We start from the raw sequence: 72,089 nt of genomic DNA, 5'->3' as shown, positions 1-72,089 counted from the left end.
CTTTGAACCAGGAATTTCAGATTTGAGTGGAACAATTTTTTGATGTCTGTTCACTCACTGGCTGAACTCCAACTCAGGACTTCTCCCACAGACTGCTGCTTTGTAACACTACCTGTATCCCTGCCTTGGAGCTGTAGATTTCTTCTGTTCTGAGGTATCTCTTATCAGGTTTGAAATATCAACCTTTGCAGTACTCTTCTGTCATGAGGCTTTTCGAAGTTTGCTGGCCTCCACGATTAGAAGTATCAGTTTTCTTTGAAGTCTTTTGTTTACCAGCACATTTGTGTTGTGAAGACTCCTCCTGCCAAATCAATCTTCTGATTCAATGGTGATCGCTATATTATGTGTGCTATCATCTACGATATTTAGGTGGATGAGTTCTTTTGGGGCTTTGTGGTCTATGTCTGTGAAGATGTCTGCCGTTTGAATAAAGGCTCATCTATAATCTTGTGCTGGTGTGTAGCTTAACTGTGCTCCAATTAATTGGCATTATTACATGTGAAACTTGCACATATTTGGCGAACAGAGTCACAGAGTCATAGAGATGTACAGCATGGAAACAGACCCTTCGGTCCAATTTGTCCATGCTGACCAAATATCTCAACCTAATCTAGTCCCACTTGCCAGCACCCGGCCCATATCTCTCTAAACCCTTCCTATTCATATACCCATCCAGATGCCTTTTAAATGTTGCAATTGTACTAGCCTCCACCACTTCCTCTGGTAGCTCATTCCATACGCGCGCCACTCTCTGGGTGTAAAGGTTCTGCTTAGGTCTCTTTTATATCTTTCTTCTCTCATCCAAAATCTTTGCTCTCTAGTTCTGGACTGCCCCACCCCAGGGAAAGGACTTTGTCTATTTATCCTATCCATGGCCCTCATGACTTTATAAACCTCTATAAGGTCACCCCTTAGACTCCAACGCTCCAGGGAAAACAGCCCTAGCTGATTCAACTTCTTCCTATAGCTCAAATCCTCCAACCTTGGCAACATTCTTGTAAATCTTATTTGAACCCTTACAAGTTTCACAACATCCTTCCAATAGGCAGGAGACAAGAATCGCACACAATATGTCAAAAGTGGCCTAACCAAAGTCCTGTGTAGCCACAACATGACCTCCCAACTCCTGTACTCAATACTCTGACCAATAAAGGAAAGCATACCAAACACCTTCTTCATTATCCAATCTACCTGCGACTCCACTTTCAAGGAGCTATGAACCTGCACTCCAAGGTCTCTTTGTTCAACAACACTCCCTCGGACCTTACCATTAAGTGTATAAGTCCTGCTAGGATTTGCTTTCCCAAAATGCAGTTCCTCGCATTTATCTGAATTAAACTCCATCTGACATGTCTCAGCCCAATCACCCATTTGATCAAGATCTCGTTGTAATCTGAGGTAACTTTCTTCACTGTCCACCACACCTCCAATTTTGGTGTCATCTGCAAACCTACTAACTATACTTCTTATGCTCACATCCAAATCATTTATATAAACAATGAAAAGTAGTGGATCCAACACCAATCCTTATGGCACTCCACTGGTCACAGGCCTCCAGTCTGGAAAACAACCCTCCACCACCAGCCTCTGTCTTCTACCTTTGAGCCAGTTCTGTATCCAAATGGCTAATTCTCCCTGTATTCCATGAGATCTAACCTTGCTAACCAGTCTCCCATGGGGAACCTTGTCAAACACATTACTGATGTTCCATATAGATCACATCTACCAATCTTCCCTCATCAATTCTCTTTGTTACTTCTTCAAAAAATTCAATCGAGTTTGTGAGACATGATTTCCTATGCACAATGCCATGTTGACTATCCCTAATCAGTCCTTGCCTTTCCAAATACATATACATCCTGTCCCTCAGGATTCTCTCCAACAACCTACCCACCACCAACACCAGGCTCACTGGTCTATAGTTCCCTGCCTTGTCCTTACCTCCTTTGTAAGCAGTCACATCATGTTAGCTCACCTGTGACTATCGATGATACAAACATCTCAGCAAAAGGCCCAACAATCACTTCCCGAGCTTCCCACAGAGTTCTTGGGTACACCTGATCAGGAGAAAGTGAGGACTGCAGATGCTGGAGATCAGAGCTGAAAATGTGTTGCTGGAAAAGCGCAGCATCCAAGGAACAGGAGAATCGACGTTTCGGGCATAAGCCCTTCTTCAGGAATTCAGCCATTCCTGAAGAAGGGCTTATGCCCGAACCATCGATTCTCCTGTTCCTTGGATTCTGCCTGACCTGCTGCGCTACACCTGATCAGGTCATGAGGATTTATCCACTTTAATGCATTTCAAGCAATGTAGCACTTCCTCCTTTGTCACCTGGACATTTTTCAAGATGTCACCATCTATTTGCCTACATTCAATATCATCCAAATCTTTTTCCATAGTAAACACTGATGCAAAATGCTTGTTTTGTATCTTCCCCCATCTCCTGCAGCTCCACACAAAGGCCGCCTTGCTGATTTTTGATGGGCCCTATTCTCTCCCTCGTTACCCTTTTGTCCTTAATGAATTCGTAAAGACCTTTTGCATTCTCCTTAACTCTATTTGCCAACGCTCTCTCGTGACCCCTTTTTGCCCTCCAGATTTCCCTCTTAAGTATACTCCTACTGCCTTTATACTCTTCCAAGGATTGACTCGATCTGTCTTGTCTATACTTGACGTGTGCTTCCTTCTTTTTCTTAACCAAACCCTCAATTTCTTTAGTCACCCAGCATACCCTATACCTACCAGCCTTTCCTTTCACACTGACAGGAATATACTGTCGATGGACTCTCGTTATCACATTTCTGAAGGCTTCCCATTTTCCAGCTGCCCCTTTACCTGTGCACGTCTGTCCCCAATCAGCTTTTGGAAGTTCTTGCCTAATACCATCAAAATTGGCATTTCTCCAGTTTAGAACTTCAACTTTTAGATCTAGTCTATCTTTTTCCATTATGGTCACTGGCCCCAAAGTGCTCCCTCACTGACACCTCAGTCACCTGCCCTGCCTTATTTCCCAAGAGTAGGTCAAGTTTTGCACCTTCTCTAGTAGGTACATCCACATACTGAATCAGAAACATTTCTTGTACGCACTTACAAATTCCTCTCCATCTAAACCCTTAACACAATGGCAGTCCCATTCTATGTTTGGAAAGTTAAAATCCCCTACCATAACCCCCTATTATTCTTACAGATAACTGAGATCTCCTTACAAATTTGTTTCTCAATTTCCCCCTGACTATTAGGGGGCTATAATACAATCCCAAGAAGGTAATCATCCTTTTCTTATTTCTCAGTTCTACCCAAATAGCTTCTCTGATGTATTTTCAGGAATATCCTCCCTCAGCACAGCTGTAATGCTATCCCTTATCAAAAACGCCACACCTTCTCCTCTTTTGCCTCCCTTTCTATCCTTCCTGTCGCATTTGTATTCTGGAACAATAAGCTGCCAATCCTGCCCATCCCTGAGCCATGTTTCTGTAATTCATATGATATCCTAGTGCCATGTTCCTAACAATGCCCTGAATTAATCTGCCTTCCCTGTTAAGCCTCTTACATTGAAATAAATGCAGTTGAATTTATCAGTCCTCCTTTGTTTTCTGCTTTGTCCCTGCTTACCATTACTGTTTGACTCACACTTATTCTCAACTGTACCAGTCTTAGATTGATCTCTTTCCTCACTATCTCCCTAGGCCCCACCCCACCTTACAATTTTAAACTCTCCTGAGCAGCTCTAACAAGTCTCCATGCCAGTATATTAGTCCCCTTCCAATTTAGGTGCAATCTGTCCTTCTTGTACAGGTCACTTCTACCCAAAAATGATCCAAAAATATGAATCCTTCTCCCATACACCAGTTCCTCAGCCATGCATTCATCTGCTCTATCCTCCTATTCCTTCCTATCCCTGCACTCACTAGCTTGTAGCACCAAGAGTAATCCAGATATTACTACTCTGGAGGATCTCTTTTTTAAATTGCTACTTGACTCTCTGTAATCTCCCTTCAGAATCTCAACCTTTTCCCTTCCTATGTTGTTGGTTCCAATGTGTATAATGATCCTGTGCTCCCCCTCTCTCCTTTTAGAACATTCTGCAACCTCTGTAAGACATCCTTTATCCTGGCACCAGGGAAGCATCACATCATTCTGATTTTTCACTCCTGGTCACAGAAACGCCTAACTTTATCTCAGACTAGAGAGTCCCCTCACACAATCGATCTCTTGGAATCCGACGTACCCCCTCATTGCATTAGAGCAAGTCTCAATACCAGAAACCTGCCTTTTCCTGCTCCATTTCCCTAAAAATCCATCACCCCTTATATTTTCCAAAACAGTATACTTGTTTGAAATGGGGATAGCCATAGAAAACTCCTATACTACCTGCTTACTTCTCTTACCTTTCCTGCAATTAACCTATCTATGTGACCGTATCTGCGACTTTTCCCCCTTCCTATAACTGTTATCCATCATACTCCCTTCCTCTTGTAAATTCCTCATTTTCTCTAACTGTTTCTCCAACCAATCTATTTCATCTGGTAGGATTTTATTGCAGATATAATTCTCAGTAACACGTAAACTCTCCCTAAACTCCCACATTCAACAAGAAGAGCATAACACTCTACTAAAGGTCATTTTTGCTTCTTTCAATCTACAAACCCAGAAAATAGCTCTGTCTTATTCCTCTACAAAACACTGCTTCAGGTTAAATTAATACTTTTGGCTTATCTTTTTTAAGTTTAATCAAGAGACATATCTTAATATAACATGTAATCGAGAAAGAACCCACTCTACTCACTACTGCAGACTTACTTTAAGGCCACACTTAAAACTATTCACTTATCTGTTTCTGTGCTGTGACCTCTCCCAAACAGGTTCTTCAAAATTAGTTGTGAATTTCACTGTTTGTTAATTTTCCCAGATGCACTCCAATGTCCAGCGATACATGAATTCAAGCAGCAAAGGCAGTAACTGTGCAGGTTCACTGCTGTTCCAGTTAGCAGTGTGAGTTTCTTTTTCTGTCCTGCACTGACCTCACCATGTGTTTCCTTCGTCTGTTCCTCTCCCTTTTAAAAGTGCTGTTGTTTTGACTTTTTTCCTTTCTCCAAAGTTACAAAACAATGCAACAGCATATAAAACAGTAATTGCTGCTCCTGGAATTTGAGGAAATCACATCCAACACCAAAAATAAATCAAACTAGCAGCCTGTTACAGCCAGAATTTTTTTCCGTCCTCCATCTTGCATCTAGAGTTTCCAGTCGGGAATTCAACTTATCATGAATATCCTTCCATTAGATTTCCTATCCTGTCAGCATGATGGCTATCTACCTTGACACAACCGTAATTTCAGGTTATCTGATCTTGACTCATTGCAATTATACTGTAGATATCATCTGCATGTTTATCACTGACAAACCCAGGAGTGAATCCAAATGAAATCCCTTTGCTCATGGCATTGATAATGTAGAGTTCAATGCTAAATTGTGTGGCTATGATGATAGCACAGATACATTTATCGTGAAAAGCAGGATAGCACAAGGGATATAGGAACAGAAGGCTATCTTGATAGTGAAATGTAAATATGTATAGCAGAAGGACATTTCTTCAGAGCATAATATTTGGACTCAATGCTTGGTCATGCATTGTAAAGTTGTATTATTCAAAACATACTGTAACTTTTCTTCTGATTGGACAGTAATGCCAGGCGGTGCTCCCTCTAAATTATGTGGGTGCACAGCCATGAAACAGCCAAGAATGTTCTGTGCAGGAAATGAAGAAGTAATGCATAGTTATTGTTTGTGTTAAGATGCCATTTAAGCTTACGGCAGACAACTGCATTCTCCTAGGAAAGGGCTTGTTTGCTGCTGGAACTGATGGTCACGCATTACCAATGTCTATAAAATAACCGCTCTTCCAATTTTTTGGCCCCTTCCAAGGCATTACTGATTGATAGTTGGCTACACATAAATGCTTTCGGCATTCAACTGATGAGCTATTACTCAGGTATAGAAGCAATGTTAATATCTCTTGTAATGCTGCAAGTAAGAAGTGGGGAGGCAATGGCCTGATGGTATTATCACTGGATTGTTAATGCAGAGATTCAGATAATGTTTGAATATCTGGGTTCAAATCCCACCAGGGCAGATAATGGACTTTGAATTTATTTGGAATTAGGAATCCAATGATGATCATGAATCTGCTGTCCATTGTCAGAAAAGCCCATCTGGTTCCCTAATGTCTGTTAGGCAAGGAAACTGCCATCCTTACCTGTCTGGCTTGCATGTGATTCTAGGCCCATAGCAATGTGGTTGACTCTGAACTGCCCTATGGGCAATGAAAGCTGCCTGGCCAGCAACACCCCCATCCTGTGAATGAATAATCAAGGATGAACAAAGCTGAGTTTTATGATTGCAAGTGCTGGAGGTTGGAATTGATTATATCCAAAATCAATCCAAAATCCACCAACTTAATTTAAAAGACCCACTGTGATTCATCTGGTCAGCCCTGCATCAATGCTCAACACTGTCCATTCAAGTGACTGATTCCATACTCGTGCCTCATAAGTATGTTTGTGTGATAGTTCACCTTCAGGTGGGTCAGTTTTCTTGGAGTTAGTGTCCTCAAGAAGCATCAATTTCTTTAGTGGAATGTGAACATCACTGAAAAGTGCAGAATCTGTTGCCCATCCTAAATTGCCCTTGATCTGAGGGACACAATAGGCCATGTTTGGGTCTGGAATCACAAGGATGGCAGCTTTCCTTGTCTTTAGGCCATTAGTGAAGCAGATAGGTTTTACAGGAAATCAAAATTAGCTGCCATGGTCGCCATTACTGTATCTAGCTTTATTATGGATTTCATGATTGAATTTATAGATTTGAATTTGAAGTCATGTTCCCTGAATATTTGCAAGGACCTCTGAATTGCGCATCCAGTGACTATTTCACTGCACTACCATTACACCCTTGATGCTACTCTTTGGTACGAGAGAAGAGGAGTAATAGGTGTTATTTAATTTTGGGGAAATTAAATTGTAGACATTTAGCATGATTAAGGTGATAGTTTTTCATTCATTCTTAAAATCTACTTTCAATGGTTCCCACTGTGCAGATGGCTTATGTTCCACCTCCAGAACTTATCCTTATATTTTGCAGTTCCATTTCCTGCAAGAAGGCATGACAAGATTCAAGATTTTGTGGGAGTTTTGCAGGGTAGATGTTGAGAAGGCATTTCCTCTGGTGAGGAAATCTTAAACTAAGGGATATAATTACAGAATAAGGGGCTACCCGCTTAAAATTGGGATATAAAAGAATTTCTTCTGACAGAGGGCAGCAAATGCCTGAAATTCTCTACCCGAGAGAGTTGTGGAGGCTAGACTATATTTAAAGAGGATGTCGATACAGTTTTTTGAAATATTGTGTTAAGAATTATGTGGAGCTGGCACATAAGGAGTTGAGGCCTGGACAGATCTTTTGAATGGCAGGGCAAGACTGAGAGGCTGAATGTCCAACTCCTACTCCTATTTCTTATGTTCTTTTAATTTTCTGTAAGACATGAATGCAGGACATGTATTAACTATGGCCATTGGGACCTGTAGGTCATATATCGCTTCTTGCACTGAATCCAGATAGGCAGCATTGCAGTCTGATTGCTGCACTCTACATGTTCCCCTAACTATACCTTTATTTTTAACAAATGTCTCCTTCCCATTGTTGGGTCAAGGGCCTCTCTACCTCCATTACTGCACCCAACAGTACATTAACATGCATTGACCCATAAGGATGTACAGCACATAAGCAGAGCATCTAGCCCATCATGACCACATCCTGTCAACTAACATGTGACGACCTGAATCACATTTTCCAGCTTTTAGCCCTTATCTCTGCAGGCTGTGTCAGCACAAACACATACTTAAATATTGTTTAAGTGTTACAGGATTTTCTGGAACATTTCCCTGTGCTCCCACCGCCCCATGAAGTCAGTGAGTTCCAGACTCCCAAAATCCTCTGAGTGAAACCTAAGTCTCCATAACTCTCCTTTTTGTCTTCTACCTTTAACTTAAACCAAAGTGATACTGCTTCTATTCTAGCATTTCAGTAGATCATTTTCAAGGTCCCACATGGGAAACTGATAAAGAAGGGAACAACTCATGGGATCCAGGATAATTTGGCAAAACTCAAAATTGGTTTAATGGTAAGGGATAGAGGGCGGTGGTAGAAGGTTGTTTGTGTGACTGGAGGCCGATGTCCATGGTGTACTGCAAGGATCAGTGCTGGGTCACTGATATGATGGGATATATACACACACACACATATAGATATATATGATGCAGATAAAAAAGTGGAGGTGGAGGGGCAGCAAAAATAAATAAGTTTATGGATGATACAGAGATTGGCAAAATGGTTGAAGTGAATAGAAAGGCATTCAGTTACAGGAGGATATAAATGGATTGGTCAGATCAGTAGCAGATGGAACTTAACACTGGAAACTGAGAGGTAATGCAGTTTGGAAGAAGTAACAAGACAAGGACTCACTCAATGAATGTTAAGACATTGGGAAGCTTGTAGGAATAGAGGGATCTTGGGGTGCTTGTCTACGAATCCCTGTAGGTGGCAGCAGGTCAATAGTGTAGTTCAGAAGGCTTATGGAAAATTTGCCTTTATCAATTGTAACATAGATTATAAGAATTGGGAGGTTATGTTGGAGCTGTACAGGTCTTTAGTTAAAGCTACAGCTGGAACACTACACAGTTCTGATCTCTGCACTGAAGGAAGGATATGAATACACTGGAGGGGGTGGAGAGAATGTTGCCTGGGATGGAGCAGTTTACTATAAAGTCCAGCTGGATAGGCTCAAATTGTTTTCTTTAGAGAAAGCTGATTGAGGTGTGTGAGATGATGAGGGCAGTGGACAGGGTGGATAGAAACCAGTTTTCTCTTTAGTCAAACAGTGAATAACAAGAGGGCATAATTTTAAGGTGAACAGCAGGTGGTTTAGAGAAGATATAAGGAAAGCATTTTTTCCCCAGTTGGATGCTGGGAATTTGCGCTGCACTGCCTGGCAGGACAGTTGAGGTGGGAAACTTCACAACCTTTAAAAAGTACTTGGATGAGCACTTGGAAAATGTCATATCATTCAAAGTAATGAGGCCATGTGCAGGAAAGTGGGACCAGTATAGATTTAGAGTAGTTTTTTATTGGTGCAAGCTCAATGAGCTGAAGACACTCTTCAATACTTTGTGATTCTATAATTCTATACATCGATCCTGGATGCAGCATTTGACTATCTTGACTTCACCTCTATCATTTTCTCACTCCTTTCCAATTCTGCCAAGATTCTGAAATTGCCTCTGAACATTTGACCTCAGAATGCAAAGATGAATTCATGCCACATGAATGGATACAAGACCCATTCATATGTAATGGAGATGGAAAATTCGGAACAAAAAGATTAAATTACAACCTTGTTGAAATTGGACAATTTCATGTTTCTCATGGCTTTTGGGATTTTGATCCTGTTATTGCCTGTCCCATTCAAGTTCTCCATGTTCATGTGTCCCAATTGTTTTTTATAAGTCTCTTGTGTCTAGCTCCATAGACTAACAAAATGTGATTAATTAAAAATTGATGTCTTAAATCAGTTGATCGCATCACATGTGGTGAGGAAAGTAATGTTCCTGGAGTTATCTACTCAATGATTCACACTAAGCTGGCTTACGTGACTGACAGGAAAATAATAGAGGATATATTCAGACTCTAGGAGGAGCTTTGCTCCATGTCTAATGCTTTTTTTGATCCACTGTAGAAGATGTGATCTTGTTTCACACTAGCATTGACACGCTTTAACAACTGTAGAAATTTCTTCCGGTTCATCAGCAAACAATTTATTCTCTCAAGTTATAAAGCCATAAAGGCCTACAACTTAGAAAAAGGCTCTTAAGCCCATCAAGTCTGCACCTGTCAGAAAATAACTATTCCATTAGTCTAATCCAATTTTACGCACTTGGCCGATAGCCTTGTATACCTCGGCCATGCAAGTATACATCTGAATACTTCTTTGAGGATTTCTGCTTCTACCACCCTTACAGGCAGTGTAAATTCCAGATTCCCACACCGTCTTAGTGAAAACAGATTCCTCATAACCTTCCACCACTTAGCTTAAATCTGTGTCCCAATCATTGATTTCTCCAGCTGTGGAAAATGGTTACTTTTGTCAACCCTGGCTGTGACTTTCATAATGTTATATATCTCAGTTGCATCTTCCTTCAGTCTCCTCTGTTGTAAGGAAAATATCTCCAATCTATCCAATGTCTCTTCATAGCTAAAAGTCTCCATCCCAGTCAACATCCTGATAAATCTCTTCCAGATTCTCAAGTGCAATGACATTCCTCCTATATTGTGGATTTTGGAATACCCTCACTGTGGCCTAACCCACTTCTTCTACAGTTCCAGCATTATCAACCTGCATTTAAACCCCATGACTCAGCCAATGAAGGCAAATATCCCATATGCCTTCTACACCACTTTAACCACTTGTTCTGCTACCTTAGGGAACCAGTGGATGTACACACTAAGTTTCCTCTGATCCTCAGTTCTTACAAAGAGCCTACTGTTCATTATGTATTCCCTTGCCATTTATGTCCTGCCAAGTTGCATCACCTCAATCTTATGCAGATTGAATTTCATTTCTCACTGATTTGTATATTTGACCAGACCATTAGCATTCCGTGCAATTTAAGACTATCCATCTCACTATTTACCACTCCATTAATCTTTCTATCATTGATCCCTGTGAAACCCCCACTGAACACGGGCTTCCAGTCATATAAACACCCTTCAACCATCACCCGCTGCTTCCTGCCACTCAGACAACTTTGGATCTGTTTTGGCAAATTCCTTCCATGGGTCTAATCTCTACTATTGGTGACCTATTTGGAACCTTACTGAAAGCCTTGCTGAACTCCAAGCAGCCTATGTCAACTGCATTGCTCTCATCTACACACCTGGTTACTTTTTGAAAAATTCAGTCAAGTTTGTCAGATATGATCTCCTCTTAACAAAACCATGCTGACTGTTCTTGATGAACCTTTGCCTTTCCAAGTGCAGATTAATTCTATCCCTCAGAATTACTTCCAATTGTTTCCCCATCACCGAGGTTATGCTGACTAACTTGAAATTTCCTGGTTTATTCCTTGATCCCTTCTTAAATAAAGTCTCTCATTTTCTATTGCTATGAAGGAAAAATTCCACATTTCATCAAGTTAAGAACTACCTATTTCATAGCACTTAATATGTAAACTTGTATTCCATTTCAGGCTTCTTATTTTTAAAAAAATTCTTCTGTGACAGAGCATTTCTGCAAACTGAATACCATACTGGACAGAATTTCAACTGGTGCAGAGGAGAAACCTCATATGAAGCCTATTTCAAAGAATTATTTTTTGCTGCATTTGCACATTTACTATTGAAATGTAATTTCCTAATTAATTAAAATCATAAGCAATTATCTTCTGCCATTTTATACTTAACCTTTTTAAAATAATTTGCCTTACAGCTTGACTTTTCAAATCTATTGCGATTGCTGGTTGAAGGCACTTTATTTCATAACATTACTTTATTTAAGTAATAGTCCAATTCTTCCAGTCTCCAAATCATTGGAAACAGGATGTATGATTAACATGTGCTTTGGGACGTCTGGAATTCTCAGCTCCTTACCTCCTGTGGGAATTGCCTGGAAACTTTCAACTTCTGAAAGACAATTCACTTGTCTCCCAGGAACCTCCTTGAATGGCCCTGATTCTAAAGTAAAACCAAAAACATTTTTGTTGTTCTTAGCTAGATATTTATCTAGTCAATGTCAAATAGATTGCAACCTATCGTAACTCCTGGATAGCTGCATAACTGACTACTTTAATCATTTCCCTGACCCTACCCTTTGCTAATTCAACCATTCTACTCACTTACTTGATCCTCCTACCCACTCTACGCACTCTAACCATTTATTCATATATCCATTCACTAGCATTCAAACTGAACATTTTAATTATACCGTACGGTAACTAGGGCCATGATAAAGAGACATGCCCTATCTTCCTGTGAAACTACTCTGAGGAATGTTACAGAAAGGAAGGACCTATCAAGTCAGTTAACTTAATCTACCTGATGCTTCCTTTGTTGAAATTAATGGGGCTAAATGACTCTTTCCACATGCTGCCATATTCTCTTCCCTGCTGATTTGTCTTATTTGACCTATTAAGGGGTTCCCTTAAATCTCAGGTGATAAAAATGAAAATCTAAGTCTATTTCTCTCTCTCTCACTGAAATTGCCTCTCAACAGCATTTCCTATCAAATTATTTGTGTCTAGTTTTGACTGTTCTCTATCTTCCTGTTCCTTTTTCTGTTTTATTCTCTTTCTGTTTTTACCATTCCTCACCTGTATGACTCCCTTTCTTTCTATATTAATGTAACACATATTTATTCAACATGTGCCTTTTAAGCTAATGCATGTTGTACAATTGCAGATAACATGAACGGGGTGACTGGTGAGTATGTAGTCAGTGTGGATGGCCTGTTGTAATGCAGTGCTAGTGCCCCTATCTTTGAGCCACAAGGCACAGGTTCGTGTCCCACCTGTTCCAGAGTGCGCAATGTCATCTCTGAACAGGTTGATTAGAAAATGCCTTCAAGTAGCATCTGAGAAACAGAGATTATTTAATAAAGTTTTGCATTATGTGTGAATCAGAGAGCCTGGTACATGAGCAGACAGGACTCATGGAGTTGGAAATGGAAGAGGAGTTCATGTAACAGATTGGGACAGATTCCTGAGGAGGAAAGTTAATTAACGACTGGCATCTGGGGTTGAGAGGGAATGGAAGTAACTGCTCTCAGGCAAAGAAACCCAATTAAAAGAGTCACAGCCAATTTTAACTTCTGTTCAGAAACCAAAGAGACTAGGAGACAGAAATCTCATGTGAAAGCCCAGCAAATTTTAAATGTTGGGCCTCCATCCAATTCTTCTGGTCAGCTGCTCAGCTCTTTCTGAAAGGTAGCAGAAGTTGGCAGCTGAGTTTGCAGAAAAGATCAAGGTTAGTTGTTTGAGGTGGCATTTGTGTATTGCAACTGTTCACCTGTCTCTGTAAGTTCCAGCCTAAATGTCATCCCCATTTTACTGTTGGCTGAATTGAACTGCTTCACTGTGGAGCTGAACAATACAAACTCATTAGTGAAAGCCCTCACTTGTCACAGTATGATGGAGAAGGTGCCAGTGATAAAGCAGATTAATATTGCTGGACCAAGGTTGCAGTGATCCAATTATGGTCATCAGACACAGAAAATACGTCATGTGTAATATTTATCTTTAAAGTTAAGTGGTATTAGAAGGATTCAAAATGCTTTTATGTAATAGTCTTGAACAAAGATTCCGAGCTTATCCATTGTTAAACAACAGCTGCATTTTAATCAGAAAAGCAAAATACAGTAGAAGGCGTAAATCTGAATCAGCTTGTTTATTTACAGCTTGTTTTAGTAGCTATGCCATTTCACTGTGCCTGCAGACTAGCAGGAAGTAGAGCACAAGGAACCTAGCCCCAAAGACATGTAAAGATTACTATATGCCAGCTTTGGGGCTGACTAGAGCATGAAAGGAGTACTCAGGGTATTTTTTTAGAAATAGTTGAATTTGGTAAGCATGCAAAGTGTCATTGTTTAAAACAAAAGGAGAGAGAAATAAAATCACTTTTACATTTTCTTCAAGGAGATTCTAAATCTCTTGTTACATGTTTTTTATTCCCATATTACAGATGCACAGTAATGCCTACATTTTTTCCCTGCAGCACTCAGTTGTGTGTGCATAAAAGCAGGGACTCAGTGAAAACACCATGTTCAAATATTTCCATCACCAGGAAAACATCCATATAATGAAGGAACCAGCAACAAGCAAACACCAATAAGAGCAAAGCTGACATGAAAAAAAAGTAAACGGGGAGGGTAGGGGTTAAATTAAAATAGAACTGGAGGATGAAATAAAGCATTCCACCCTGAAAATCACTTCTTAGAAATAGGGCCATCCAACTCTGGTTGGATTCCTGAAAATTTCATGACCATGACCTTAAATCAAACCATCCAGTCATCTATGTTTAGATAGCTAATTATCTCACGAGTTTAAATAAGCTGAATGAAGCTCACTTTTATTAGATTAGATTCCCTACAATGTGGAAACAGGTCCTTCAGCCGAACAATCCACACCAACCCTCCAAAGAGCAACCCACTCAGACCCATTTCCTTCTGACTAATGCACCTAACACTATGGGCAATTTAGCATAGCCAATTCACCTGCCCTGCACATCTTTGGACTGTGGGAACAGAACACAGGGAGAATGTACAAATGCCACACAGACAGTCACCCAAGGCTGGAATTGAACCTGGGACCCTAGTGCTGTGAGGCAACAGTGCTAACCACTGAGTCATCATGCTGCCCCGTCTTTTCTTTTTATTTTCTTTTTAATGCCCCTGTCACTTTTCTCCTGGGTTGCTTGATTAATCTTTAATTCCTAAGAATGTTCGGGCAATGTTGAAGTGTTGGCAATCCTTTTCAAAAGTGATCATGCAGCCCACCACTGCAGAAAATTTCCAATGTCCTTTTAGCACCACTGTGTCAAACATTTCGGCTTAGCACCAGCTTTAACATCACAAATTAGACAATTAATTTCAGAGATGACTACTTCAAAAATCCTAATTTAGTGTTTCAAAGCACCATCATACACATTACTTTTCAAATTAGCTGAGTAACATTACCTGCTTTACATTCATCAGCCTCTGGAGCAAGGACGTAAAAGCCTAAATGGTAGATTAGAACTATGAGCTAATTAGCAGAAATTGTTGGATTTGATAACTTGAACCTCTCAAACCAGAGACTGTTATAATTAAACATCTGATACTTGTTTTGTGTGTTTCAAATTAATCTACCTGCAAGCTTTATTGTATTTCCTTGGTGTCCTTGCTCAGCGCATTAACACATTTGGTTACTGTCTTTCTGTTTAATTCTCTACTAAGAACTGATGTGTTAAAAATGCTGCATTGTGGACATCTCAGTCGAGAAGCATGTGTCAGATTCCACGGCTGATGAATGCAGAGGGAATTAATTTAATATTCAAATTCCAACAGAGGCAGTTTTCCGTAAGTCAAAACTTAAACTGGTTTATGTTTTAGTTAATGCTGCACTCAAAAGCCCAAAGCTACTCTAACATTAATTATGTGCCTGTAACAAGAGCAGCAAAAGAAAAATTATCATAAAGTATTCCCTTAGCTTCTTATTTATGTGTTGGTACTTGCTGCCATTGCAGCTTCTCCATCAGCTGGGGGTTGCCCATCTATGCTGCTACACTCCAAGCTGTTCAACGAAGAGGGTTTCTGTGGAGAGGGATCTTTTTGAGATCCTTTTGCCTTCCTGCCTTCCTGCACAGCCAGATAGTTAGGGCAGGATACAAGTTAAGTAGTTCAGGTTCAGTTACTTTATATAACTCATATTTGTTGAACATTATACTCTCTAATTCTCTTGACAGTGTTAGCTCACTTGAAAAATTCCTGCTTTTATCTATTTATTATTTATTCCTTGTTTTCTATGAGGAATTCACACATTTTGCTAGCCAAGTGATTGTGCTTGAATTATTTATTATTCTAGAAATGCCAAACAGTGAATTGTATTGGAATATGTTTACAAATGTGGCTTAAATATAATTGTATTTAATCATTGATCCTGTGACATTATAATCTTTCTTGTCATTATGAATAGTCAGAGCATAACTTTGTTAAAAAGCTAACAGTTGCTTCTGACCCACCCAGTGTAATGTTTACATTGATAAACCATATTCACGTTCCAAGTAAAATGTTATTTTAGAAAATCCTTCGAAAATACAAAAATTATTTGCACTGATCTTTGGTGGAGAAACATTTTAACTAAATGGGGCAAATATAATAAATGTTTTATAAATGCTGAAAATACGTGCTCTACAGTAGGGAACATATATGGTTTATAAGGTACAGAAATTCCAGGCAATTATACATGAAGTATCTTCTACCATTATGTATGACAGATCATAATGTGCTTGGTCTTTTTTATGCTGCACCATTAAAATTCTCTGCATAAAAGCTGTGCATATCTCCACCCTGCCATTGCAATCAAGGAAGCAATTGAGTTTGATGACTCAGCATCGCTGTGATCATCACAGCCACTCAGACTGAGTGTCTCAGCATCGGTACATATTCAGCAGGTTTCCACAGAATATTGGCTTGTTCCAGCAACTTCATTGAAACCTTAAACCTGAATGAAAAGATAAAAGTGTTTTAATAGCTCAGCATGTTCTACTGTTCTCTGACTGTTTTACTTAACATTTAACTTGGATGTAACATGGATTGCAATTAATGTAATGGTGTTTGGGATTTAATATAATTCAGGAGGTAATATGACTGAAATAACTCCACAGGGGCCAGTAGTGCATCATTAAGTCACCCTTTATTTACGTGTGGAGAGTTCTTGACACTAATCCAGCTCTCTCAGAGCCAACTCTCAGAGTGATGAGTATGCCTGACATTGCTGTTTTTATCTATCAGCCAGGGCTCCCTGAATGGAACAGATTAATAATCCCAATCAGAGAATTCCTATTCTATGAGGTCCAGCTGGCTGGCCTTGTCACAACCACGACATCCCTCCTTAGGTGTTTTAGCATTGGGTCAGGTTTCTCCAACTCTGCCTCTGATACGGGCAGTGTGTAATGCACAGCAGCTCGTCTCTTGAACCCAGAGCAGCTTGGAAGAAATTCATTCTCGTCTTCAGCTGGCAAAGGTATCGAGGCAGTGACATCTGCTGTGTCCATCTCAGATTCTGACATATCTTCAACATTTGATGGAGAGGGAGAACCCAGGGGGACTTGGAACAGTCGGAGAGGCTGTCAAGCAGCTGGGCACATTTTGCTCCCGTACCATTTGTGAGTCTGCAGCTTTGATATGGTACATGTGCATTTGCAGGACCTGAACTTTATACGTCATGAGACATGACCTCACATTGACCATGCCTCTTACCTATGCAGGGTCATTCCTGTGGTTCCTGCACCAAACTTTGTCCCCTGAAGTAAACTGTCTCCCTTGCTTAGAGGACTCTTGTTTGCAGCATTGCTGTTCCAGATGCTGTTTTCTGCCACTAAATTTTGCCTGAAGCTATGGGCAACACTGCCTTGTTCTCTTTAAGCAGATCTAGCAGGAGTCTGTGGTTTCTTATTATTACAAATTTAAATCTGAACAGGTATTGGAGGAACTCCCTGACTCCAAATGTGATTGTCAAACTTTCCTTTTCTACCTGGAAGCATTTACACTCTGCACTAGCCAAAGTTCTGGATGCATATGCTATTGGGCAGTTCTCTCCATTGGGCTACCTATGAGCTAACACTATCACAATGCCTTATGGGGAGGCATCGGACATCAATACCAATTCTCACTTGGGATCATAATTTGCCAACACCTGAAAGAATGAAAGCTGTTTCATCATTTCCCTGAAAGCTATGGCTTGGCTTCACTAACAGTTCCAAGGCTGACACTTTTTTAAGAGTTGATGCAAAAGTGCCAGGATTGAAGCCAGGTCATACATTTACTTAGAACATAGAACATAGAGCAATACAGTACAGAACAGGCCCTTCGGCCCACGATGTTGTGCTGAACATTTGTCCTAGCTTAAGCACCTATCCATGTTCCTATCTAATTGCCGCTTAAAGGTCACCAATGATTCTGACTCTGCCACTCCCACAGGCAGTGCATTCCATGTCCCCACACTCTCTGGTAATGAACCTATCCCTGACATCCCCCTATACCTTCCACCCTACACCTTAAAGTTATGTCCCCTTGTAACACTCTGTTGTACCCGGGGAAAAAAGTCTCTGACTATCTACTCTATCTTTTCCCCTGATCATCTTATAAACCTCTATCAAGTCACCCCTCATCCTTCGCCTTTCCAATGAGAAAAGGTCGAGCACTCTCAACCTATCCTCGTACGACCTATTCTCCATTCCAGGCAACATCCTGGTAAATCTCCTCTGCACCCTCTTCAAAGCTTCCACATCTTTCCTAAAGTGAGGCGACCAGAACTGCACACAGTACTCCAAATGTGGCCTTACCAAGGTCCTGTACAGCTGCAACATCACCTCACGACTCTTGAATTCAATCCCTCTGCTAATGAACGCTAATAGGCCTTCTTACAAGCTCTATCTACCTGAGTGGCAACTTTCAAAGATCTATGAACATAGACCCCAAGATCCCTCTGCTCCTCCACCTTACTAAGAACCCTACCGTTAACCCTGTATTCCGCATTCTTATTTGTCCTTCCAAAATGGACAACCTCACACTTGACAGGGTTGAACTCCATCTGCCACTCCTCAGCCCAGCTCTGCATCACATCTAAGTCCCTTTGCAGCCGACAACAGCCCTCCTCACTATCCACAACTCCAGTAATCTTTGTATCGTCTGCAAATTTACTGACCCACCCTTCGACTCCCTCTTCCAAGTCATTAATAAAAATTACAAACAGCAGAGGACCCAGAACTGATCCCTGCGGAACTCCACTTGTAACTGGGCTCCAGGCTGAATATTTACCATCTACTACCACTCTCTGACTTCGACGGGTTAGCCAGTTCTCTATCAAACTGGCCAAATTTCCCACTATCCCATGCCTCCTGACTTTCCGCATAAGCCTACCATGGGGAACCTTATCAAATGCCTTACTAAAATCCATGTACACTACAACCACTGCTCTACCCTCATCCACATGCTTGGTCACCTCCTCAAAGAATTCAATACGACTTGTAAGGCAAGACTGACCGCTCACAAATCCGTGCTGGCTGTCCCTAATCAAGCAGTGTCTTTCCAGATACTCATAAATCCTATCCCTCAGTACCCTTTCCATTACTTTGCCTACCACCAAAGTAAGACTAACTGGCCTGTAATTCCCGGGGTTATCCCTATTCCCTTTTTTGAACAGGGGCACAACATTTGCCACTCTCCAGTCCCCTAGTACCACCCCCTTTGACAGTGAGGTTAAAAGATCATTGCCAACGGCTCCTCAATTTCCTCTCTTGCTTCCCACATAATCCTAGGATATATCCCGTCAGGCCCAGGGGACTTGTCTATCCTCACGTTTTTCAAAATGCCCAACACATCTTCCTTCCTAACAAGTATCTCCTCTAGCTTACCAGTCCGTTTCATACTCTCCTCCTCAACAATACGGTCCCTCTCATTTGTAAATACTGAAGACAAGTACTCATTCAAGACCTCTCCTATCTCTTCTGACTCAATACACAGTCTCCCACTACTGTCCTTGATCGGACCTACCCTCGTTCTCGTCATTCTCATGTTTCTCACATACGCATAAAAGGCCTTGGGGTTATCCTTGATCCTACCCACCAAAGATTTTTCATGCCCTCTCTTAGTTCTCCTAATGCCTTTCTTCAGCTCCCTCCTGGCTATCCTGTATCCCTCCAACGCTCTGTCTGAACCTTGTTTCCTCAGCCTTATGTAAGCCTCCTTCTTCCTCTTTACTAGATATTCAACCTCCCTCGTCAACCAAGGTTTCCTCACACGACCATCTCTTTCCTGCCTGACACGTACATACATATCAAGGACATGTTGTATCTGTTCCTTGAAAAAGTTCCACATTTCAATGACATCCTTCCCTGACAGCCTATCCTCCCAATTTATGCTCCTCAGATCCTGTCTTGCAGCATCGTATTTACCCTTCCCCCAATTGTAAAACCTTCCCTGTTGCACGCACCTATCTCTCTCCATAACCAAGGTGAAAGTCACAGAATTGTGGTCACCATCACCAAAATGCTCACCCACTAACAAGACCATCACTTTTCCTGGTTCGTTACCGAGTACCAAATCCAATATGGCCTCCCCTCTGGTCGGACAATCTACATACTGAGTTAGAAAAGCTTCCTGGACACACTGCACAAACACCGCCCCATCCAATCTACTTGATCTAAAGAGCTTCCAATCAATATTTGGGAAGTTGAAATCGCCCATGACTTCTACCCTGTGGCTTCTGCACCTTTCCAAAATCTGTTTCCCAATCTGTTTCTCCACATCTCTGCTGCTATTGGGGGGCCTATAATAAACACCCAACAAGGTGACTGCTCCTTTCCTATTTCTGACTTCAGCCCATACTACCTCCAAAGGCAGATCCCCCTCAAACTGCCTTTCTGCAGCCATTATACCATTTCTAATTAGCAATGCTACACCCCTTCCTTTTTTACCTCCCTCCCTAATCTTACTGAAACATCTGTAACCAGGAACCTCCAACAACCATTCCTGTCCCTCTTCTATCCACGTTTCCGTGATGGCCACAACATCGTAGTCCCATGTACCAATCCACGCCTTAAGTTCACCCACCTTATTTCTGATACTCCTTGTGTTGAAGTATACACACTTGAACCTATCTCTGTGTCCGCAAGTATTCCCTGTCAGTGCTACCTTCTCCACAGCCTCCCTACATTCTTGGACATCCTGAAAAACAGCTAACCTACTTACTGGACTACAAGTCTGGATCCCATCCCCCTGCCAAATTAGTTTAAACCCCCCTGAAGAGTGCTAGCAAACCTACCTCCCAGGATATTGGTGCCCTTCTGGTTCAGGTGCAACCCGTCCTGCTTGTACAGGTCCCACCTTCCTCAGAATGCAGTCCAATTGTCCAAATACCTGAAGCCCTCCCTCCTACACCATCCTTGCAGCCACGTGTTCACCTGCACTCTCTCCCTATTCCTTGCCTCACTGTCACGTGGCACCAGCAACAACCCAGAGATGACGACTCTGTCCGTCCTAGCTTTTAGCTTCCAGCCTAACTCCCTGAGCTCCTGAATGACCACCTCACCCCTCTTCCTGCCTATGTTGTTTATGCCAATGTGGACCACGACTTCTGGCTGCACACCCTCCCCCTTAAAGATTCTGAAGACACGGTCCGAGACATCTCAGACCCTGGCACTTGCCATAATTATTCACCAGCCCAAGGAAAGACCTAAGCTCCAAAACAGATGTGATAGCTAGGGCACCAAAAATCGCTTTAATTTTATCTTCCAACAGGTGTAACCCACTCTAGTTGACCCTGTTGCCAGAGTACATCAATTGGGGATGCCTAAAACACCGTCATACAGCATACATCCACTTGGGAAAAATATCTAGGGGCAATGCCCATGTTCTCTAAATGCTCCTTCTTAATTTTCCATCTTACCAGTACATCAACTAGATAAACAGCAACCTGGGGTAGACATTGTAAAATGTTCTGCATCATCTGCTGAAAAATTGCACAGGCTGACAATACCCCAAATGTTAGTCTTGTATATTGGAATACAAACGCTTATGGGTATTAGTTGTAACATACTTCTGGGAATCCTCATCTAACCACAATTGTAAGCACATATGGGTCATGTCCAGTTTCGCAAAGGACAGCACCCCTGCCAGCTTTGTGTGTAGATCCTCTGCGCGAAAGATTGGGTATTAATCCTGCTGCAAAAAATGTTTTACCATTTGCACAAAGGCAAACAGACCAATCAGGCTTCACAATCCTGGTGCTGTCCATTTGACAAATTGGACTGGTTTGACAATTCCTTCACCTCACAGCCTCTGATTTCTGCCTCTACTTTTGTTCAAAAGGCAAATGGCACTGGATGGACAATTCAGAATACTTCTTGGTCAACATGCAAGGTGGCTTTGACTCCTTTGATGCTGCCTAAACGTTCCTAAAAAAAGTAGGTATTTCATTAAGACTACACTTAGGCAGCCATTTTCTAATTGAAAAACATTGAGTCAATCTTGGGAATCTTTGTCAACCAAATTTCATTCCATCAAGTTTGGGCCCAAGCCTCTTGCTATAATCAGTGGTAACGGAACCGATTGCTTGTCATAAGAGACCGGAACTTAAGTTGTATCCTTAATCTGAAAAAGGTTCATGGCATAGGTTCTCAACCTGGCCAAGGTCTTACCAAACGTAAGGATTGGAGACCAGAGCGAATTTTCTTAGAGACTTGTTCTGCAATCACTGAAACAGCCGTGCCAGTATCGATCTCCATGAGAATCCATAACCTTTTAACCAGACATTTATTTTTATTGGTTCTGATTTGGATATTGTTAAACAATTTAACTATTCCAAACCAGATGTAGGTGGCACTCTCCAGCCTACCAACCTATGAGCTCACTTGTTCAATATAGCTCTCATAGGTCTCTTTTGCTGTCTCACATCCATATAATAGCAGCAAGTATATTGGCTGACTGGCACATATCCCGAAGAAAATTTTATCAATTTGGCAAGGGCTTGGCTTTGTTCTGGAGGGTTGCCATGGGCTATCTTCCAGTTTGTCTGTTCAAGATATGTCCTGAATGATCCTATGCAATTGCTTTCACTCAAGTGGTATTCGCCAAGCTCAGTCAGCCTAGCAAGGGTGTCCATTTCCAACAGAATGCCATGCAACTCATATCATTGGAAAATGCAGCAAGTGGAGCATAAGGCCAGTTGTAGCCTGTTTCAAGTCCAGAGGGGCTTTAGTTAGTAGGCACGTTTGGATAGTTACATCATTAATCCCATCATCGCTACTGAAATAACTCCACAGAGGCTAGTATCCCATCATCTAGTCACTAGTCCAACTCCCTCAGAACCACCTCTTAGAGTGAACAGAACCTCTGACACTTCTGTTTTTATCTGTTAAATAGGACTCACTGATTGAAGTTGTGAATCTGGCCCAGTCAAGGAACTCATATTCTATGAAGTCCACCTGTCTAACCTCCTTAAAATCACTAGAATGACCTTTGTGTTTCTTCTTAACTCTGATTTTAAATAGTGATGCAGTTTCAATTAAAACTCATCAATTAAGATAAATTCAATCTGCACAATTTATATGAATGTATTGAGAACCATTTCTCAAGTGATCAGTTAATAGTCATTGTGCCTAATAAATAATCTCCTGTTCCATTCTGTGTTGGGCCTTAAGCCTTTGAAACAAAAGTACTGATTGTTCTGCTATAATGCACGTTTCGTCAACACAAATTTGCAGTAACACGATCGACAAATTGGGGATGCAGTTTCTAAAGCACAAACTTCTAAAACCTGTGTTGGCTCTAACACGATTGCATCACCAATACTTTAAGCTCTATTTCTAAAGTGCGAGTTTTCTATAATGCGGGGTTGCACAGGAACGCAACTATCGTGTTATAGAACAACTGACTGTGATCAAGATGAAGGATTGAAGAAGGTGCATTAGTTGGAACTTTTCCAATTTCATTTGTAAAAAGAACTCCTTTCACAGGTGGGGAGGAAGTGTTAACTGAGACACAAACGTTTGTAAAATAAATTAAATTTCCCAAATTAAAAGAACATTGATCAGTGTCAGTTTAATTGTCAGATTGACAGATGGTCAAAGGTAAAATGGAATTCAAAATAAGGAGTGCTTCACACCAGCAGAGCAGGGAACAGCATTAATGTTCATCCAGAAGGGGCAATATGGCCAAACATATGGAATTGTAATCGATAGGTGCTGAAGAACAGCAATAGAATGGTAATGAAATGTGAAAATATGTAAATCGAACTTCATTCTTAATGATTAAGAAAAGTTCAGTTGAGTGGAAACTCCAGACCAGGAATTCACGCAGGAAAAAAAACACTACGTAGGACAAACAGGAAGAAAGTTAGCCACCAGGATACACGAACACCAGCTAGCCACAAAAAGACATGACCCTCTGTCCCTCGTAGCCCTACACACAGAAGGAAAAAAACACCATTTCGACTAGGACAACACCTCTATCCTGGGACAGGTTAAGCAAAGACATGCCAGAGAATTCCTAGAGGCCTGGCACTCCAACCACAACGCCATAAACAAACACATAGATCTAGATACCATCTATCAACCCCTCAGAAAACAAACAGGAAATGACATCACCACAAACCCCAGGAACCCCATCCAGGACAAACATATAAATAAAAAGTAGGAGACAACAGCTTTGCTTCACTTGGAGGTCACCACTGATGACGCTACTTAGCCAGGTAATGAAATGTCTGGATATCAAACCTACAGCTCAGCGAGCAAACCTACACCCTAGAATTACTTTCTGCAAAGACATCACTACTTGTTGTAAACACTGGAGACTTGTGAAAAAATTACTAATGCTAATAGATATTTCAAACATGCAAAAATAAAGACAATATTAATAGCAGTTCTACAAATAGCATAGTAAAATTATTTTTAACCGGAGTGTTGCTGAACAAAAAGACCTTGGAGTGCAGGTTCATAGCTCCTTGAAAGTGGAGTCGCAGGTCGATAGGATAGTGAAGAAGACGTTTGGTATGCTTTCCTTTATTGGTCAGAGGATTGAGTGCAGGAATTGGGAGGTCATGTTGCGGCTGTACAGGACATTGGTTAGGCCACTGTTGGAATATTGCGTGTAATTCTGGTCTCCTTCCTATTGGAAAGATGTTGTGAAACTTGAAAGGGCTCAGAAAAGATTTACAAGGATGTTGCCAAGGTTGGAGGATTTGAGCTACAGGGAGAGGCTGAACAGGCTGGGGTGATTTTCCCTGGAGCGTCGGAGGCTGAGGAGTGACCTTATAGAGGTGTACAAAATTATGAGGGGCATGGATAGGATAAATAGACAAAGTCTTTTCCCTGGGGTCGGGGAATCCAGAACTAGAGGGCATAGGTTTAGGGTGAGAGGGGAAAGATATAAAAGAGACCTAAGGGGCAACTTTTTCACACAGAGGATGGTACGTGTATGGAATGAGCTGCCAGAGGATGTGGTGGAGGCTGGTATAATTGCAACATTTAAGAGGCATTTGGTTGGGTATATGAATAGGAAGGGTTTGGAGGGAAATGGGCCGAGTGCTGGCAGGTGGGACTAGATTGGGTTGGGATATCTGGTCGGCATGGACAGGTTGGACCCAAGGGTCTGTTTCCTTGCTGTACATCTCCATGACTCTATGACTCTATATGTCAGCTTAATCCTTATTGTTATACAAAGTATAGATATGTGGACATTTAGTCCAAGTGTAAAATTTCAATTCACCAAGCTTTCCCCCTTGTCATTCATATGGAGAAAATTTATGATCTAAACAAGGCATGACAATACAAATTCCGTCCAACCATAAAATAGCTTTCACAATGGCAGCTGTTCCTGGCACAAAATCAACTAAACCAGATGTTTCTATAAATTAAAAAAAATGGATAAAATCATAATGTTGAACAGCATACAAGTTAAGGTAAATTGAAGTGGTATGGTGGTTTGAATCAAAGTTTCAGTATGTCTGACCTTTCAACTTCCAAGTTCAACTTAAATATATTCAGCTACATGCTCACATAGCCATCCACAAAGATGGACTCACTATTTGGATGGTTAACTTAATGGGTTGCAACAATATTTTAACCAGCATTTAACTTAAATTACATTGAGATCTTTCAATATGTAATTATATATCTGTAATGTGTGTATTTTTTCTTTATTTCTTTTGCATAGAATCATAGAGTCTTACAGTATGAAAACAGATCCTTTGGTTTGACCAGTCCATGCCCAACATAATAAATTTACTTTTGCAGCCTCATGTGAATACGTCCCAATGACTAAACACCATGTTAACTAATTAAAACAACTTAAATGTGTGATCTCTCAAGCCAGCTTTCATTCTGGGATCTGATATTTCCAGTAATACCATTGGCTGTGGATTGAAATTCATTGGAGGTATTGAACATGAAACAGGAGATGTGGTGAAGTTTAATGCACAGGTTTGGCTTTGGAATAGCTTTGAATATTACCAAGGATTTGAATAAACCTCCAAAGAGGTTATTTGATACTGAAAACATTGAAACTCAGGTGCATGAAAGCTTCAGGTGAAGTTTATCACGTTTTTGAAACTCGGAATTAAAGTCGCAGTGAAATTCAGTCAATCAAGAGTTAGAGAAAGAGACTTTTATTTGGTGGACTTTGGTGGTGCTTTTGGGTACTACAGGGTGCCTTTGAGATGTATAAAGGACTGTTGTGGGATTAATGGGATTATATTTTACAGCGTGATTTGAAATTTCTAAACTTGCATTGCGTTTGGGTATATTCTTTAATATTATGTATATTCTTTAATATTATAAAATGTTTCATTGTTAAAACCAAATCTGCAACATTATAAGCTCGTGTTTCAGTGAGATATGACTTTGTTGCAACCAAAACAAAGCAAACTATAATCTATCATGCCAGATTTCAGTTTGGGATCTGCCTTGTCCAGTAATAGCATCAGCAAGCATCCGAACCATATCCAATTCTATGAATTGGTGACTCATTGAGTCATTTGAACATGCCTGATTTATCACCAAAATTGACTTATTATTGGGGATAAATGTCAAAGAGGAGTCTCCAGTTCTGCTGTTAATAGTACAAGCGATCTTTATTCATAGCTCCTTTACCTCACATGTGGGAGAGGCCAGAGACAGCTCCAAGTCTGGCTTTCATGTTGGACTCAATTGTCCTCTTAATTACAGCTCAGGTTGGAGGTTATTGACACTCTACCTTTCCCAATCAAGTACAGAATATTTATACATATGACATTACAATGGTTACATGCAACATTGACATCAGTGCTTGTCACATTCCTCTGACCTACACATCCAATCCTGTGAATACTCAAACAATGATGGACAACATCATGGTCAACCTTAGGTTCTCATGATATTTGCCAGACATCATTATCATCAAGCCTTAGGATTTTACAATGCATTCCAACACCGATTGTTATGTCTCTTCCTATACATTGTACATTTACTTATAATTAAGGACTTTTCAAATTTGATGTTAGTACAGGAGATTAAGAAACATGTTAATTTCTGTTATAATATTTGGAATATCAGTTCTAATATTAAGTTATGAAGTTATATACATTTGCACCAAATCCTACGATTCTGTGACAAAGCTATAATTTTTCCCTCTTACCTGACTTGGAAAAGTCAAACAAACCCAGTCTTTGCATCTAGGAGTTACCTTTTACAACTTGTTTTATTTTGCATGCTGTAAGATGGTTTAAAATGGAAGTTTGATAACATGATGGGCTCTATTGTCATTACACCCACCTACTCAAATCCCAAGCACTTTTATAGCTCCATTAAGTCATTAGAAGAAGCTTACTTGGATTCTTTAGGCTGTTAATTAGGTTCAAAGTGGTGATTATGTTTTTTCTCTCCAAGTCATAGATACAAACAGCAGAGAAACAGACCTATTGGTCCAATTTGTCCATGCTGACTAGATATCCTAATCTAATCTGCTCCCATTTGCCAGCCCTTGGTCCCTCTAAATCCTTCCTATTCATATACCCATCCAAATGCCTTTTAAATGTTGCAATTGTACCAGCTTCTACTACTTCCTCTGGCAACTCATTCCACTTCATTCCATTTCTGAAGAAGGGTCACATCTGAAAGTTGACTTCAGCACCTCCTGATGCTGGCTGGCTTGCTGCATTCTTCCAGCTTCCTGCTTGTCGATATTGGATACCATCATCTGCAGTTTTTTTGCCTCATTCTATACACACACCACCTTCTGAATGGAAATGTTGCCCCTTATGTCCTGTTTAAGTATTACCCCTCTCACCCTAGTTCTGGACTCCCTGACACAAGGGAAAAAACCTTGTCTATTTTTCCTATACATGCCCCTCATGAATTTATAAACTTCTATAAGATCACCCCTCAGCTTCCAACGGTCCAGGGAAAACAGCCCCAGCATATTCAGCCTCTCCCTCTAGCTCAAGGCAATAGCCTTCTAAATCTTTTCTGAGTCCTTTCAAGTCTCACAACATCCTTCTGATAGGAGGGTCATACTGACCCTATTTCACAATTGTTTCTGACCTCTTGCTATGTATCTTGGTACTCTTACAAAGGTATCTGATTTATACCTTTTTGTTGTTCTAATCTTCCCGCTGATGCAGAAAATAATCCTGCAAGGACGTTTATTAAAACTAGTCTCTGTTATTATGGGAGAAAGTGAGAACTGCAGATGCTGGAGATCGGAGCTGAAAATGTGTTGCTGGAAAAGCGCAGCAGGTCAGGCAGCATCCAAGGAGCAGGAGAGTCGACGTTTTGGGCATGAGCCCTTCTTCAGGAAGAAGAAGGGCTTATGCCCGAAACATCGATTCTCCTGCTCCTTGGATCCTGCCTGACCTGCTGCGCTTTTCCAGCAACACATTTTCAGCTCTCTTATTATGGGATCATACTTTCCTTTAAGTCTTGCTACAATACCAACTTCGGGCTCTCTATTCCCAAAGATCACTTATCAGACTGTCTCTTATCTGCAACTGTGAGTTTGTACAGAACTTCCTGTATTTTAATTTGCAAGATTCTTTGTTCTATCTGTTATTTTGAATTTATAATCTTTTCAAAGTTGCCACTGGCCTAATTTACGATTTCACTTTAATTCTGAACCCAGCAAGCTAATTTGGTTATTACTGCTAAAAATCTTTTCAGCCATATTTATGGCAACTAAAAATGTACAGTCAGCCATCTTGTCAACCTTTGGCTGCCCCAACATTGATAGGTCTGAAGAAATATCTTCTTCTGTGGTATCAGATGGGTGTTATCAATGTACAGTTATGCTGTTTGAAATAAAAATGGTACCAGTGAATTTCCAAATAAAAGTAACAAATTAATTGATTGATTATTATGCCTTCGCTATTTACATCACAACTCGATTGAGTTCAGCCAAACGTGGGATAAATATTTACACCATTTGAATTAACTTTTTAATTAGCCTCAAAGTATCAATTTGGTCATAAAGTTGGATAAAAGTGAATTTTCCAAACCAAAAGTGTCTGACTGGGCCATGCTTTGAGGAAAGGCAAAGTGGCCTCAGTGAAGTGAAAATAAGTGTTATTTTGGATTTTCCTGTGCCTAAACCAAAACACCAAAGTCAGTGATTTATTGGTGCACTGTTCTGAATTTTCAGCATTATAATGGGTCTTTTTACAAAATCATTGAACACAAACAAAATATTGGAATGGATGAAGAATGCTGGAGTGCCTTTGGCAAATCGAGTACACACTGACAGCAATTTAATAGGTTTTAATAGTTACCAAGTTATGTGAAGCCATTCATACTGGCTGTTGATGCCAATGAGACTGGGGTGGATGCCATTTTGCCAGGAGAAGATGGAATGTAGATTGCACAGCCTGTGGAATTTGAGGAAATTAAATATGTGTCAACAAAAATATTTAATGGTATCACAGAATAACAAAGTTTGAGGTGAAAAGTGTTAAGATTTGAGTTCAGAAGCAAGTTTTAGTTTTTCTCCCAGCAGGATTTTGTTCAGTTCAGAAGAGTTCAGTCACTGTAAAAAACATATCTTTTTTTTCTAGTCTGTGAAGGTTTTCAAACTGGGAGAGCTTGAGAACTGAGAAACAGTTGAAGCCATTAGACATGAAACAAAACACAAAACGGTCACATACAATTCAAGAAGAGCAACTGGAAGGCATCAATTAAGTAAAAACTTTAAGAGCATAATTCTTCTGAATTTTAGTATCTGTAACAAATTGTGTTGGAAAACAGTTTGAAAGCTAGTTCTTAATATTTGTGTTAAGATCTGTCCAGGAGAAACTGAGGACTGCAAATGCTGGAGATCAAAGTTGAAAAGTGTGGTGCTGGAAAAGCACAGCTGGTCAGGCAGCATCCGAGGAGCGGGAGAATCGCCACTTTGTGCATAAGCTCTTCATCAGGAATGAGGAGGTGGCCCAAGGGGGCTGAGAGATAAATAGGAGGGGGGTTGGATGGTGGTGAAGGTAGCTGGGAATGCAGTAGATAGATGAAGGTGGGAGTGAAGGTGATAGGTCGGAGAAGAGGGTGGAACAGATGGCTGGGAAAGAAGATGGAAAGGTGGGACTGTTCAAGAGGGTGGTGCCGCATTGAAAGGTGAAATGAGAAATCCACATTGATCCCATATCATTGGAAAGTCCCAAGGCAGAAGATGAGGCGTTCTTCTTCCAGGCATTGTGTGGCTAGAGTTTAGCAATGGAGGAGGCCCAGGACTTGCATTTCCTTGGCGGAGTGGGAGGGGAAGCTAAAGTGTTTGGCCACAGGGCAGTGGGGTTGCTTACTATGTGTGTCCCAAAAATGTTCTCTGAAATGTTCCATAAGTTGGCTGGCATCCTGTCTCCCCAGTGTAGAGGAGACCACGTTGAGAGCAACGGACACAGTAGATGATGTGTGTAGATGTACAGGTAAATCTCTGTTGGATGTGGAAGGATCCACTGGGGCCTTGGAAGTAGGTGAGGGAGGAGATAGGGACTCAGGTTTTGAACTTCTTATGGTGGCAGGGAAGGTGCTAGGAATGAACGGTGGGTTGGTGGGAGGGGGGATGTGGTGGGGGAGGTGTGTGGACCTAACAACAAAGTCGCAGAATGCAGATAGGGGTGGGGAGGGGAATATGTACCTGCTGGTAGGGTCTATTTGTAGGTGGTGGAATTGGCAGTGGATGATGCGTTGTATCTGGAGGTTGGTGGGGTAGAAGGTGAGGACTGGAATGTTCTGTCCTTGCTGCGATTGGAGAGGTGGGGTTCAAGGGTGGATGGTGAGGTTCAAGGGCAGAGGTGCAGGAAGTGGAGGAGATGTGCTGGAGGCATTGTCGACCATGTGGGAGGGAAAATTATGGTCTTGAAGAAGAAGACTGTGTCTGGGATGTTCTATGGTGAAATTGGTCCTCCTGGGAGCAGATACAGTGGAGGGGGAGGAATTGGGAACAAGGGATAATGTTTTTACAGGACTCAAGGTTGGAGGAGATGTGGTCCAGGTAGCTGTGGGAGTCCATGGGTTTGAAGTAGATGTCCGTGTTGAGGCGGTCATCGGAAATGGAGATGGAGAGGTCCAGGAAGGGGAGGGAGGAATCTGAGATGGTCCAGGTGAACTTGAGGCTGGGATGGAAGGTGTTAGTGAAATTGATGAACTGTTCAACCTCCTTGTGGGAGCACAAGGTAGCGCCGATACAGTCATCTATATAGCAGAGGAAAAGGTGGGGAATGGTGCCAGCATAGCTGCGAAAAATGACTGTTCCATGTCCCTGACAAAGAGGTATGCATAGCTGGACCCATGCAGGTGCCCATGTTAATTCCTTTGGTCTGGAGGAAGTGGAACAGTTGCAAGGAGAAATTGTTGAGGACGAGGACCAGTTCAGCCAATTGAATGAGTGCGTCAGTGGAAGGGTACTGGTTGGCTCGGTGGGAGAGGAAGAAATGGAGGGCTTGGAGGTCTTCGTCATGGCAGATGGATGTGTATAGGGACTGGATGTCCACGATGAAGGTGAGGCATTGTGGGCCGGAGAAATGAAAGTCATGAAGGAGGTGAAAGGTGGAGTCCCAAACGTATGTTGGGCGATCCTGGACCAAGGTGGACAGGACTGTGTCAAGATATGCAGAAATAAGTTCAGTGGGACAGAAGGGGGCTGAAACAATGGGTTGACTGGGGCAGTCAGGTTTGTGAAGTTTGGGTAGGAGGTAGAACCAGTGATGTGGGGTTCCCAGACTGAGGTTGGATGGAAGATCCCCTGAGGTGATGAGGTTGTGGAAGTTCTGGGAGATGATTGTTTTCTGGCGGGAGGTGAAGTCCTGGTCGAGAGGGCAGTAGGAGGAGGTGTCTGTGAGTTGGCGCCTGGCTTCAGTGGTGTAAAGGTTGGTGCTCCAAACTACCACTGCGAACCCCCCCCCCCCACCCTGTCTGCTGGTTTGATGGTAAGGTTGAGATTAGAGTGGAGGGCTGCGCGTTACGAAGGTGAGAGGTTGGTGTGGGTGAGGGGGGTGGACAGGATGAGGTGGTCAGTGTCACAGTGGCAGTTGGAAATGAAGAGATCGAGGGCAGGTAACAGCCCAGCATGGGGTGTCCAGTTGGATGGGGTGTGTTGGAGACAGGACAAGGGGTCCTTGGAAGGTGGGTGGGAGTCCTGATGGAAAAAGTAAGCATGGAGGTAGAAGCAGTGGAAGAATAGTTTGAGGTTGCAATACATGTTGAATTCCTTGATCCGTGAAGTTGAGGCCTTTACTAAGGGCTGATTGTTCATCCTCAATGAGTGGGAGGTTTGAGAGGGGTGGGAGAAACATGGCAGGGCTGGGAGCTAGGACCTGGTGTGGGGCTGGAGTTGGCAGTAGGTGTGGTTATGGGATCAGGGGTGACGTCATCAATGGAAGTGATGTTCACCCTGGGGGTCAGGGGCCGGAAGTGGTGCCTTCAGTGACATCTGCTGTGGGGGGGGGGGGGGGGGGAAATGTGATGTAACATGTGACATTTGTGATGTCACCAGCAGTGTTTTGGTGAGTGACGTCAGTGGGGCCAGAAGTGGCTAAGGCAGCGGCAAGTATGGTGGCAGAAGTGATGCGCTGATTAGACTTCAAGGTGGTTTCGACGACATCGCGAACATCACGTATTATGTCACTGCCTTGTAAGTCTTTTCTGAACTCTTTCAAATTTCACAACATCCTTCCAATAGGAGGGAGACCAAAATTGCACACAATATTCCAAACGTGGCCTGAACAATGACCTGTACAGCTGCAACGTGACATCCTCAACTCCTATATGCAATTCTCTGACCAATGAAGTTAGTAGTACTATAATTAAAACAGTAAATGTGTTGTTTTTAAGTACCCTGTTCAACATGCTGCATGTTTTGTTACACAAAAATATCAGAGTTAGTGGATAAAATATATTATAGCTGACATGCTTTATATCTACAATATTGTACAACATAATTCAGAAGGTAGACTTCTTATTTGGTAGGAGAATTGGTTGGTGTCAGTAAAGAAGTGGAAAATGGAGTTGAGGGGAGGATATGTGATAGGAACAAGTGTAGGAAATTTACCATCATTTCCTTCTAGCATTCTAGTAGAGCCTACTGTGGGAGGTTTCTCCACTTACATCATCCTCACCACATCCTTGTGCCAGTAAGGCCAATGTTCAGGTCAGAGCTTGTTCATAGTTTAAGGAGATGGGGTAGGAGAGACAAGACTATGTTCTCAATAAAGATGACCCCAAGTAGGTTTTACCTGCATATCTTTTTCTTGTTTGTACTGCTGGGTTGGCAATAGGAGGTCACCCACTATGAATAAATCCTAGCCATACCTTCTGGAATGGATAAGCTATTTTTGATGATGGGAAAACGTTCAGACATAAGAAGCTGATGGAGCAGGCAGTGAACTGCACTGTTGCATTCTCATTGATGTCACATATTGAGGATCATGACCATTGGTACCAAAATACAAGCAGTTGGCCTTTTAAAAATTGTTTTCAAAGAGTTTTATTAACTTTTTGTTCAGGAGCAATAGCTCAGGCATGATAAATTAGTTTATTAAATGATAAAACAAATGATACAAGCCGTGACAGTTGAAAATGGTTCACTGATACCAGAGGACGAACAGCTAACTGACATCAATCTCATTAAATCTGTAAAGGCAGCATTCTGCTCTGAAGCCAAAACATTTGGGAACTCTTCCCTGGGTCTTCCATCAATCTCTTCTGAACCATCTTCCATCTTCAGAAGACCAGTCCTTGATAAGGAATGCCCTCTGAAACTGAGCTCTTGTTGGTAATCCATGCTTTTGGAGGCCTGTTGTTATTATTGTGTCAATCACATGTTTGAATCCTTTCAACCAATGACCACGAGTCAGATTTATGATATTGATGCAATGACCATCATCATCTAAAGGCTGATTGCAATTCTTTCTATAAATAAAACTTTTATTTTTTCCAATATTGATATATTTCCTATATTGATAAGAGGGTAGACATGGTGCCATATAGTTCTTGGACATCAACTCAAAGACACATTGTGATCTTAAGGATCCTGATGATTCTTGTGACCTTTCTTGTCCTATCCATTTGTCTTTAGTTCCTAGAAATGTGAAAGGCAGTTACCATTATAGCCATTGTGGTTAAATAATATTTCATGCTACACAAGAAATACAAGAAAAAATTAGTTTTAAAGATGCCTCAATTATAGAAACTAGTCTTAGAGGCCTGTAAATATATAGAGAAACCAACTAGAAATATTTTATTGACAGAGGAGCCTGTATGAAAGTTAAAAATAAATGATATTTGTCCTGGTTTCTGGCTTGTAACCTGTGCAACAGTTAAACTCTGTTTGACATCACTCTATGCCATTCCCTCAACAAACAATTAAACTGTGATTGAGCTGATGGTCTGTTTACTGAATGTCAATTTATTTATTTTTTGCTTTCTGCTTTGTGGCAGAGTTGTTCTTTACATGATTAAGACTCATGATTTTATGTATTATGCAATTTCCAATTTGCCTTGAGCAATAGAATAAAAAGAATTGGTGTACAATCAAAGTATGACTAAGTTGTGCTTTATTTGCAAATAACTCGGCATATTAGAGGCATCAGAAGGCTAAAAAAAAACTCACGTTTTTACTATTCGAAAAGGTCAGATACATTATCCAAGAAAATTATAGTCCCATTAAATTGGCACCTATGGTAAAGATATTATTGGTGTCCTTAATAAAGATGGCAACAGAAGCAAATTTATTAAAAGTACATAAAATGAAATCACATCAACATGGTCATGTCTTATGCCTTTATTAAAATCTTTTTTGTAATGTAAGAGAACAGCAAGCCAAGCAAATTGATTGGTATTATTAGAAACATTGGTTTCAAAAAAAAATTTTGATTTAGGAGTTGTGTCGTTAAAGTGAAAATGTGAGAATTTTGTAGATGTACTAATTGATAATACATCAGTTAGACAGCTGGAAATAACAGCTCTATTGAATTCTCTATTTACAGAGGTAGGTTTTTGACACCATTCTGTTCATCACATTTATGAATGACCAAAGACTGGAATACAGGCCTTTGCCTTGTTGCACCATTACACCATTACGCTGAGTTTAGGTATGTGCCCATTATGATATTTTTTGATACCCCTACTGTAACAGTTTGGACTGTCACAAACCTGGTGTAGGCGCAATGTACAAGACTTGTTGTTAATTGAAGGAGTTTGGACAAGAAGCAGATGAAGAGAAGGCAAGACATTATTAGGAAATCTACAACGTAGAAGCATGCTCACTAGAACAGGAGGGTTTGACTGTTTATATCAGAGACAATAGACCGGTCAAAGATGTGGCAAGCTTTCTGTGAAAAGAGTTTTTGGAATGAATGGCGCCCCCTTAAACCTAATTTGACAATCACACCAGCAATGCCAAGGTAAGCTGTGAGCTCCTACTGCTCTGATCAGTCTCTTTGAGATGACTTTTACCAATTTATGGCTAAGTGCAAGTTGCGACACATTTTATGAAGGGATTCTTGCTTTGAGACCAAAGGGATTTTCTCACCGATCGTAACAAACTCAGCATATTAATTGCCATTTGAGCCCTAGTAGTAAGATTCACATCCTATCTCTGTCTTATTGTACCATCTGCCATTCATGAAGGAACCTGGTGTTCATTGAACGATCTCCATAAGACAAGTATCCCCTAGGACCATGCTCTTTTTCAAAACCTGTAGGAGTGCTGCCATCTGCATGCTGTGCTTTTTGGTTGTGTTAAGCATCAGAAGAGATGGATGAGAAAGGGAGGCTGGTGCTACACTTCTCAGAGAGAGATCTAGATGACTTTGTGGATGGTGTGGCAGAGAGGAAAGAAATCCTTTTCCAGAGAACTGGCTGAAGAGACTATGTCACCATGTATGCCAACCTGGTTTTAGATTGCTACCAGGTCAGTGCCATCTACAGGGTGAGTAGGGTCAAGCAAAGGTACAGGAAGAAGGTGACTGATCTTCTCTGCTCAAAAATGAGAAGTTCAATATTCTTCTGTCTGAAACCTTACGTTTATGTACTCAACTGTACTCAACAATACTTATGATGGGCTTATGCCCGAAATGTCAACTCTCCTGTCCCTCGAATGCTGCCTGACCTGATGTACTTTTCCAGCACCACACCTTTCAACTCTCAACAATACTTATACTCTGACAACCCGTCTGTTGACCTTTTACTCACTAGCTCTGGTTAAACTCCAACCTCCCATATCAGTAACTCTGTATGACCTCCACACTCCTTTGGGACACCACAACAACCACCAGAACCAACAGCTGTGCTGCTCACTTTTTGTCTTACTCATTCTCCCACTTTCAGTCATTACAAGAAAGGACATCCATAACAAGGATACGTGGGTGGAAGGTTGGTAGACATTCATTGCCTTTACTCCCTCTAAAACAAAAGTATGTCCCCTGCAGGAGAAGACCTGGACCTCTCCTTCACAAATCGACACCCACCCCATCAATCCTACTCAGAATCTTATCTGCTTCAATCGGTATCCTCTCACACTTCTAAACTCCAATAAGTACATGCCCAACATTCTCAGCATCTCCACATAAAACAATGCCTCCCTTCCTGCCGACTGAACCTTCTCTGGACTTGGTCTTGTCACCAGTATACTCCTCAACATTGCGTATTAACCATGCGCTTCCCGATTGGAATGACAGTGTGGTCCACTGCAAGTGGGTTCAGCCTCAGCACTAACATACTGCTGAGAATTCTGACATCAGGCCCTCTTTTCCAGGTGCCCATTCCATTAATTCCACACACCTCAGACATAGCCAAACTTGGTCCAAATTATCCTTTCCTTGCTCCACCCTTTCCTCCTGCCTCTAGCCGAGCAGCTCCTCAACTGCTGGTGCCTGATGTCCAACATGGAGGTTCTTAGGAGTGAGTAGTGAGATGAATTTGCCAGGCACCTGTTTGGACTTCCTTGTTAAAATTCTCAATGTCCGGTTTGATCACCGCAGGTGGTGTGATGGAGAGCTGCTTAAGAAAGAGGTGAGATCTGCATCTAGTTAAATAGACAACTCAACATTTCCTCGCAACAATCTTCCCTCAACACCCAGAACTCAGTTAACAGATGCAGCAAATATTTCCTGACGTCACAAAAGATCTTGCTATATTTCTCACTGGATTCTGTCTCATTTCCCATTGTAGCCCATATCATTCAGACCCCTATAAGATTCCATCCCTGATTTCTGACCATGATGAGATTAAGAACTACCCACTTCACTTTAGCTCTGGAGATAGTCAGACAAAGGGCCCTTTGTTATGATAAAAGGAAAGTACCACAGATGCTGGAAATCTGAAATAAAAAGAGAAAGGGCTGGAGAGACTCAGCAACCTGGCAGATTCCACGGAGAGAGAAACAAAATTAATGTTGAGAATCGGATCTGATCCTTTTTCAGACAAACTTGTTGAGGAATTCAGCAGGGGAGAAGATCATCTCAACGTCATAATCCCATTTATCATATTCCAAAGTTTAAAAGCCAGATGTCAATGTTCGGAGGAGTTTAGTTTGAGGGGAGTCAGTATTGAGTTTAGGACTCAATTTAACAGTTACCCAGGAATTGGAGTAAGCTATTAATCCTCTGTAACTCTTCCAGAGTACTTAGTAAGCTGACAGTCAGAACCCTCTGAATTCTCGACTTTAAAGGATGTTTACAGAGGTCTAAATATACAAACTGAAACAAACTATCAGAATTTCCAACTTCCAAAGAAATTCCTTCAGAGTCCGCTTCATTGGAATGTGTAACTCCAGTTTTCACTGCTCCAACAATAACCTGTTCTTGTCATATCTGGGCCAAATTAACTACCAAAATGTTTTCAAATAATGCATTTGGGGAAAGATATAAAAGGGACAACTTTTTCATGCAGAGGGTGTTGCGTGTGTGGAATGAGCTGCCAGAGGAAGTGGTGGAGTCTGGTACAATTGCAACATTTAAAAGGCATCTGGATGGGTATATGAGTAGGAAGGGTTTAGAGGGATATGGGCCAAATGCTGGCAAATGGGACTAGATTAGATTTGGATATCTGGTAGGTATGGGCGAGTTGGACCAAAGGGTCTGTTTCCATGCTGTACATCTCTATGACTCTATGATTCTATTTGAAACAGTTTGTTTATATAACTAAAATTGTTGAAGGTCCATCAAACCAAAGCTAATCAACAGGGGAAAGACCTTTTGAATGAATTACTGATGCTTTCTTGTCTCTGCAGCGTTTGCCTACTTCAAAGCCAACCAATGAAGTAATGCAAAGAAGACTCCACTTAGGAGTAGGCTTGCATCCATATTCCACTTAACTGATGTTAGATTGCCCCCACAACTGCGCTTTATGTTAAATATATCAGCTTGACCAGGTAGCCTCGTCACGCGTCTCTTGCAGTGTAGGCTCTTTTACCTCAGCAACAGGGTTCATGGAATGAAAGGCCACAGAATTGCTCACCTCCCTGTATTGGTAGCTGTCAGCTTACTTAGTGGGGCTACCTGTCTGATAATGGAGCAGGTCCTCAGTCTGTTGTTTCAGTATCCTGTCACTGTCCTTCATACAATAACGAGCATGGGGGCAAACAATTAGATATCTGTTGCCTGGAAGTACCAACGTTTCTCTGGGGACAATGGCCTAACATTGGAGTCATGATTTTTGTTGGAAAAGCCATAAAATTTTAAACCTTAATATGCCCATTTTATTGACCCTTCACCTCATAGAACAGTGGCTTTCTATTCATTCTGTCCATATACCTCATAGTCTGAGAAATAATCTACAACATAACTAACATCAGGACAGCATATTTAAGATAATAAATTAATAATTTTCTCACATACATTGTTACAAAGTTTTATTTTTAAAATCAGCCTCTTTAGACATATTGTAAGACATCCCTGGAGCAAATAGGACTTAAACCTGGGATTCCCGACAGGGAAACTATTACTGTACCAGAAGAGCATTCGGAGATTGTTGCTTGCTTGCTTATGTGGAACATATGTTATATATCCTAATGGTTACATTTAACATTGGGACCATGCTGGGGAGAATTCTTACCAAAGGCCACTAAACGACAGCCAAACCTTTTAATAGACATCCTGAAAGTGCAGAAAAGGCCAGTATCTGATTATCCTGTGCCAAATCTTGGAATGTCACTGTGTACTGTGATAATTTTTTGTTAAAAATGAGACATCCAGTATATGGATAATGATAATATATTGAAAAATGGCCACCAATCAGGAAAGTGGTTGTAATTTGCTTTTGAAAGTACACTGGTAAGGTTACAGTACATGTTTCTGCTGGAATGGATTTGCAAAATTTCAAACCTAAACTCTCACAGCAGAATGGAATTTTTTCTCTTTGCATTAAAAAAATCACTGATGTTTCAGAGTGAGAACCTGATGCAATTTTATTCATATTATTGAAAAACTGATCGCTCACAAAAAATAAAAAATGTTTAGTCCTAGTTTCTAGTCCTCTTTCTGCAAGTAATATATTTCAATTACTGATTAAAAGCTATCCTGAAAGGAAAAGAAACTGATGTCATAGTTTAATTAGTATAAATGAGCCAGTTTCTTAGTAAATTCATGAAGCTAGATATTCCGACAGAAAGAAAATCATTGCTGAAGTGTAAACTGGAATTGCACGTTGGGAATGTGTGAAGTCCTGACATAGATGACTGTGGAAATTGCCTGAGAAATTGAAACTTTTGATGGACAATGCCTTAATGCTTGTATTTTGATAAAGTTCACAACTCTGAGTTAGAGTGGCATCTTCAAAAGGTTCCAAATGAACTACCTGCAGAGTTAGCAAAGGAAAAGATAGAAGGATTAAACCCTGCTCTAATGTTTAATGCAGCACATTTTGTAGATTGTACAGACTGCTACCTCTGTGCACTGGTGATGAAGGGAGTGAATATTGAAAGTGATGGATGAGGTGTCAATCAAAAGAACTGCTTTGTCCTTGACAGTTTTGTGTTCCTTGACTGTTTTTGGAACTGCACTCATCATGGCAAGTGGAAAGTATTCCTTCACATGCCTTGTAGACGGTGAATGGGGTTTGAAGAATCAAAAGGCTAGTTACTTGTCTCAGTTACTAGCCTCTGACCTGCTCTTGCAATCACAGTCATTCAGTTTCTGGTTAATAGTAAACCCCAAGATATTGACAGTGGGCAATTCATTGAAGGGCATTGAATGTCAAGAGGAGATGTGTTGTGTCTTACAGTTAGAATGCAGTATCCCTTTTTTTGAAAAATATGCTCATATCATCACCTATATAATAGCAAAGTACCTGAGAACATAAATGTCAATGACTCCATTTTAACCGGAGCCACTTGAAACATGTTATGCTGATGAAAGCATGCTGTTGTTTGGAACTGAATTATAGTCTAATAATTGCCCAAAAATTGAAGTGCCTCTAATATAGGTATATTCCAGGAACTATGAAAACATTGAAATGACCTTTCAATAATATGTTATCCACATTTAATATTTATGTTACAGGAGCTAGCATGACTACCATATGCCTCATCATCAACAGTCCCCTGCTCGAAGCAAAAGCCTACAAAATGATGGCTGATCAATTAGATTTCTCTCCTGTTGAAAATCATCATTGCCTGGTAATTGTGTGGTGTGAATATTACATCCATGTGTCAGTGCAAGCTTGGATGTAGTCCAGATATATGAACACAGACTGGTTCAGTATTTGAGGCATTGTGAATGGTGCTAAACATCAACTAACATCTGAATTCTGTCCTTATGATGCAAGAAAGATTATCGATGAAGCAGTTGAAAATGTTTGGCCCTAGGACACTCCATGAAGCACTCCAGCAGTGATGTCGTAGGATTGAAATGGTTTACCTCCAATACCTAATATCATCTGATTTGTGCTCAGTGTGATTCCAAACATTAGACCATTTTGCCCTGATTCCCCTTGATTCCAGTTTTAGGTGATCTAGTATTATTCCAGTGATAAGCAGATTGATGAGGCTGAAGTCAAGTAAAAACCGAAAGATGCTGCAAATCTGAAACAAAAATAGGAATTGATTGAAAAACTCAGCAGATCTGGCAGCATCTGGGTTCTGAGGAAGGGTCACTTTAACCCAGATTAACTCTGATTTCTCATGATGCTGCCATTCCTGCTGAGCTTTCCGAACAATTTTTGTTTTTGTTTCTGAAGTCAAGTAAGTCTTCCCTCTTGTTAGCTTTCCCACCAAGTCTACAGACCTAGTGTAACATTTTTCCAGCTCATTGAGCTTGGTCCGTCATTATGCGACTGAACCACTCTTAGTGCTGGATGTTGACATCTGCTCTCAGTGTTTCTTCCATATGAAGGAGTCATGGTTCATTAGCTGAGGAGGGAAGGGGTGGTGCATGGTAAGTGGTAATCAGCAGGAGGTTTACTTACCCATGTTTGACCTGATGCAATGAGAATTCAGGGAGCTCACGTCAATGTATATACCACTTTGCTGTCACCTTCATTAAGTCCATTCTGATGCTGGGACAGGAATGATTATCTGTTCGGTATGATTCTGAGAACGTGACTGTATCAGGTTGATTCATCTGTGGTACAATCGCTCAAGTGTTTGTAAGATGGACTTTGCAGGGTTTACAGGACTGGGTGTCCGATGGTTGTTTTCAAACCTTGGTCAATACCAGCTAGTCTGTGTAATTTCTTTCCATTTCATAGGCAGATTGCAATAGCCTTTTATTGGTTAAGCTTGATTTGAATGTGTTGCTGTAATTCCTGTTATATAGTCTTCTTTACTAGCTTTTGTCACTTCATTTGGAAGAGTATGTGTATTTTTAAAGCTTAATTTTTACAAGAGTGATGGTAATTATGTTTTTGATGAAGGGGATTGGAAAATGACAAATGGTGCTGTTAGCTTGAGGGGGGATTTAAATGATGACAAGTAGTGAATAGACTGAGTGGCTTTTGATTTGTGCATTCTTAAGGCTTTTAACTAATTTTATTGCGTAGTTCACTAAAAATAGTCCTCTACTGCTGAATTTTACCTGAGGCAGCAGTATATGCTACTTAACCATCCTTTGTGTGTTAATTGTCTAATGAATAATTAAATTGGCTTTGGTGCAAGTGCTTGCTATTTGTAACAGAAGTAATGCTGCAGTCATTAATCCTCTTATGTAAACACCATTAAATATTATGGACACGGAGCTGACTGGCATCTGTTAGCAGATAAAGTTGACCAAGAAAAATCAAATCCTTATACAAAGTAAAAGGATTGTGTAAATTATAACAGATGGTCTTGACTTTCCAAGCTAAACTTTGAGATTTAAGGGCTGATTGTCATCCTGGCCACTGATTGAAACGAGAATTGGCCAGGAGGGTAAAGTTCTGGATTAGTGGTGCTGGAAGAGCACAGCAGTTCAGGCAGCATCCAACGAGCAGCGAAATCGACGTTTCGGGCAAAAGCCCTTCATCAGGAACAAAGGATTCTTGTAGAGAGAGGAGGAAAACTTCTTCAAGGCAGGCATCCTTGCAAGAGGATTCGCAGTAGGGTTAAAATCAACGAGGTAAAAACAATGACTGCAGATGCTGGAAATCAGATTCTGGATTAGTGGTGCTGGAAGAGCATAGCAGTTCAGGCAGCAGGAGAGTAAAGTGCTGATTAAAATTACCTGGAAGGATGCAACCCCTTGACATCCCCTCTTGTTTTATCACACATAATCTTAATCTGATTTTCTAATCTAGTGGGAAGGCTTCAATCTGGAAACTGCCTGAGATCAAATTTTAAAATATCCGGTGAAATTTGTCATAGTCCCAGAAGACTGTAGACTACTGACTCATGAGAAAGGGTTTAACCTGTGTGTCACTGTACCTCAGATAAGGGATGAAATGGGAGCAGGCAGGGGCTTCATAGTGACCTCAGCTTGTGTGTGAATTGAGTTTGCACTGTGGTCATCACTCTGCATCATAAAAATGAGTCATCCAGCTCATTGAGCAAAGTGACCCCCTTGGATTGTTGAAACCCAAGGACTAATTCTTTACCACTCAGGAGCTTTCAGCTAACTTAGCTTTCAACTTTCAGGTAATTTACCACCTTCCAAAGGCCATTCCTTTGGAACTCGGCAGCAACCTCCTGCTATATAACATTATACTCTGGTGATCATCTGATGCTCCCTGTTGCTTTCAGCTGATCAAGGCCATGCAAATGAGGCACAGGAGTTTAAAAACTCACATGACTGTGCTCTGGTTGGCTTACCAACCACCTCAATCTGGACCTGCAATAAACTGGGAGCATTAGATGATTGCTATCTACTTAAATTAACTTCATATGAAATGAAGCAAGAAATATCGTGACTAATCAAACTGTCAACTGTCTCAAAATGTTTCATGAAGTGAATTAAATCTGAAGTGCAATGTTGTTTTTGCTACATAAGCAAAACATCATTTGATATTCTGTTTGGATTGCAGTCCTATAGTTAACATGTACTTATCTATTCTTTTCTCATTCTATGATTATATACCATGCACTTATAAAATTGCTTCCCAGTTTGAAATCTGATAAAAATGTTTCTTTGCAGTCAAACTTTAATAATATTGATGTCAAAATTGCATACCAGCAATAAAAAATGTCTGAGTTATCAATGTTACTGGTTATTTATTTTAAATTTTCAAATAATTTGTGGCAAGAGCACTAAATCTCTTTATCATTTTCCCTTTTTAACTTGATACCTTGCATGAATTTATGATGTTTGGTTCTATTACTAATTTGTTATTCTAATTATGTACTGCAGGGATTGACTTGGCATAATTCCAAACCGGATTATTGTTAGTTTGAACACTGTGTTTAATCCAAGCAGTTTATTTTAAACTTTCATTACAAATCATTTATGTTCCCATAAATGTACGGACATTTGCAGCACAGAAATGTGCTTCTGTCCACAACACTGTGCATGAAGCTCACAATTTTAAGGCATATTCTTTTTTTGTCAATACATGTTTAAAATATAAAGATATTCTTCTTTGTGTTGATTGAATTTAATTTACTTATTAACTATCTATCCTGCTTTTTGCGCACCCTGCAGACTTCACGAAATTTACCTCTTTGATCCTATATTTAGATCATTACGAACAAAAATAGAAATTGTCGCAACATCTCAGCTGTCTAGCAGCATGGTTCTGCCCTTTGACCCTTCTTCAGAACTGATAGTGGCTAGTAAAAGGATGGCTTTTGTACATAAGATGGGGTGCGGGGGGATGGGAGGGGGAGGGGCAGGGTAAATGATAGATGGCGATAGAGGCCAAAGAGAGGGGAAAAAAACAGTTGGACAGACAAAGCAGTGTTTAGAGATCAGTCTTTGAAATGAAAAGCTGCTAATGGGGACATTAATGGCTGACAATGGGTATAGTGTGGTAGCTGCCCATGTAATGACATGGCCTGGTGTGTGGGGATGGAGAAAGCAGGGGAGAGATGCTCATGCCCTAAAATTGTTGAATTCGATATTCAATCCAGAAGGCTGCAGAATTCCCAAGCGAAAAATGAGGTGCTGTTCTTCCAGTTTGTGCTCAGCTTTGCTGAAGCACTGCAGCAAGCCTGAGACAAAGATGTTGGCCAGGGAACAGGGTGGTGTATTGAAGTGGCAAGCAACTAACTGGAAACTCAAAGTCTTTTCGACAGACAGAACATACATGTTCTGTGAAATGGTAACCCAGCCTGTGCTTTATTTCCCCAATGTAGAGGAAACCACATTGTGAGCAGCAAATGCAGTAGACTAGATTGAGTGAAGTGCAGGTACAGGGCTGCTTCATCTGTATTTGGGACCTTGGATACTGAGGAGAGAGGAAGTAAATGGGCAAGTGTTACACCTTCTGCAGTTGTAGTCGAAGGTGCCGTGTGAGAGTGTATTGGGAGTGAACGAGCAGTGGACCGTGGTGTCCAAAGGGAATGGTCTGACGGCTGACAAGGGAGGGAAGGGGAATATATGTCTGGAGGTGGCATGTCACTGAAGGTGGGCAGAAACGGCCGCTGGATGTGAATGCTGATTTGATGGTCGGTGAGATCAAGAAGGACCCTATCGCTGTTGTGGGAGGGAAGATAGGGGTGAGGGCCAAAGTGGGGGAGCTGGATCAGACCTGGCTGAGGGCACTGTCAACTACAGTGCTGGTGATTTCTTGATTGAGGAGGAAGGTGGACATTTTGGCAGCTCCCTTGTTTAAGTTGGCCTCATTGGAACATACACATGGACAGAGGAATTAGGTCTTTACAGGAAGCTAGGTATGACAATGCATAGTCAAGGTAACTGTGGGATTCAGTGGGTTTGTGGTGGATGTTGGTGGCCACCCTATCCCCAGAAATGGAAACAGTGATGTCACAGAAGAGAAAGGAGGAGTTAGAGATGGATTGGGTAAAACTGAGAGTGGGATGAAAATTGGAAAATTCCATCCTACCACATGGTCAGTGTTAGAGGGCTTGTACACCACTCCCAAGTTTAACTTCTTGCCTTCAACACCTGTCGTCTCCACCAAACTGCTTCTACATCTTAGTTTTCTGAACTTAGATCATCCTCACTAATGTGTTAATGTTCTCATAAATTAACAGAGCCACATCCCCTCCTTTTTGCTTAATTCCCATTTTTCCTAAATGTCATGTACTCCCCAAAATTCAGGTTTCAATCTATGCTATCCTGCAGCTATATCTATGTGACTGGTCTTCAAATCATACAATATTATACCAATTTGCACTATCAGTTTACCTGATTTCTTTTGAATGCTAGTGCATTTTGATGCCAAATCTTTACTTCTGGTCTTTTATTATTAGTGCAACCTTTAACCTAGACTGTTGATTTTCTCTAAGATTGTACTCTACATCCATTTCTGTTATGCTCGATTTATCATTTCTTATATAAGTACCTTCCTCACTTGCTTTGTCTCTACTCTTTGACTGACCACAATGTCACAAATTCAATCCTGTTCCCTCCTTATTTAGTTTAAAATCCTTTCTAATTCCCTTGCAATGCACTTCCCATTCTCTAGCGTTGTTCAGAAGTAGGTTGTCACAACCGTAAAGCTTTTTCTCTCCCCAATGCTTGAACTAGTGCCTCATGAACTGAAGCACTTTATTCCCACAACATTCCTTGTTTGGCTCATTGTGTTAGCACTTGGTCCAACTAGTCTATGCCAACCATAACTCCAAACTAAACTAGTCCCACCTGTCTGCGTTGACACATATCCATCCACAGCTTTCTAATTAAGTATTAATTCAAAATGTCTTTTAAATATTGTAAATGTACCCGCATCCACAACTTCTTCTGGCATTTTGACTTAGTATCAATCTCCTCCTTTTTCTTTTTTATTCTGAATATTGTTTTAAGTAAGTAAACATTGAGTACCTTCTTAAAGGTTTGTGTGGTGCAGCAGTAGTGTTGAGAGTGTTGTGCTGGAAAAGCACAGCTGGTCAGGCAGCATCCGAGGAACAGGAGAGTTGACCTTTCGGGCAAGAGCCCAAACGTCGATCCTCCTGCTCCTCAGATACGGCTTGATCTGCTGTGCTTTTCCAGCACCACACTCAGGTCTCTGATCTCTAGCATCTGCAGTCCTCACTTTCTCCTTGCAGTAGTAGCGTCCCCATCTCTGAGTCAGGAGGCCTGGAATTAAGTCCTATGTATTTCAGAGGTTTGCAATAACATCTCTGAACAGGTTGATTAGGGACAGATTTTCAATGCTGCAATGGATCCTGGCTCCACCACATATCCACCTAATGCATTCCAGATTCCCAATTACCCACTGTGTGAAAAAAAATGTTTTCTAACCACACTTGGGCTTCTTTTGCAAAATATTTTAAAATGATACCCTGTGGTTCTCAATCTCTTTACACATGGGAACAGTTTCTCCCTATCTGCTCTGCTGAAAACATTCATGATTTTAAAACCTTTTATCTGATCTCTTCTTAACATTCTCCTTACAAGGAAGACTCAACATCCCCAATCTTTTCTCAGAACTGAAGCAGACCATCTTTCTCATAAGCATATTCTGCACTCCTGCCACTTACATCCCTTCTATCATGTGGTACCCAGAACTATGCACATTACTCTAATTGACGGCTAACCAGAGTCTCATAGAATTTCATCATGATCTTCCTGCTCTTACACTCTATGCCCCTATTTATGAAGTCTTAAATACAGTATGCTTTATTAACAGCTCTCTCTATCTATTCTGCCAGCGTTAATGACTTGAGTTGTTGACACAGTGGTAGTGTCATTGGATTGCTAATCCAGAATCCCAGCATTATGGGTCATGTGCTCATAATACCACTATGGCAGATTATGATATTTAAGTTAAATTTGAAAAAGGTAACTCTGATGACATCTACGTAAACTGTTGTTAAAACCCATCTGGATCACTGATGGCTTTTAAGAAAGGAAATCAGTTGTCCTTATCTGTTCTGACTTATATGTGAATCCAGACCCACAGCAATGTGACTGATCCTTAACTGCCCTGACAGGAATGAGGGATGAACTAGCGACATACACATACCACAGATGAATATATAAATAAATTGGCTACAAGTAAAATATCCCCTTGGAAGTAGTAATCATAGCATAATATGAATTTAAATTCATTTCAAAATTGAAAAATGTGGGTCAGAAACTAAATCAAGGGAATGCAAGTGAGGATAGCATTAGTTAACGTAAACTGGATAGATAGTTTGGTAGGAAACTGGAAGAACGCAGCAATCCAGGCAGCATCAGGAGGTGGAGAAGTCAACGTTTCGGGTGTAACCCTTCTTCAGGACTGAGGGTAGATGTGAGGAGATCTGCAGATAAAGGAGGTTGTGAGGACAGGGTGGTGAAGTGGAAATAGGTGAAGACAGACAGAAGGTACAACCTGGTCAGTCAATAAAAGGAATGAATTCGGTTGATGGGAGAGGGGCTGGGAAGGGAGTTGGGGGATGGGAAATTAGGTTATTGGAAATTGGAGAACTCAATGTTAAGTCCTCCGGGCTGTAGGCTGCCCAGGTGGAAGATGAGGTTTTGCTTCTCCAATTTGCGGTCATGTTCGTTGTAGCAATGGAGGTGGTCAAAGATGGTCATGTCAGAAAGGGAGTGGGAAGGCGAATTGAAATGAGCAGTGACTGGGAGGTCCGGTCGGCCCCTGTGGGCCTGGCTGAGATGTGAACAGCGAATACAATAAGCAAGCAGTGGCAGACATTGAAGGAAGGAATGCATGACTCTCACCAAAAATACATCCCAATAAGGAGAAACGGTTTTAAGAGAGGATAAACCAACCATGGCTAAACAAGGAAGGTAATGTGAGTATTAAGTTGAAAGAAAAAGCAAATAAGGCAGCAAAAGTCTGTGACAGCCCTGAAGACCGGGATAAATATAGAATCCAGCAAACGAGAACAAAAAAGTTAATAAATGTAGAGAAAATAAATTATGAAATTATGAATAAATTATAAGTCAGAAATGTAAAAACGGACAATAAGAGCTTATTTAAATATAATAAAAAGGAAAAGGGATGTCAAAGTGGACAGATCTCTTAGGAAATGAATCAAGGGAGATGGTTCTGGTCAGCAAGGAAATGGCAGAGAAGTTAAACAGATATTTTTCATTAGTCTTTACGATGGAAGGTAATTCGAGCATTCCAATAATACTACAGAATATAGGGGTGGAATTAAGTATCATCGCCATCATGAGAGAAGTAATATATCTGCTGTTGGAAAAGTATTGGAATCAAAAATTTTAAAATGTATTAGCAGAATACTTGGAAAATCATACCTAACCAAGCAGAGTCAGCATGGCTTCATGAAGGGCAAACCATTTCTAACTAGTTTATTAGAGTTCTTCAAGGATGTCTCAACAAGAGTGGATAGTAGGGAGCTAGTAGATCTGCTGTATTTTGACCTCCAGAATGTGTTCGACAAGGTACCTATGATAGATTAAGTCATAAGATAAGAGCCAACTGGGTTGGAGGCGGTACTTTGGCATGGAGAGAAAATTGGCTCATGGGCAGCGAAGGGGGAATAAGAGATTCTTTATCAAGTTGGTGTCCTGTGACCAGTGGGGTTGCACTGAGATCAATGCTGGAACTACAACCATTTACATTACATATTAATGAGTTGGAGAAAGGAAGTCAATATACTGTAGCCAAATTTGCAGACAGCACTAAAATAAGTGAAAAGGCAGGTTGTGAGGGGGATAAAAACAGTTAGAGAATTATTGATAGGTTAAGTAAGTGGCAAAAACTTAGCAAATGGAGTATAATGTGGGAACATGTGAAGTTCATTTTGTAAGGGAGAACAAAAGAACAGCATTACTTATATGGAGAAAAACTGCAGAACGCTGCATATAAAAAGGGACTCGGGGTAATCGTACATGAAACACAGAAAGTTAGCACACAAATGCAGCAGGTAAGATAAATGCTGTGGGGATGTTTCTCCACATGAGAGAGTCTCGGATTGGAAGGCGTAGTCTCAGAATGAAGGTGCGCTGAGATGAGAAGGAATTACTTCTCTCAGACAGTTGAGAGTCTTTGGAAATCCTTGCCACTGAGAACTGTGGGGTAGAGTCCTTACATATACCTAAGGCTGAGATAGATAGATTCTTGATCAACGGGTGAATCAAAGGTTACAGGGAAAGGGTAGGAAAGTGGCTGTGAGAAATGTTGGATTAGCCATGATCCTCTTGAATGATGGAACAGGCGTGTTTCTATTTTTCATGGTCTTATTAAATATACATATACATCCTCATCTCACTGCTTGCAGACTTTAGAATATTATCCTTATTTTGTATTGTCTCCTTGTGTTCTTTGTTCCAGTGTGCATTACATTACATTTCGCCACACTGAACTGCTATGCATCCCACTCCACCAATGTGTCAATGTCCTTCTGAAGTTTACACAAACCTCCTCACAGTTTTCCCAGATCCCAAATTCAATTCCCCCATTTTTTGTGTCATCTGCTGACTTTGAAACTGTCCCCTGTGCAGCAAGATCTGAAAAAATAGTAAATATCAGAAAAAAGCGAAGACACCAATATTGACTCCTGAAAACCATCTTCTGTAGGTGACACATACACACCCATGTTCTAAAAACACTGGGTCTTCATTGAGATTGAGTGAGTGATCAACACCTATACACCTAAAAGATAATGGTTAAAGTAGGGTTTTGGACTTGGTGGGGATGAGTGGGGATTGGGGTGGGTGGAACAACATTACAAATTTATCTGTCCATCCTTCACTTGGTGTGTCAGTGAGGTTTGTCACTGTATCAAACGTCACCTTCAGAAAATTAAAATTCCAAAAGCCAATTAATTGATGATCTAAGCAAGTTGCAGCTTTAATTAATTTTAAAAATAACTAATGAATAATGCCAAGCAGCAGAATGAATGAGTAAAACAGATTTTTGTCTTTTTTGTTTTGTTAAGAAGCTGAGCTGGAGGGATGCTGGTTGGACTAAACACCTGATCACTAGAAAAGAGGGTGGAGACCAGGTCCAAGCTAAGGGGTTGGGATTAACCAGATGACTCAAGGTTTGGCTGATTGAGACTTGATGATATTCGTATGGAAGTTAGAGAAGGAATTAGGTTTTCTTCCTCTCTCAACTTGTTTTATGGATTGGTTTATGAGGGGCTTGGGTTTATGGGAGAGGAGGGGAAGTAGATGGGATATCCGATACAATTCCACTCAATCAGTATCCCCCTGCCAAATGATCAAATGATGACCTGATCTCCAGCACATCCCCCAATGAATGCGCATTTGACTTTCACTCAACACCCCAACTGACTCTCACCCACTTTGCCTGATTTTCCCTTCCTCCTTGCATAGGCCCACCAGATTCTCAGGTCCTCACATTCACCCCTTCTGTCATCCACAAGCCAGTATCTTCCTGGAAGCCTCACAGTCTGCTGCAGCTCCAAGTTGCACTCCTTTCTGCTCCTCCAATTACAGAATGTTTCTCTCCTTCATTTGTTGCTGGTAGGGTTAGTGACATCCTCTTTTTTTAAAATAAAGACTTGACACACCACTTAGGACCTGTCAACAGGCCACATTGTGTCCCTGTGGATTAGAGAACTTTTTCAACATCCAATAATATGTCCTTGCAATGACATTGATATATACATATATATGAGTACTTATCAGCCACAGCTATATAAAGAAACCTGATAGCTGCACCCTTGATTGCAGTACTTAACAATGGCACTGAACTCTGCACTCACTTGCAGTCAGATTTGCAGTCCAGATCCAAAACTATGGTATCGCCAGCTATCAAGATTACTGGCACTCTAAACTTTAAAGAGGCAGACGACTTTCTGCCAAGTGCAGAAGTTATTGATCGTATTTCTGAGCCTACAAAACCGACTGTCGCGTGAAATTCAGAAAATAGATAATCACAGCATTGGATAGATCCTGGGAAACAAAACTGCTACATATGCCCCCAGAAACCTTTTCAACCATTCATTCTCCAAAGTTGCCAAACTGTATTTCCTGGTTATAAGCAAACGAAACACAGCTATTAAATTGGCTGAGCTTTCTTCCAGCTACCAACCAAATTCATTCCTCCCATCGACCAGATTGTACCCTCTACCTGTGTTCAGCTATGCCTATCTCACCACCCCACCCACCCACCCAACACCCTGCCCTCCAACCCCCCACTTTATCTGCAGTCCCCTTAAACTCACCCTCAGTCCTGAAGAAGGGTTACACCCGAAACATTGACTTCTCTACCTCCTGATGCTGCCTGGCTTGCTGTGTTTAGATTAGATTAGATTAGATTACTTACAGAGTGGAAACAGGCCCTTCGGCCCAACAAGTCCACACCGCCCCGCCGAAGCGCAACCCACCCATACCCCTACATCTACCCCTTACCTAACACTACAGGCAATTTAGCATGGCCAATTCACCTGATCTGCAGATCTTTGGACTGTGGGAGGAAACCGGAGCACCCGGAGGAAACCCACGCAGACACGGGGAGAATGTGCAAACTCCACACAGTCAGTCGCCTGAGGCGGGAATTGAACCCAGGTCTCTGGCGCTGTGAGGCAGCAGTGCTAACCACTGTGCCACCGTGCCGCCCTAAAGCGACCCGCCCGAGCAGGTTCTTCCAGCCTCCTGCTTGTCCACCTTGGATTCCAGCATCTGCAGTTTTTTTTTACTCTAAGGACTTAAGATGGGCTGCTTAAGTGTACTTTCTGTAACAGGAACAATTTTTTTTTCAAAATACAAAGTATATTCTAAAATGGTGATGAGTATAGGAATTACTTTAATGACATGGCACAGGAAACTAAGGTAAGGCACAAAATATCATCTTATCTTTATACAGATAGAATTGACAAATACAGTGCTTTTTAACTCTTGAATGTCACATGCATAAACAAATTGGAAGCAAAAATGGTTGCATGGGTTAAGATAATGAATACTTACATGTGACCCAGCCTGAATATTAATACAAAGGGTATACAGGGTCAAAACGTTTACTCTGACCTGTTAAAGAAATAAATTAAATGAGAATAATATTCTTGCATCTATTGAAGTAACCAATCAAATGACAGGTGATACATTTGTCCTTTTATAAATTCACATGATTGCAACACTAAAATGACACGTTTCTATTAAACAACAGGCCACGAAGTGGAGCAGGTGGAGGGCGATCCCTGGAGAAATCATTGGCAGCATATGTGCAGCACACACAGCAATTAATAGATTGTGAAGTTTTGAAAGACTTGGGTCCTCAGGAGGTTGAAAAAGACCATGAACCACCTGGTATGTGGAATGGCAATCATATATTGTACATTTGCACCTTATGTTATGATAGCATTTCCATATACATTGATTGTACTCATGTGCTTTACACTTAATGTAATAGCAACACAATGCCCAGTGGATAAATTTGCTCAGGTACTGATAATGTTCCATCTGCCATCTTCTCAGCGAACAATGACACCAATGGTCTTCACAGTCACAAAGGAACAAACATCACGGAACCAAATATTATCCACACTTCCTGAATCAATCAGAGCCTAGTTACAGACACTTTGCAGGTCATTGCTGATCAGGTGAGATGTAAAACTTTTAAAAATTTGAAAACTGAACACAACCTAACTCAATCGAACCCAATTCAGGTTTTCGCAGAGATGGAATGGTGGTTGCGCAACCAACCCATTCCAGAGAAGTGGAGCTCTCATCTAAATAGTTAATTACCCTGTGTGCCTCTGATATTATCTCTCTTCCAGCTTTAACACTGACTGACTGGGATCCGGGGGCCTTAGGAAATTTGGTTGTTAAAAACCAGCAGGATTTGCTGCATGGAAGATATAAATGGTTTTTGACACTTTTTGTGTAACAGTAGAAGAAAAAATATTTCCCAGAGAGATCTCATTCACCTGGTATATGGATCATAGAAAGTCAATACAGTGTACATGTCCAATAAGCAATTAGTAAACCAAATGAGATGTTACCATTTACTACAAAGGGATTGGACAAGCCAATAAAAATATCAGAATAAAGAAGACTTCCAGCCCTTTGTGAGGCCACACCTTGAGTACTTTGTGCAGATTTCATCCCTTTACCTTGTTGCATAACAATAAGTACAACAAAGGTTCATTAAACTCATTCTTGGAGTGAAAGGATTGTCCTGTGGGGAAAATGTTGAGTAGATAAAACCTATATTCCCCCATATTCACACAAATGAAGCATGATCTTATTTAACCTAATACATTTTTGATGGAGTTAATGTTGAGAAAATTTTTCTTTTATCTAAGAATCTAGGTTGAGGGCTATACAATTACAAAATTTAAGACAGACAGGAGAATTTTAGTTTTATTTAAAGAGTTGTGAGTTTTTTATTCTGCTCCAGACAGTTGTGGATTCTCAGCCATCGAGTAAGTTCAAGACAGAGATCAATACAATTTCAGATATTCCATAAATTAATGGATATGAGAATGGTGCAAAAAGTGGAGTCTGAATGAAGATCAGTCACAATCTGATAAAATGGCAGAATAGGCTCAAGTGATTTATTGTCTTATTGCCATTTAGAGTCATAGAGTCATAGAGATGTACAGCATGGAAACAGACCCTTTTGTCCAACATCTCCATGCTGTCCCGATATCCCAACCCAAACTAGTCCCACCTGCCAGCACCCGGCCCATTTCCGTCCAAACCCTTCCTATTCATATATCCATTCAGGTGCTTTTAAAGTGTTGCAATTGTACTAGCCTCCACCACTTCCTATGGCAGCCTAGTCCATACATGTACCACTCTCTGCATGAAAAAATCGCCCCTTAGGTCTCTTTTATATCTTTCCCATCTCACCCGAAACCTAAGTCCTCTAGTTCTGGACTCCCCCACCCCAGCGAAGGGACTTTGTCTATTTATCCTATCCATGTCCCTCATGATTTTATAAACCTCTGTAAGGTCACCCCTTGCCTCTGATGCTCCAGGGAAAACAGCCCCAGCCTATTCAACCTCACCCTATAGCCCAAATCCTCCAACCATGGCAACATCCTTGTAAATCTTTTCTGAACCCTTTCAAGTTTCACAACATACTTCTGATAAGAATGAGACCAGGATTGCACGCAATATTCCAAAAGTGGCCTAACCAATGTCTTGTACAGTCACAACATGACCTCCCAACTCCTATACTCAGTACTCTGATCAATAAAGGAAAGCATACCAAACGCCTTCTTCACTATCCTATCTACCTGTGACTCCACTTTCAAGAAGCCATGAACCTGCACTCCAAGGTCTCTTTGTTTAGCAACACTCTCTGGGACCTAGCCATTAAGTGTATAAGTCCTGCTAAGATTTGCTTTCCCAAAATGCAGCACTTTGCATTAATCTAAATTAAACTCCATCTGACATTCCCCAGCCCATCTGATCAAGATCCCATCGTAATCTGAGGTAACCCTCTTCGCTGTCCACTACATCTCCAATTTTGGTGTCATCTACAAACCTACTAACTATAACTCTTATGCTCACATCCAAATCATTTGTATAAATGATGAAAAGTAGTGGAACCAGCATCGATCCTTGTGACACTCCACTGTTCACAGACCTTCAGTCTGAAACACAACCCTTCACCACCATCCTTTGTCTTCTACCTTTGATCCAGTTCTGTATCTAAATGGCCAGTTCTCCCTATATTCCATGAGATCTAACCTTGTTAACCAGTCTCCCATGGGAATCCTTGTTGAATATCTTACCGAAGTCCATAGAGATCACGTCCACAGCTCTGCCCTCATCAATCCCTTTTGTTACTTCTTCAAAAGACTCAATCAAGTTTGTGAGACATGATTTCTCGCATACAAAGCTATGTTGACTATCCCTAATCAATCCTTGTCTTTCCAAATACATGTACATCCTGTCCCGCAAGATTCCCTCCAACAACCTGCCCACCACCGATGTCAGGCTGACTGGTCTATATTCCCTGGCTTGTCCTGACCAACTTTCTTAAACAGTGGCACCACATTAGCCAGTCTCCAGCCTTCCGGCACCTCACCTGTGACTATTGATAATACAAATGATTCTTATGATCTTATCAAAGTGAAGATGGCTTTATTCCAGATAGACACAATGGCCTTTCAAATTAACTGTGAAAGTAAGGTGCAGGCTGCAGCTTTGGTAAATTTAGTATCTTCTTGCTCATTCTACATTTGTAAACCAGAATCATCAATGTTGAATGTAGATCCTACTGCTCAAGAATGCAATAAGACACCAAAGCCAGCACAAAATATGTCACACTATCCCAGCTGAAGTGTTACCAAGATTTGGACAGGTAATATGTAGAAGTACATGATTCATGATGGGTAAATAAAAGCACCATTGAAAATTCCCCACACATTCACTTGCTTCATAACATTATGTCACATTGAATACATTTGGTTGCCTGTCACATTTTAGTCTGCAATAAGTAGATCAAAGCTGCATTTGCTACTCCAAAGCACAATAGTTAAAGCAAATTCTGATTTCTTAGATTTCTCGGATGATGACCGATCCTTTCATATTATCAATCTCACGCACCATGGCATGGTGATGATTAGGTGATGAGGATGAGGTTCTATGAGCATTAGTGCCATACATCTCAACAACACAAGTTGACACATCCTAAAAACCCAAAACAACACAGGAGCAAATGCCAACACAATACCACAGTGCATCCTGAAAGATGTGCCCCAACAAGTGACATTCCATTGTACATCCTATAAGAGACCATCTCACAATAAATAACAGTAAGTTAACAAACTCAAATAGATGGATTTGACATGATCCATAGTCTCAAGGGATATGCATCATTGCATCTCAAGAATGATTCCAACCCATTCACCAAAGAATCTCAATGTGCAAATTCAGAACAAGAGACTACTAGCACCATCAATGCCCAGCACTACTAATGCCCAGAAAAAAGAAGCAAGTACAGGAGTTGGAGGATCATGTTGTGGCTGTACAGGACATTGGTTGGGCCACTGTTGGAATATTGCGTGCAATTCTGGTCTCCTTCCTATCGGAAAGATGTTGTGAAACGTGAAAGGGTCCAGAAAAGATTTGCAAGGACGTTGCCAGGGTTGGAGGATTTGAGCTAGAGGGAGAGGTTGAATAGGCTAGGGCTGTTTTCCCTGGAACATCAGAGGCTGAGGGGTGACTTATAGAGGTTTATAAAATCATATGAGGGGCATGGGTATGATAAATAGACAAAGTCTTTTCCCTGGGATGGGGGAGTCCAGATCTAGAGGGCATAGTTTAAGGGTGAGAGGGGAAAGATACAAAAAAGACCTAAGAGGCAATTTTTTCACTCAGAGGGTGGTATGTGTATGGAATGAGCTGCCAGAGGAAGTGTTGGAGGCTAGTACAATTTAGTACAATTACAACATTTAAAAGGCATCTGGATGAGTATACGAATAGAAAGGATTTGGAGGAATGTGGGCCAGGTGCTGACAAGTGGGACTAGATTGTGTTGGGATATCTGGTTGGCATGGATGAGTTGAACCGAAGGGTCTGTTTCCGTGCTGTACATCTCTATGAATCTACCTTGTGCAGCAACCAATGTCCATCCAATCCAAGAAGAGGGACTTTTTTAAACTTTATTTTCTCTTTTGTTGGTTTCTTTCTATTTTCTGTTTTCCTTACCTATCTCTTAAGTTCAGGGGGCATCAGCGGAAGACCTGGCTGACCTTGAGTGAGCCCAGCATGAACCTCGAGTGGGCTAGAATGGAGGAGAGTCAGCCCAGCATGGGTCTTGAGTGAGCCCTCACATTCTGGGCAAGAATAAAGCACAGCATTGGAATCAGCGGCTGATACATTGACAGATATGACATTGGCGAGGTAGGCCCAGCAGCAAAAGATGGCATCCGAAGATCAGCAACATTGTCGTTGGTTGGGTCCAGAGGTGGTGGAAGGACAAAATGTTGACATTGAGGTGGGCCTAGTGGCATCAGATGTGACTCTGACATTGGTCAGGCCAGCAAAGGCGGTAGCAAGACAGTGGCAGAAAAGAACCAGCTCAGTGGTGAAAGATGGTGCCTGAGTATCGGCAACTTCAACATTGGCTGGGTCCAATATAGACAATGGCGGGTTGGAGGTGGAAGGATGGTGGCACAGGCTTCATTGATGGTGACAATGTGGCTCAGTAGACAAACAGGAGGCTGGAATAACACATCAGGCTGCTGTGTTCTTTCAGCATCTTGTTTGTCTACTTTGGATTCCAGCATCTGCAGTTTTTTTTTGTCTCTAAATAAGCTGGCTCAGGATTGATGGATTCTCTTTAGCTCTATTTTTCTATTTTCTTTCCCTATTCTTAAATTATTCAAAATGGTGACAATGGGAAAGATTTTCCTTCTTTTTACTGTTTTTCTCACTGTAAAATATATTTGATAATGAATCACTCAATTTTTCATCAACAATAATCAAGAAAAGAAGATGAACAAACTGCCAGCAGGTAAGGAACGGCTAGACTTATGCACCAGCTGGAGAATGTGAGTCAGAAATCCAGTGGCAAATAACTTGGTACAAGCAAAAGTTTCTAAAATATGCAACCAGACCAGATCTTTGCTGATCATGGTGTTGCATTGTGAAGTGCAACAAGCCAATTCAGATCACTGCACAAAAAAACAATCATGAACATAGAGTGAGAAAGAAAACTCTGACAACAGGGATTATGTGATGATGCTGTCTGATGGGAACCAGCACCAAGCCAGCCAAGGCATCTACCAAGAGCAACTGAATATAAGATGTACCACTCTAGTTGCTTTTATGACCACCAGGTCAAAATAAACTGTCGAACCTCCAAAAGGTCAGATTGAAATTTGATTTGTTCATCTTGTTAATTATGTTTTTACTTCTTTTTTAACCCAACACCAAATTACTTAATTAAACCATGAAACTATTATCAATTAATAAACACTGCCAACCAGAAGCAACTGTTTTCATTTGTTTGCTTAATTATTGAATTTACAACACATGTTTGTATAAAACTATGGATATCTGTTTGGGATTTTGATGTTTTTCTTTGGAAAAAATCCATTGCATAACGCCTCACAGTTAGTATGCAGTGTAACTTCGAGAGGCACATTCATGATATTATCACCATGTCAAGGCACTTGACATTGTGGTCTAAAAGTCTCAGTCTTTTTCAAACTGCTGCCACTTGTAACATAAGACACTGAGGGAAACATGCAGCAGTTTGTTACCAAATTTCTCAGTACTAGCCTAGACCTAGTAGTACCTGCAATTATAATATATATAGGCAACAGGAAATGTAATAAAAATCTATTGAACTTTTCATACCATGTTACCGATGTCTTGTCTGATGGGAGCTATTGTAAGTATTACTTCATCAAGTGCAAATATCCTACTGAAGGTAAAATGTCTCAAGATTGCATCTCTGCAAATGTTATAAATCAGTTTAACTCACCTGTTGGTCCCATATTCAGGGATCCAATAAAAGAGTTGGCATTTGCTTTCTTTTGTTTGTTTGCCCTCAAGTGATAAATTTGGTCTACTTATTGAACACAGACTTCAAGTTTGGAGCACCCCTGAAGAAGATTGGTCATAATAGGTCAGTGCCCTACTAGCTGGGGATGCCTGAATTGTGATGGTTGTAGCTGACCAGCATGATACAATCATTCTTTCTACATCAGGGAAGGCTATAACTTCTGTCTTCTATAGGAATTCTATATTACTTAACACTTGTAACTACTAACTCCTGTGCTCTGTTAATGCCCGGCAGCCAAATTGCAATTTCCTCTCCAGCGTGCAAACCTGGACAAAATTCATGGAAACCCGGACTTCTCAAATATCAGGGTCTACCAGTGAACCTTTCAGTTGGGTCTAAAGGAATACAGAGCACAGCATCTTGCATCAGTTTCTTTTTGTGAGTTGTTGGAAAAATTATGTTTATACAACTTTCTTTGGCTCCACTTTAGACTTTTTGAGAGTTTATTAATTTAATCTTCAACTCTTTTGAAGTAACCACAAAGCAATGGGAATGTTCCTCTATTACAAAGAGTTCAGTTCATGACTTTTAGGTATTCCCACATGATGATGCGCCTGGCTACTACTATACGTTTGGGTCCAGGCTTTCTCCAAATTCTTTCAAAATTTTAGTTTGGAACCAAGAAGGATGCAGACTATGAGAAGTAACCAGAAGGCTTGTTGATAGAGAAGTTAGCCTGACAGAGAACATTTGGCATTTGGCTCCCTTTTGTGCATTGCTGCTAACCATTGTTATAGATTAAAAATGAGAAACAAACTAGCACCTAAAAATGGGAAGTACTTTTTTTGTCACCCATTCACTAGGTCTAGTGCAATAACCTGTTGGATACGCAAACAGATTGCCATACACTAGTAAAATAAAAATCACGTGGCATCAATTAATGGCATGCCAGGTGATCCATTTAAATAATAAACAAAAATTGCCTGACATCTGGACATTTCACTTGGTGCATCATGTCAGTAGAATATAATTCCCTCATTAAGACCTTTTTTTTGCTCTTTCAGACAAGTCCACATTCACCATTTTTCATTTTTAACAAAGACACCTACTCTCTCAAGACTTTGTGGTAACGTTTTATGAAGAATTTATCTGATACTGAAGTATATATTGAAGCCTGCTAATTTTTAGTCAGAATAAATTGGTATGATTCCTCAGAAGCATTCTTTGTGAACCTCCCTTTTCTACTGCATATGTTGTCTGTACAATCAGCAAGGTAGACCTTAAGATAATTTGTAATGTTAATTTTAAAACAGAAAATTGAGACATGGACTTCACTGTCTGAACCAAAATTTATTATCCATCTCTAATTGTTATTGAGAAACTAGTGGTTATGTGTCTTCTTGAGCTACTGCAGTCCATTTAGTGTACGTACACCCACAATACCAATAAGGAAGGAGTTCCAGGATTTTGACTCAGCAACAGTGAAGTAACAGCAATGTGTTTCTAAACCGGGATGGTGAGTGGCTTGGAATGGAACTAGTGCCCACTTATCTACTGCCCCTCACAGAACTTTTTGGTCAAAAACATAATAAAAGGACCTAGAAGCCACAGAGTCTGGGAATATAAATTCTGAGAATGTAATATTCTGAGACTCTCTGAAAAATTCCAGTGCAGTTTATATTCAGTCCTGTGAGAGGCCATGGAAACTCATGGAATAACGAAGAAATTTCAAAGGAAATGATGCATTGCAAAGACTGAGTTGTAATCTCTGGTGGTTGCAAAGGCAATGGAGACCAGCTATGACCTCAGTAGAAACCATTTCCTTGAATTATATTCTAGACTGGGGGCACGATGTGAGTTAACAGAAAACAATCCTGGATAAAAAATATGTTTGTGTTATTCCCAGGTGAAATGATTGAAAAATCAACTGTAACCCAAGTGTATGAACATTTGTCTGCTATTTTAATTCATCAGTGTTGGTGTGTGCTGTGAAGATCACAGCTGTAAACAACATTCACTAGGCACTCTGGACGTGCAGTTGAAGGAAAAGTCTCTCTTTCTCTGTCTCACTGAACGCTGGAAGCAAATTGCAAGATAGAAGGACAACTGTCAGAAATGAAGCAGGCTAAATCTCTTCAACTAATGTGCAGAATCAAGAATGTCCAGTCCAAAATGACTGAGGTCAGCAACCAGCACTCCATTCCTCAACTTCTCTGCCTCTAAATACGTCTTTCCCCATTCACCCCAAACATTTATCCTTTTGACTAAATCCAAATGTTTTATCTCTTGTCTCAACATTGTATATGTTTATGCAGGCGCTTACTCTATTTCTTCCATTGATCAAACAATGTTCATGCAAAATTTTCTTTTGAGAAAATTGGTTTTTACTTTTTACAATATTCTTTGGGTGAGGAATGCTAACTATATTCATGTGAAGGAAACTATGACTCTATGACTCTAAATAGGTAATTTATTTGATTAGTCATTTCTACCAATGTTAGATAAATGTCATTCATACCCATATGTAGAAATTTTGATAAATTGAACTAAACTCCGTACCTTGACACACATCTCCAAGTCAGGCACTTTTTTGATTAGATTAGATTACTTACAGTGTGGAAACAGGCCCTTCAACCCAACAAGTCCACACCGACCCGCCGAAGAGCAACCCACCTAGACCCATTCCCCTACATTTACCCCTTCACACTACAGGCAATTTAGCATAGCCAATTCAACTAACCTGCACATTTTTGGACTGTGGGAGGAAACCGGAGCACCTGGAGGAAACCCACACAGGCACAGGGACAATGTGCAAACTCCACACAGACAGTTGTCTGAGGCGGAAATTGAACCCAGGTCTCTGGTGCTGTGAGGCAGCAGTGCTAACCACTGTTCCACTGTGCCGCCCACTTACTAAACAACTTTCTAATTATAGGAGGTCATTGAGCTGGGGGTTACTTCACCACAAGTGCTCTGTTTATTAGTAAAATACTGTCTATCTCCATGAAGAGCATTGCTGCATACTATCATGTTACACAGTACTTCAAAGGGCTATGAAACTATGGTTATCAGTCACAACATTTTATCACCAAGGTGACATAACATCAGTCTACTATAATGATCCATTCAATTTAGAATTTTTCTTGTTACTTTACATAAAAGGATTTTTGTATCCTCATGAATCCAAATGGACAGCTTTTGCCCCTGCAGAGACTTCAGTCTAGATTTTCTGATTGAAATAATGTAACACCAAGTCTTTGTTACAGCCATTCATTACATATAAGTTTTCTTTTATCATTTAGTGGTAACAGAATCCAAGATTGCCAATGTCAGTTTCACTTAAGTAACTTCACTAAACTAGATTAGATTCGATTACTTACAGCATGGAAACAGGCCCTTCGGTCCGACAAGTCCACACTGACCGTCCGAACAGCAACCCACCCAGACCTATTCCCCTACATTTACCACTTCACCTGACACTACGGGCAATTTAGCATAGCCAATTCACCTAACCTGCACATTTTTTGGATTGTGGGAGGAAACCGGAGTACCCGGAGGAAACCCACGCAGACATGGGGAGAATGTGCAAACTCCACACAGAGAGTCGCCTGAGGCGGAAATTGAATCCAGGTCTCTAGTGCTGTGAGGCAGCAGTGCTAACCACTGTGCCACCGTGCCGCCCAGATTATTTGGTTGTTTGCGGAAGTTTACTGCTACTATGGCTGTTATGTTTCCCTATTAAACAACAATAACTACCCTTCAGAAGTATTGAATTTGCTGTAAAATATTTGTGATGTTGTGTGAAGTTCTGCACACAACAGCCCCAGTAGTACACATTAGGGTCCCACAAACAGCAATAAAACAAAGGACTGGAAGATCTTCCCTTCAAATTGAGTGTCATGTTTAAAGATAAAGAACTAAATAATCAATGTCCAATATGTACAACAAACTAATTTAGTTATGACATTTAATCTCTTCTTTAGTGTTTAGAATTAACAAAATCAATTTTCCTGCTGCTTCTCAATGTAGAATTGTTTCTTGAAACATCATTGCCCACCTTTTAGATGGAAAAATGTCAAGTAGATCAACAGATTTGGCTCAGTTTTCTCTGTTGGCTTCAGATTGACTTCTAAACTAGTCCAATGCTTCCTACAAAACCACAATTAAAAGCTCCAGGCCACAGAGGTGTCCGTCAAAACAACCAAGCACAATCATTGACCTTTTTCCCGAATAGATCTGACAGATGTCTTCACTTCAGATACAGTGGCAGTCAAAGCTAATTCCCCATGATATAAGTAAATTAAATTGTTTGAAATGGTTTACATCAATTCAGTGATCTTTATCAAATACTTTGTTTTATCCATTAGATGAGTCTTATTCCAGATATAAAATGAACAGTCAGACTATGTATGTGAAGAAACTATAGATCCTTTGTCTTGCCTTCTGATTGATTTTTTTTTAAAGATAAGCTTTGCAGCTTGAAAATGCCAGACTGTAAAATTGTAGCCTTGTGTATATATGGTTAGAAATAAAAATACAGTAACTAACAAGGAGAAAAATGCTTATTTTTGATCCATTTTCAAGTCGTACTAAGGGATTTTTTTTAACCATTCATCTAAATGGGCAAGTAGGACCTCAGTTTAACTTATCATCCAAAAGATAATCCCTTCAATAATGTTATATTCTGTTAGTTGTGCACAAAACTGTCAAGCTAGCTGTTTCTCTTCAAGGACCAAAGTGAGGTTCAAAGGCACAGCTCAGAAGGAAATAATGTTAGAATCTGAGCCAAGTTGACTCTTTTCAACTTGCTTGCAGAGATTAAGCAAGGAAGACATGTGAAAAACTGTACAAATTCATGTAAAATGGTGACAGTAAATCTTCTAAAATTATGCTCTGCTCCTAAAAACAGTGAATGTTGTGAGAATCACTGTCAATCAGACTGGAAAACTGTCCATTGAAAGCTTTTAATTCCATTCTGATCAGGATTGCACATTTTTTTACAATTCCTTAAATCAGATTTTCTTTCCTATTCTGCATTATAAAAAAAATGGGTCTTAAATTTCCTGCTGAAATAGTGAAAAACTGTGAGTGATACCTTGAAAACCTAAAATAATGCATAACAACATTACAACTATTTCCCTGTTAAAGTAATTCACAGGAGGGAGCTGTTCAAGCTTCCCAAATGTCATACATTACATTTCTATTGCAGTTTTTAAGTTAAAGACTAAAGTGATCTCTTGGTAACTCAATAAACTGAAGTTTAATGGCTTGTCTTAATCTGTTTTGTAACATTCAGGCAGGCAAAAAGTTTTCAAGGTCAATTAGCATGTGAAAGTACATGAGACTGCAAAGTTAATGTTCAGATTTTGTACCTACTTGCATATTGTCCTTTATTCATGTTGGAAAAAGGAATGCCAAAACCTGAACTTGTTAGTTTAATTGGCTGGAATATTATCACTCGTTTTGATATGTGTTGTTAGTAAGTCTGAATTCCTGTCAGAAATATAAAATTTGAAAATTTTCTCTTTCAAGTTTGATCCTTTTCCAAGGCATCAAAAACATAGAATGCATTACTTCTTTCAGAACAATTTACAAACTAATGGAAACAAAACTTACTTTTTGTGCAAGTAAGGTCATGTCTACCCAACTTAATAGAATTCTTTGAGGAAGTGACAATGTTGATTAACAAGAGAAGGGCTGTAGCTGTCATATACATGGACTTCAGTAAGACATTTGATAAGGTTCCCCATGGTAGGCTGATGGAGAAAGTGAAGTCGCATGAGGTCCAGGGTGTACTAGATAGATGGATAGAGAACTGGCTGGGCAACAGGAAACAGCGAGTAGTTGTGGAAGGGAGTTTCTCAAAATGGAGAACTGTGATCAGTGATGTTCCACAGGGATCCATGCTGGGACCACTGTTGTTTGTGATATACATAAATGATCTGGAGGAAGATATAGGTGGCCTGATTAGCAAGTTTGCAGATGACATTAAGATTGGTAGAGTAGCAGATAGTGAAGGGGACTGTCAGAGAATATAGCAGAATATAGATAGATTAGAGAGTTGAGCAGAGAAATGACAGATGGAGTTCAATCCGGACAAATGCGAGGTGATGCATTTTGGAATATCCAATTCAAGAGCAAACAATACAGTAAATGGAAAAGTCCTAGGGAAAATTCATGTACAGAGAGATCTAGGTGTTCAGGTCCATTGTTCCCTGAAGATGGCAATGCAGGTCAATAGAGTGGTCAAGAAGGCATACAGCATGCTTTCCTTCATTGGGCAGGGTATTGAGTACAAGGTAAAAACAATAACTGCAGATGCTGGAAACCAAATTCTGGATTAGTGGCGCTGGAAGAGCACCGCAGTTCAGGCAGCATCCAACGAGCAGCGAAATCGATGTTTCGGGCAAGAGCCCTTCATCAAGAATTCCTGATGAAGGGCTCTTGCCCGAAACGTTGATTTCACTGTTCGTTGGATGCTGCCTGAACTGCTGTGCTCTTCCAGCACCACTAATCCAGTATTGAGTACAAAGGTTGGCAGGTCATGTTACAGTCGTATAAGACTTTGGTTTGGTTCACTTTTGGAATACTGCATACAGTTTTGGTCACCACATTACCAAAAGGATGTGGATGCTTTGGAGAGGGTGCAGAGGAAGTTCACCAGGATGTTGCCTGGTAAGGAAAACACTAGCTATGAAGAGAGGTTGAGTAGATTAGAATTATTTTTGTTGGAAAAAAGGAGGTTGAAGGGGTACCTGATTGAAGCCTACAAAATCATGGGAGGTGTCGATAGGGTGGATAGCAAGAAACTTTTTCCCAGAGTGGGGGACTCAATTATTAGGGAGCATGAGTTCAATGTTAGAGGGGAAGAGTTTAGGGGAGATATGCATGGAAACTTATTAACGCAGAGGGTGGTGGGTGTCTGGAATGCATTACTAGCGGAGGTGGTAGAGGCGGGCACAATAGCATCATTTAAGATGTATCTAAAATGATTGGGCAGGGAGCAGAGGGATACTGATTCTTAGAAAATATCTGACATGTTGAGATAGAGAATCTGGATCGGCGCAGGCTTGGAGGGCTGTAGGACCAGTTCCTGTTCTTCATTCTTTGATCTAATTTACACTATCTGGTAGCTTACTGTACTCATTGCAAAAACCTTCCCAAATTATGGGCCTTCATCCTTTACTTTGGTTTATTCATAAGTAAAGGTCTTGGCAATCACTAAATAAATGTTTTCAATTCATTTCCTTTCTTTGAAGTCACAGTTGGTATCATCTTAGTAGTAAACAACTTTGGCCACTGAGTCACTTTAATCAGAAAACTATTATTACAATTATATTTAGTCCATACTTAACTCCATAGGAGAATCCAAGTTTATAGCACAAGATAATAAGGACAGTGTAATAGGGAAAACAAATGTACTAACATGTTTTATTTCAAGGATTATACTCCAAGCATGGAGTATAAAAATTTAGCTCCAGTATTTTGCTAAAAATAAATCTCTAGCCAGACTACATCTACAATACTATACAGTTTTAGTCCCTTATCTAAGGAACGATATACTGGCTTTGGAACTAGTCCAGAGAATGTTCACTATGTTGATTCTGAGTATTGAAAAGTATTTGTTTGAGAGGATACACTCGGCTCGTACTCATTGTTGCTTAGATGAATGAAAGGAGACATTACTTAAGCATACAAAATGTTTTGGGAACTTTACAGGGTAAATATGAACAGGTTGTATCCCCTTGTGGGAGAGTCTAGGACCTGAGGGCAGGGCCTCAATGTAAGGGATCACCCATTTAAGATTGAGGTGAAGAGGACTTTTTGTTTATCCCTGAGGGTAGGTAATCTGTGGAAATCTTTATCACAAAGGATTGTTGAGATTGGTACATAAAGTACATTCAAGGTAGATTTTTAATCAGTAAGGGAATCAAGTGTTATGGAAATAAGCTGGAAAAATGTAGTTGAGGATTATCAGATCAGCCATGATTGCATTAAAGAGTGGTGGAGATTTAATGGGTCAAATGGTCTACTTCTGCTCTTAGATCTTATAGTCTTACAATTTAGAATAAGGCTATTTGGTTCAGTTGATGTTTCCTACTTCTATCCTCTCTTCACACCCTTGTATTTTATTCTTCGAGACATATTATCTAATTTGAGTTTTGTAAATCAGAGAGGGTATCACAGCTACAGAAGTTACCATTGTCAAAGAGGGTCTGCTTACTGAGACAGAATGGGTGGAAATTAGGAACAGTAAGGGAGCAATCACTTCATTAGGGTTTACTACAGGCCCCCCAATAGCAGCAGGGAGATTGAAGAAAGCATAGGTCAGCAGATTTTGGAAAAGTATGTACGTAGTAGGGTTGTTGTAATAGGTGACTTTATCAGCCATTTCCTGGACCACTCTCCCAAACTGTCTAGATTCTTCTGCAGCCTCCCCACTTCCTCAGTACTACCTGCCTGTTCACCTAACTTTGTATCATCGGCAAACTTCGCTAGAATGCCCCCAGTCCCTTCATCCAGATCATTAATATATAATGCGAACAGCTGTGGCCCCAAAACTGAACCCTGCGGGACACCGCTCATCACCAGCTGCCATTCTGAAAAAGAACCTTTTATCCCAACTCTCTGCCTTCTGTCAGACAGCCAATCCTCAATCCATCCCAGTAGCTCACCTCGAACACCATGGGCCCTCACCTTGCTCAGCAGCCTCCCGTGTGGCTCCTTATCAAAGGCCTTTTGGAAGTCTAGATAGACCACATCCACTAGGTTTCCCTGGTCTAACCTACTTGTCACCTCTTCAAAGAATACCAACAGGTTTGTCAGGCATGACCTCCCCTTACTAAATCCATGTTGACTTGTTCTAATCAGACTCTGTTCTTCTAAGAATTTAGAAACCTCATCCTTAATGATGGATTCTAGAATTTTACCAACAACCGAGGTTAGGCTAATTGGCCTATAATTTTCCATCTTTTGTCTTGATCCTTTCTTGAACAATGGGGTTACAACCGCGATCTTCCAGTCATCCGGGACTTTCCGTGACTCCAGTGACTCTTGAAAGATCTCAATCAATGCCTCCGCTATTTCCTCAGCCACCTCTCTCAGAACTCTAGGATGTATCCCATCGGGGCCAGGAGATTTATCAATTTTAAGAGTTTTTAGCTTTTCTAGCACTATCTCTTTTGTAATGACAACCATACTCAACTCAGCCTCCTGACTCCCTTTAATTGTTGGGATATTACTCCTGTCTTCCACTGTGAAAACTGACGCAAAGTACTTGTTTAAGTTCTCCTGCTATTTCCTTATCTCCCATCACTAGGCTTCCAGCATCAGTTTGAAGTAGCCCAATGTCTACTTTTGTCTGTCGTTTGTTTCTTATGTATTGAAAGAAACTTTTACTATCATTTCTAATATTACTGGCTAGCCTACCTTCATATTTGATCCTCTCCTTTCTTATTACTCTCTTTGTTATCCTCTGTTTGTTTTTGTAGCCTTCCCAATCTTCTGATTTTCCACTGCTCTTGGCCACTTTATAGGATCTCTCTTTTTCTTTAATACATTTCCTGACTTCCTTTGTCAACCATGGCTGTCTAATCCCTCCCTGGATAACCTTTCTTTTCTTGGGGATGAACCTCTGTACAGTGTCCTTAATTATACCCACAAACTCCTGCCATATTTGCTCTACTGTCTTCCCCACAAGCCTCTGCTTCCAGTCTATTTTTGTCAGTTCTTCTCTCATGCCCTCATAATTACCTTTATTTAACTGTAACACCATTACATCCAATTTTGCCTTCTCTCTTTCAAACGCCAGACTGAACTCTACCATATTATGATCGCCCAGACTGAACTCTACCATATTATGATCGCCCAGACTGAACTCTACCATATTATGATCTCTGGTCGCCACACATCACAGTATAATTACCTTATGAATGAATGGAAATGCTAAAGCTTGGCTGCTTCAACTTACTTTTAGTCAATCTGAAAAATTTCTATATTTAAGCTTTCCCCTTTTGTTGTGTACAGATAAGGAATAAAGGTGATATTAGTTGATAATATTACCTCTTCGAAATGTGAACATTACCAGTGTGGGAATAATGTGATTGTGGATGATTGAAGATTGTTGATAACTTCTGATATGTTTTATTGTTAGGTTTTATTTTTCATATTTGATAGAGGTGATATCTAATATAGACAGAATTTAAAAGTTACAAGAGATATTACAATATTATGGTAATGTTTCACCTGTCATGCTGGCTGACTGATAAATTTCATTGGTTTCTTTGTGTTATTAACATTTGTATCATTGGTTGACATAGAGGATAACAGAGCTCTGAGAGCATCGATTTATTGTTTGCATCTGCTAATTATGCAACTTTTGTAAGCTGACTAATTGAATTTTTATCCTTTTCTAATTATTTTAATCTCTTGGTAAGCATTTTAAAAGCATTCATATCTTGTTACTGATGATTAATTCATTGATAAATATATTACACTCAGGTCTTTTCATTTTTATGCATCTCAATAATGGCTTTATTTTCTTCCTTTGTTGTGTTACATTCCATCCGCACTTATTCTCATGTGGCATCATCTTCTTGTATTTTTGGTAATGCTTTGTATGCTGACGATTATGAATTAGGTTGAATCAAAGACTGTGGTGAATGTAGTTGCAATAGTTTTAGATCCAAAGTACCTGAATTACTGTGAGGGGTGTTGATCCTCCAGCTATATATTATTTGATTCCTTTTCCCATCTGTTTGGGAGTAATTTGATTAACTTCAATACAATGCTACATTCTTGATGAATGGTGAAGCGTTAATGCAACATACTTATTTCTTCGTTTTATATACACTTCAATAGAGCAGAGTATTTCTTTAACTTATGTTTCATATTGAAATCACTACATGCCTTATTAATTATTGTGATAAGGTATGAAAATAATGTACCTTGCTTTGGATGTACCTATATAAATACATACATTTTTACACGAGGTGAGGAGCAATATATTTCTTGGTAGGTTGCAACAAGGGTTTAAAATTATTTTCTAGTGCAATCCATATTGCTCTCTAATTAATAAAATGTCGTTGCCTATCGTCTCCGTATCAGGTAAGAGCCAACGTCTGTGCTTTCTTGTGAAATAACAATGATTTTATTAACTGTTATAACTAATATGGGAGGAATGTTCTGATAATCAAGCCCCACTACTCTACCAGATACATCATTTGTAAAAATATATTGATTCCCTCACCAAAATTGCCAGTTAATTACTGGTTGTACCATTACACAGAGAAATAAAAAAATCTTTCTTCAGGCATCTTCAATGATCTCAAAATAGTCTGTTGATTATAAAAGAAAATTTCTAAACACAAATGGCAAAATTATTAATAGATAAGTCTTAATCTGGAATAAGAACTTTATTCATTTGTTTCCTAAAACAAATATATTCACACACCACAAAAGACAACTGATTTTGCAGAAATGTTTGCCAAAGTGTCTAAAACAATAGCATGGAACATGGTTTAAGCTCTTTTCATTGAAATCAAATTACTGAAAACTGTAGACTAATGGAAGATATTCAATTCAGACTGAAATCAAGCTGGGATCAGTCTTTGAAAAGTTGTCACATTTCAGTTTTTTCAAGGTTATATAAAAATGTTAGTATCAGTTCAGATGGTTTGATTTCTTTCACATCAGTTCTATGAAGCTTGATGAAACTGCATGATATGGTGAATCCTATGGCCATTTTAAATCAGTATTTTACTTTTTTAAACCATTTCAATCCATAAAAGTCTCAGATACTGAAATCAGATGATGTGATTCAAAAATCAGAAGTTCTCTATTTTGTCACAATCGTGACTACTATATATTTGTAAAATCACTGACTATTCCTGACAGAGAATTATGGCAGATGCAAGACTTTTTTTCTGTACTGCTTGATGATAGAGGATGATTCTTACAAGACAGTGGATTTTTCTGATGAAAAGCAAAATACTGTAGATGCTGGAGAACTGAAATTAAAGCTGGATAGGTTGGCAGCACTCAGCATATTCAACAGCAAAATAGCAAAACAGAATTAACAATGGCAATTTAACAGAACACAATAAGTGAAAAGTCCATGAGATCAGGTGGAAGACTTGGCTGGTACTTCTACTTCAAAAGGAGGCCATAAAGTTGCCTCTGATGGAGTACAGAGCCTCGGCGAAGTCCCTGAGGCAGTGATGCAGCAAGCTTTGAGATGCTAGTGATGTTGCCAACTCCAGACTTAAAGGGACCTGATAGCCATTGCTAACATGATCTTAGGTTTCTGTACAGTTACAGATCTAGTTGCAATTATCTCAGACATCTGGCTGAGGTGAAAGTCAGAAAAATGTCTCCTGAATACCTTAGGTGGTCTTTTAATAAGAGCTGTCCACCTCCAGTCTGCCACAGAACCCCTCTCAACAGTCTCAGCTCCATCCCTCTGCCATGATACATGATTTGCCCACTCTGCATGCTTCCTGCATATGACATAGGGCACCTATACTATTGTTCTTCCGACTATGGACCGTCACTAATTTTAATGCATCAAAGCTCCCAAAGCACTAAACCCAGCAGCGCAATTGAAGTCAATTTTATCATTTAAGTTTTCAAATTGCAATATCAAACAAAGTACTGCATGTGCTGGAAATCTAAAATGAAAAGAGAAAGTGGTAGAAACGCTCAGCCAATCAGGTAGCATTGGTTTAGGGCAATCGTATCATGACTCTGGGAGACAGCAGAAGGGTTGAGACCAGAATAAAGAGAGTATTGAGAATTGACACAGTCAATGGCCCTCTCTGTCATTGGGTTGAGGATGGGGAGGGGAGAGGTGGGAATCCTCAGCTGAGGAAAAAGGAACCAAGAAGCACAGATAAAAAAAGTTGCATCATCTAAAACAGTTGCTATTGAGCTCAGGAAACTGACAAATGGAAATGGACTCCATATGGAAGCAGGCTATGAGCGAGCACAGTTAAGGTCAATGGGTTAATGGGCTTATCGTAAATATTAGCAAAAAGACCCCAAAATAGAGACAGAGACATTAACAAAGGGAAGGTAAGTGTTAGAGACAGACCAAATTGATTTATTTTATGGATTAATTGATTTAATTTTTGTCACTTGTACTGAAGTATTATGAACAGTACAGACGGTGTAAGCAACGATGTACAGAACAGAAGATTTAAATGGAGGCATACAGGCCGTACAAGAGAGATTACTCCTCACAAGATCTCCACTATTTGAGGCTAGAGAGTCCATTCAATAGTTTGATAACTGGGAAGAAGCTGTCCCTAAATCTGCAGATGCTTGTGTTCAGCCTTCCGTATCTTCTGCCTGACGCAAAAGAGATTGTTTTGGGACATAGGAGATCGTTACCGGGA

At 40.4% G+C, this 72,089-nt stretch overlaps 1 long non-coding RNA gene across 1 annotated transcript; it reads right to left on the bottom strand.

The window, feature by feature from the left end:
- Positions 1-33,344: 33,344 nt before the first annotated feature.
- LOC140482295 (uncharacterized) lies at positions 33,345-61,508 on the bottom strand. Its single transcript, XR_011961699.1, has 3 exons — positions 61,436-61,508; positions 52,194-52,253; positions 33,345-33,892 (listed from the first exon to the last, which is right to left on the bottom strand). It is a non-coding gene; the product is annotated as an uncharacterized lncRNA (long non-coding RNA).
- Between the last annotated feature and the right edge of the window lie 10,581 nt (positions 61,509-72,089).

This window comes from Chiloscyllium punctatum, chromosome 1, assembly GCF_047496795.1.
Source record: "Chiloscyllium punctatum isolate Juve2018m chromosome 1, sChiPun1.3, whole genome shotgun sequence".
NCBI classification, from domain to species: Eukaryota; Metazoa; Chordata; class Chondrichthyes; order Orectolobiformes; family Hemiscylliidae; genus Chiloscyllium; species Chiloscyllium punctatum.
This window is presented reverse-complemented; position numbering and strand designations above follow the sequence as displayed.